The sequence below is a fragment of the Oryctolagus cuniculus genome, chromosome 6, assembly GCF_051225735.1.
Source record: "Oryctolagus cuniculus isolate XC-2025 breed Fujian yellow rabbit chromosome 6, ASM5122573v1, whole genome shotgun sequence".
Classification (NCBI taxonomy): domain Eukaryota; kingdom Metazoa; phylum Chordata; class Mammalia; order Lagomorpha; family Leporidae; genus Oryctolagus; species Oryctolagus cuniculus.
The window spans coordinates 64,957,090-65,025,908 of NC_142872.1; the positions used below are offsets into that span (position 1 = coordinate 64,957,090).

Sequence of the window (68,819 nt, forward strand, 5' to 3'; positions counted from 1 at the left end):
TAAGTGTATTGACTGATTTAATCTTAAATATAATGTTATGAGGTAACACTGACATTTTCGTATTATTCTGATTTTATACCTTGAGAAACAGTACCAAAAAGAAGTTCAGGGGCTGGCACTGTGGTGCAACAGGTTAAGCCATGGCCTGCAGCTCCCTTATGGGCACCAGTTTGAGTCCCAGCTGCTCCACTTCCAATCCAGCTCCCTGCTAATGTGCCTGGGAGGGTAGCAGAGGATGGCCAAAGTCCTTGGGTCCCTGAAGTCATGTGGGAGACCTGGAAGAAGCTCCTGGCTCCTGGCTTAGGCCCGGCCCGGATCATTGCAGCATTTGGGGAGTGAGCCAGCAGATAGAAGATCTCTCCCTCTCTTTCTCTCTGTCTCTCCTGTCTCTCTCTGTAACTCTGCTTTCAAATAAATAAATAAATCTTGAAAAAAAAGGAAGTTCTGTAATAACTTGGTCATCCACCTGATAAGTGGCAAACATCTGCTCACACAAAGTCTAGATTAGGCCTTATGACACATATTGGACACAAAATATAGGGTTTGTCTCCTGCACCCCATGAAACCACTCAAAAGTAAATGCCCCCATGCAACACAATATTTCAGGATGAATAATATGTTCTAGTCATCAAGAATTGTCCTCCTATTCCAGGGGAGAGGGAGCTTTTTTTTATTCCTTTATTGGAAATGATTTTTAAGCAAAAATGACAGATGCAGATGTTAGCAAATGTCAAACTCTTTAGAAAGGTCATTTAGGACAAGGTGTGCAAAGCATCTATTGGACTTGAGAGCTGAGTTCACCAAGGGCCACTTGGCTAGAGGTGGGAGCAGAATTGGGTGATGAGGTGAGGGCTTGGGCAAGAGGGGTGCTGTCCATGGTCCTGAATCTTGGTTGCTACTACCAATAGCAGTAAAGATTGTGTGTGAGATTTTTGTCATTTAATATATAAATCTCTCATGAATCAACCTTTTTGTAAAAACACAATAAATGTATTATTGTGTATTATCAGTGTCAAATTTCTGTAAAAATTTCCATAACAGTTACTCTCGATTTCAATACTTACCTTGTTGCAAGACCTTAACAAACACTTTAGGGACTATCCACAAATGTTCCCTAAAGAGACAAAAGTTGAAAATTGTTAGGACCTGCAGTGACATGCACATGAGAAGATAGCACACCAATGAGCTCACAGCAGTATTTCAAAGCCAATAACCCAGTCAGTAGGAATGGTGGTGGGATTTTCCAAGTGGAAAAAGCCCTGATAATAGAACCACCAGTTTCTTAGCAGTGACAGGGCTAGGAATATAAGAGCTGTGAGTCTACCCTTCTGAGTTCTTCATACCTGGCAGAATTCTCATGCCATGCTGGCTGGTTAGACCATGGATTCTAGTTGCTTGTTGTGATATCCAAATGGGACACTGAAGAACTGCCCCATTTGCAATTCCCCCAGTACCCTGGCAGGCCTCCACTAAAGGCTGTGCCCTTTCCAGGGAGGGGGTTTGTTCTCAACCCTTATTCCTGTCCCTTTATCCACCCACCTAATTCATATCTATCCTGCCAAGACCCAAGTCTAGCAGCCCTGTCGTAGGTATTTCTTCCCCTTGAGTCCTCAAGGCTGTGCAAGCCCCTATATCACAGTGTTGACCATTTTGGATTCTAATTGACCATTCACAAGCAAGTCCCCCAACACTTATAGCTGGGAGAGAGAATGACATAACTACTTGTTCAGCAACTTGTTTAGCTCTATGCTCCTCAGAGCCTAATACAGAACCAGGAACAGCATGAGTGTACAATAAGTCTTGGGTTAGAGAAAGGGAAAAGAGATGATAGAAAGAAAGCAGGAAGAGTGTGGAGGAAATAGAGAAGGGGGGGGAGAGAAAATGGAGGAAGAAAGAGGAGAGAGGAGAGAGAAGAAGAAAAGACAAGGTTAGTCATAGTGGCAGGGAAAACCCAAGTCTCCATACTGTAAGTCTGATACCCTCCTTCCTCCATTATTCCCAATAATCTTCATGGAGGTGGGGATGCATAGGGGCTAGAATATTCTGGGTATAAAATCAGAGCTCCATGTGTAGATTTGCTTTGGTGTTATGTGGATTCTGTCAGTTGCTGGTGACCTCCACACCACACTACTATTCCCTCCTGTGGATCACAGGCCTCTGCACTCACCTTCCTTCCCAGTCTGTGAAAAGTATCTTTTATGAGGGGAATTCAAAAAGTTCATGATGGAGGAGTAGGTGTTTATCCTTGTGAGTAAGATATCTGTATCCCATGTTGGAGTAGCTGGGTTTGTTTTGATCCCAGTCTGGCTCCTGACTCCTGCTTCCTGCTGATGCAAACCCTGGAAGACAATGGAGATGGCTCAATTAATTGGGTTCCTGCTACCATGTGGGAGACCTGGATTGAGTCCTGGGTCTTGCCCCTAACCCTGGCCATTACAGGCATCTGAGGAGAGAACCAATGCATAGGAGCTCGCTCCAACCCCATGTATGTGTTTGCCTCTCAAATAAATAAAATATTTTTCAAGTGTGGAAAATGGAATTAAAAGATAAGTTTATTTTTTAATTTTTTATTATTTAAAAATTTTTTTTGACAGGTAGAGTGGACAGTGAGAGAGAGAGACAGAGAGAAAGGTCTTTGTTTTCTGTTGGTTCACCCTCCAATGACTGCCACGGCCAGTGCACTGTGGCCGGTGCATCGCGCTGATTTGAAGCCAGGAGCCAGGTGCTTCTCCTGGTCTCCCATGCAGGTGCAGGGCCCAAAGACTTGGGCCATCCTCCACTGCACTCCCGGGCCATGGCAGAGAGCTGGCCTGGAAGAGGGGCAACCAGGACAGAATCTGGTGCCCCGACCTTGGACTAGAACCCGGTGTGCCGGTGCTGCAGGTGGAGGATTAGCCTATTGAGCTGCGGCACCGGCCAAAAGATAAGTTTATTTTGGTGCAAAAAGAATTTGAAATCCATGCACAGGAGGAGTAAAAAATTCATGAAAAATGTGTATCATGAAAAAATTGCATGTATTTAAAAATTTATGCACCAAAATACTACTTTTAATTCCATTTCCATCAAGTTTTTGAAGTACCTTGAGCCCTCTCTTCAAAGGGATTTCATATGAGAGCACTCTGCCACAGAACACTCAGAACCCTACTGTCTCTCTCCTTGGTTCCTCCTTAGGGCTCGCACAGGTCTGTGCCTGGCTGAATCCTAATGGAAAACTTACCTGTTCTCCCCCTGGAACTCAGGGTTCCCATAAGTAGGCAAATACAAGGGGAGTGGTTTGGCCACACCTTGGTCCTTAAGAGTCAGGATGCCATTGACTACAACACTTAGACAACTTCTTAGAGGTAACATGGCCAAGTACCACATAGCAGCCCCCCAAGCCTTAGCTCTATGTCAGCCAAGATGCCACTACATTTTCCCACAGTGAAATGTCTGCCATCTCCTCAAAGATCTCTACTGTCTTCCCAAAGTCTCCCATGGGAGGGTAAAGAACTCTGCAGACTTGGCCAAGGTAGCTGGACACCTCTCTGGGCTCAGCTCCCTCCAGGACAAATCATCTTCCCTCTTCTCAGGTTTGAGCAAATTGCTTGGGGATGAGGTGGTTCCCTAAATAATAATCCCTCCTGCCCTCAAAGTGAGATTTCCTCTCCAATCTTTCACTAACCTGGGAGGCTCATTCTTCAAGTTCAAAGTTTATTTGTTGGTTCTTTTATTGTGGCACAGTGGGTTAAGTTTCTTGGGATGACAGTATCCCTCATTAGAGTGTCAGTTTGAGATACAGCTGCTCCACTTCTGATCCAGCTTCCTGCTGATGTTCCTAGGAAAGCAGTGGAGGATGGCCCAAGTTTTGGGCCCCTGCCACCCACTTGGGAGATCTGGATGGAGTTCCTGATTCCTGGCCATTTGGAGAGTAAACCAGCAGACAGAAGATCTCTCTCTCATTCTCGCGCTCACTCTCATTCTGCCTTTCAAATAAATCAATCTTTTTAATTATTTATTTAAAAAATATTTATTTTAGAAGTGGAGTTGCAGAGAGAGAGAGAGAGAGAGAGAGAGAGAGAGAGATCTTCTTCTGATGGTTTACTCCCCAAATGGCTGCAACTGCTGGAGCTGAGCAGGCCTGAAGCAGGAGCCAGGAGCTTCTTCCAGGTCTCCCACATGGATGCAGTGGCCCAAACACTTGGACCATCTGTGCTGCTTTTCTCAGGCCATTAGCAGGGAGCTGGATCAGAAGTGGAGCAGCCGGGACTCGAACCAGCGCCCATTTGGGATGCTGGTGACACAGGCGGTGGCTTTACCTGCTACACCACAGTGCCAGCCCTTAAATCAATTTTTTTAAAAAACCACCAAAGTTCATTCATTATCCATGGTGGGATAAAACTCACGGGAAATGGAGGGGTAGGGACATAGTGGGAGGCTGAAGTAGAGGGAGAGGCAAGGTTGGCAAATGCAGAGTGACACACACACACACCCTACTCACTTCCCTCTCTTCCTTCCCACCTTCTCCCTCCCTGCCCTCTCCTCCCATACCACATCTTGCCTCCCTCCTCTCTCTCACTTTAAAACAGTAGGCTTTATTATTATTATGGCATGGCAAGGCCAACAGGCCTGGAGAAAACTACCATTTAAAAGACAGTCTGTTACTCACAGTTCCAAAAGGAAGGAACCCGCCAAGACCACAGTAGGAAGCCAGGGTCAGTCAGGAAGCAGAAAACACACAAGGGGAAAATGTGGACAGAAGTCTTTATTGTGGTTTTTGCAGGAAGGAATAGACAAAGCAGGTGAAACAGGCTTACGATTGGCCAGTCGGAAAAATTCCAGTGGGTTCTGGAGTGCAGGGGCTGTCCTAAGTGGCCTGGCACCTGGCTCTGGGTTGATTAGCCTTCAATGACAGAGGTGCTGCTGGTATGATTTTTTTTTAAGATTTATTTATTTTACTTGAGGGTCAGAGTTACACAGAGAAAGAAGGAGAGGAAGAGAGAGAGAGAGGTCTTCCATCCGCTAGTTCACTCTGGCTGCAATGGCCAGAGCTGTGCTGATCTGAAGCCAGGAGCCAGGAGCTTCCTCTGGGTCTCCCAAGAGGATGCAGGGGCCCAAGGGCTTGGGCCATCTTCTACTGCTTTCCCAGGCCGTAGCAGAGAGCTGGATCAGAAGTGGAGCAGCCAGGACTAGAACCGGCACCCATATGGGATGCCAGTACTACAGGCTGCGGCTTTACCTGCCGGCCCCTGGTATGAGCTTTTGATGGCATTCCTTGCTGGCTGTCCAGGTGTTAACTCATCCTGGGACGGGGCAACCCCTCACTGTCAGGGATACTGGAGCATCAGGAATACGGGGAGGATGTTGGGGTCTCAAGCCCTAGGCTGGCCCCTGACCAGCAGGGGCCACTACAGACATTTCCCAATAAGGCTAACGGGAGAGGTAAGGTCAACGGGTGATGAACACACCACAAGCACCCGTGGGTTCTGTAGAAGCAGGAACCGCTTTGTTGAGGAAGTGTACAGGCTTATAAAGCTTACAAAGGACATGCGCAGTAGGGGAGCCAATCAGTGAAAAGGTCACGCAGGCACGGGTGGACCACGCACAGGGGCACCTTAAGCGAGGTATAGGGATCATGCACTGTCCACATGTCCGGAACTAAATCGGACCTGTCCCTGCAGGTGATCCGATCTCGCGTGGTCTAACCGCAGTGGCCGCAGACACACACCCCCTAATCATCTGCCAGGTGCCATGTTGTAGGCAATGCCCAACAGGAGGACATTTGGCAGATCATCTGGGATGCCTGGGTTCAAGTCCCAGCTCTGCTTCCACTTTCAGCTCTCTGCTAATGTGCATTCTGGGAGACAGCAGGTGATGACTCAAGTACTTGGGTCCATGACACCTTGTGAAAGACCCACTTTGAGTTCCTGACTCCTGGCTTTGGCCTGTTCCAGCCCTGAGTGTTGCAAGCAGTTGGAGAGTGAACCAGAATATGAGAGATACCTCTGTCTGTCTCTCTGCTTTTTTTTTTTTTTAATTTGACAGGTAGAGTTAGACAGTGAGAGAGAGAGAGACAGAGAGAAAAGTTTTCCTTCTGTTGGTTCACCCCCTAAATGGCCGCTTCAGCCAGAGCTACTCCTATCCGAAGCCAGAAGCCAAGGTCTCCCATGCGGGTGCAGGGGCCCAAGTACTTGGGCCGTCCTCCACTGCCTTCCCAGGCCGCAGCAGAGAGCTGGACTGAAAGAGGAGCAGCTGGGACTAGAACCCGGCCTCCATATGGGATGCTGGCGCTGCAGGCAGAGAATTAGCCAAGTGAGCCATGGCGCTGGCCCCACTCTCTGCTTTTCAATAGATAAAATGTTAAAGAAAAAGAACACAGGAAGCAGGACAGGTGTTGGTATAGAGGTTTAGACACTGTTTGGAACACTTGCATCTCATATAGTAGTGCCTGGGTCAAGGTCTTGATGACACAGTATAGAAGCAAGACTCATAAAATCCAGCCCCTCAGACCCAACATACATCAATCCCTCCACCCAGATCCAAACCAGTCAGGAGCAAAGAGGGACCACACCCTACCCCCACAAGATCCCCACACACACTTGTTGTCTGCATACTCATCCAAGTAGCCCCACGTAATTTATGTGTGACTTTCCTGCAGTAGGGGTAATTAGCAGCCCCACCATTTGAGAGTGTCACGTGCAAGAAAAACAACAGAATCTGCACAGCACAGAGCTGGGTGCAGATGGAGGTGCCATATGCTGAGGGAGACAAACCAAATTACCAAGCTTAGTGCAGATCTAAGTGCTGTGTGCCAGAGGGGCACTGCTATGGCTCCCTACCTGATAACACCCCTGCCCTGCTCACTGAGCCAGTCGGTGGAACTTCTTCCCATGGTGCTGCCTCCCTTGCACTCAAACCTAAACCCCAAATAAGCCTTGCCTGGGTTGCACATTGGCCTCTTGTCAATTTCCATTCCAAGGGAATCAAAGAACCTGGGTTGGTGTCACTGACTTCACTCCTGAATCCAGTTTCCTGCTACTTAACAGCACACTCTGGGAAACAGCAGGTGATGGCTCAAGTACTAGGGTCCGTGCCACCCATGTGGGAGACCTGGGTGGAGTTCCTGGCTGCTGGCTTCAGCCTGGCCCAGACCTGGATGCTGTGGGCAGCATCATGCTGAATGAGCTAGTCTCTGTTTATCTGTCTCTAAGTCTTTCAAACAAATTAAACATTTTTATTTAAAAAAAATTTTAGGGGCTGGAGCCATGGCTCACTTGGTTAATCTTCTGCCTGCAGCGCCAGCATCCCATATGGGCGCCAGGTTCTAGTCCTGGCTGCTCCTCTTCCAGTCCAGCTCTCTGCTGTGGCCTGGGAAGGCAGTGGAGGATGGTCCAAGTGCTTGGGCCCCTGCACCCGCATGGGAGACCAGGAGAAAGCACCTGGATCCTGGCTTCAGATCGGCATGGTGCGCTGGCCATGGCAGCCATTTGGGGAGTGAACAAATGGAAGGAAGACCTTTCTCTCTGTCTCTCTCACTGTCTAATTTTACCTGTCAAATAAAATTTTTTTTTAATTTAAAGGATTCATGAACAAATAAGCATTCATGTATATATTATTTTAATTTTTTAATTTTTTTTTTGCGAGCCAGGTTGGGGTGCAGCAGAGGCAGAGGTGGAGGAGGATCAATGAGGGAGGCAGCCCTGTCTACTCTTGCACTTGGGGAGGATCCAACCCCTAGGGTAGCCCAGGAGAAGAGCGAAGTAAGACCGTTGGGCTTGCCCCACAGTGACTGCCAGAATCTTGCTGCACCCTGGCCCACACAGCCCTGACTCAAGATGGGTGCTGGTCCCCATCCTCCTCCATCCCAGGATTCTGGCCCGCTGTGCTGTTGGTTGATTGGCCTTGTAGGGCTGCTCGGAGGACTCAGCAACCTTGCCTGGGAGTCCACGTTGCTCCGAGCGCTGCCTCTCAAGAGGCTGTGTGGACGCTGGTGGGCTGGGTCACCACAGGAGAGAGAAGGGGGGCCCAAGACAACCCCTTGGCTGCAGGGAGCTAGAGTTCACCTCCTGTGGCTGCTTCCTCCTCTTGGGAGCATCCACCCTACACGCAGACAGGTGGACTCCAAGTAAAACAGTGACCATAGTCTTTGAGTGAGCCAGGGGTCATCAGGATCTTCCAGAAGAGGGTCAGGTGGTAAATATTCTAGACATTTTGGCCAAGAGGTAAGCTTGAGGATAACATCTAAGCACTTATACAATGAGACAGAAAACTAATTCAACAAATTTTAAGTTTCAAATTCAAAAGATAATGATAATTGACAATTTGTTTTAGTAATACAGATCTGCTAATGAGAAGAATGGAATTCCTTTGGTGGAGTGTCTCCTAGCATCAAAACTGACTGCAAATGTTTGTCAGGTACTGCTGACCTGTACAGAGATTTTATGTACACCATCCTTGAAAATGTCTTTTCACACTGTACTGCCAAGTACTGATAGCCGTCTACAATTTTAATTCCATATCTTTGAAGAACCTTAAAAATCAAACCAAGATGGAGTGACTTAAGCTAACACTATTAAAAACAAGAAGTCACCTTTGCCCCAAATAAAATTAAAGTTTAAAAATTATAGCCCTAAACTTTTTCCCCCAAAGCTAAAATTAGGTGCAGCTATAAAAATAAGGGACCCTATGCTTAGCTAGTTGTGACACTTGTGCCTGACTATGCTAAGACCTAACCCAGTTTGTATGCCTCCTAATACTCAAATAACGGTGTGGGAAGCGGGACGCTGCTCTCCCTCCAGGGGAACGAAGGGAGCGAGACGTCATCCCCCTCCGGGTGAACAAGATGACGCTGACAGGGAAAGGAACTGCTAAAGAAGTAAACAACAAAATGGCGACGAAGTGCATGCCTCCCATGTGATCCCGTAGCTGATTGGATAGAAGACGCATGCCTTTCACATGATCAGCTCACGGATTGGACTGCTGTGTGCATGCCTCCCATGTGATCCCGTAGCTGATTGGATAGAAGATGCATGCCTTTCACATGATCAGCTCACGGATTGGACTGCTGTGTGCATGGACACTATAGTGCTTTTGATTGGTCGCTGCGGGTATATAAACCGTGTGGCTTTGTGCTGGGGGCACTCTCTGGACTCTCATGTTCAGGAGGCCCATCTGTGCAGACGCCAAATAAATCCTCTTGCTTTTGCATCAGCTGGTCTAGACTCTGAGTCTTTGGGGTGTGCCTCTAGACGTGTTAGCATCCTCACACAGAGGGTCTAACATCTTCATTACTTGGAAAGCTTTAATGGCGATGTACATTAAAATTCTATTGTTTTTTTTCTCTTTGTATTTGCTTTTTAGCCTTTGATTATAATGCAGATTGATCACTTCCAATTAAAGGTTAAGTGGAAACTTCTTTACTACACAACTAAATGATTTAGAAATGTGGAAATTTCCATTACACTTGCATTGAAGTGCAAAGAATGCCCTAGCAAAGTCATTTTAAGTTGAGAAATATATTCCCTGAAAATTTGTATGGGAACAGGCATCTCCATTAACTTTTTTTTCCCAATGAATTATTTTATTTATTTGAAAGAGTTACAGAGAGAGAGAGCCAGAGAGAGAGAGAGAGAGAGAGAGAGAGAGAGAGAGAGGTCTTCCATTCCGCTGGTTCACTCCCCAAATGATCCCAATGGCTAGAGCTGAGCTGAAGCCAGGAGCTAGGAGCTTCCTTAGGGTCTCCCACGTGGGTTTAGGGGCCCAAGGACTTGGGCCATCTTCCACCATTTTCCCAAGTCATAGCAGAGAGCTGGATTGAAATAAGAGCAGCCAGGATTCGAACCAGCTCCCATATGGGATGCCGGCACTGCAGGCTGGGGCTTTAACCCGCTACACCACAGCACTGGCCCCTCCATTAACTTTTTTTAAAAAAAAAAGATTTATTTATTTGAAAGTCAGAGTTACTGAGAGAGAGAGAGAGAGAGAGAGAGAGAGAGAGAGATTTTTTTGACAGTCAGAGTGGATAGTGAGAGAGAGAGACAGAGAGGAAGGTCTTCCTTTTGCCGTTGGTTCACCCTCCAATGGCTGCCACGGCTGGCGAGAGAGAGAGATCTTCTATCCACTGATTCACTCCCCAAATAGCTTCAGCAGCCCTGAGGAAGCCAAGGAGCCTTCTCCGGGTCTCCCACGTTGGTGGCAGAGGCCCTAGCACCTGGACCATCCTCTGCTGATTTTTTCCAGGTCATTAGCAAGGAGCTGCATTGGAAGTGGAGCAGCCAGGACATAAACCAATGCCCATATGTGATGCCGGCATCAAAGTTGGCAGCTTTACCCACTGCACCACAACTCCGACCCGATTAACTTTTTTCTTTCTTTCTTTCTTTCTTTCTTTCTTTCTTTCTTTCTTTCTTTCTTTCTTTCTTTCTTTCTTTCTTTCTTTCTGACAGGCAGAGTTAGACAGAGAGAGAGACACAGACAGACAGACAGACAGACAGGTCTTCCTTTTCCCTTGGTTCACCCCTCAAATGGCTGTTGCAGCTGGCGCGCTATGCCGATCCGAAGCCAGGAGCCAGGTGCTTCCTCCTAGTCTCCCATGCAGGTGCAGAGCCCAAGCACTTGGGCCATTCTCCACTGCCTTCCTGGGCCACTGCAGAGCTGGACTGGAAGAGGAGCAACTGGGACAGAATCCGGCGCCCTCAATCGGGACTAGAACCTGGGGTGCTGGCGCCGCAGGCGGAGGATTAGCCTAGTGAGCCACAGCACCGGCCCAATTTGTTTGTTTGTTTTAAGATTTATTTGACAGGCAGAGTGATAGAAAGAGGGTGGAAAGGAGAGACAAAGACAGAGAGACAGATCTTCCATCCACTGGTTCACTACCCAAATGACCACGACAGCTAGGGCTGTGCCAAGAACTCCATCTGGGTCTCCTATGTGAGTGGCAGGGGCCCAAACACTTGGGCCACCATCTGCTGCTTCCTAGCACATTAGCAGGGAGCTGGATCAGAAGCAGAGCAGCCAGACTGTAACCAGCACTATGCTGGCACTGTAAGCAGTGACATCCATATGGAATGCTGGTGTCATGGGCTGCGGCTTTACCCGCTACGTCACAGCGCTGCCTCCCCCCCCCCCCCCGCCTTCACTTTTGACACTAGTGGAAACAGATAAGTGAGCTTGCCGCTTCTATTGAATAAAAGAGCATTAGTTGCCCTAGAACTGACTTTTCTGTAGCTTAAGTTTCTGTGAGGTAGGGGTTAACTTACAAGGTATGTGGTGTTCCAACCCCACCTGTTTCACAGGAACTAGCCCTTACCTGGCTCCAGGGAGACCACCTCTAAGCCCCTGGGACATCCTGCCTAGTAAGAGCTTATTTGTATGTCCCGTACCATGCGATAGAGTTTACGCTAGCCTGGGGTTTATGGTAGAGGGCACGCCACGCTGTATCCGTTTTGACCTCTGGAGGGTCAGTCATATGGACACTCCATGCCTGGGCAACCCCCTCCCCTCAGAAAACCCTGGGGCACCAAGCTCCCTGGGCTGGCAGTACTCAACACATGTTGTCACACCTTATTTCCAAGAGAGAAAAAACACTGCTGTACAGCCCAGCCAAAGGCCCAATCCCCGAATTCTGCCCCGTTCATCTTTTTCCTGATTCTAATCTGTGTCCTTGGCTGTAACGAGCCATAACCACGAGGAAATCCTAAATTCCATGACCACTCCTAGTCCGTCATTGCCCCGGAGGGCGGGCTTGGGCGCCCCAGCATGGTGCTCACTAACAGTGGTTGAGGATAGCTCTTCTAGTTTGTCTCATCTCTGAGCTCAAAAAGTCACAGCAGGGCCTGGCGTTGTGGCGCAGCTGGTTAAACCGCCTCTTGAGAGACAGGCATCCTATATTGGAGTAGTGGTTTGAGTCCCAACCGCTCAGGCCCTGTCCAACTCCCTGCTAATGTGCCTGGGAAGAAGATGACCCAAGTACTTGAGCCCCTACCACCCACGCAGGAGACCCAGATGGAGTTCTGGGCTTCTGGTTTCCGCGCGGCACAGTCCCGGGCTTTGCAGTCATTTGGGGAGTGAACCAGGGGATGGAAACGCGCTCTTTCTCTCTTCCCCATCCTCCCTCCCTCTCTCTATTGCTTTCCCTTTCAAATAATAATAAGCAATAGCAAGTAATCTTTTTTTTTTTTTTAAAGTCCCGGTAAAGTAAATCTTAAAAAAAAAAAAAAAAGACACTGTGCTGTTATATAGTAGATGCAGGAAGACACTGAGCCTGGGAGCCCACGCTGCCCATGCTGAGCTTCAGTTCTTCTTGGTTCTTTTCCTGCTTTTCAGATCTGAGGTTGAGGACAGCAAGGACGAGCATCCACTGTCTGGTCTGAGGGGAGGCCGTTCCTGAGGTCAGAAGCTCTCCATGGAAAAATCCCTCTGGCTACGGACAGGGGGCAAGGTTTCTGAGCGGACCAGCTCAGGGTCTGGGTGTCACTGAAGTGGAATTGTTCCCTCCAAGGCTCCTTGGAATTTGGTCTCCAATGTAACAACGTCAAAAAGTGGTAGGACCCTTTTTTGGGAGGAAGAAAATCACCTCATTTTTCTTTTTTTTTTTTAATATAAAGATATATTTATTTATGTGAAAGGCAGAGTTACAGAGAGAGGTAGAGAGAGAGAGAGAGAGAGGTCTTCCATCCGTTGGTTTACTCCCCAAATGGCTGCAATGACAGAGCTGGACCTGTCCGGAGCCAAGAGCCAGGAGCTTCTTCTGGGTCTCCCGCATGGGTGCAGTGGCCCAAGGGCTTGAGCCATCTTCCGTTGCTTTCCCAAGTGCATGAGCCTGGAGCTGGATCAGAAGTGGAGCAACTGGGTCTCGAACCTGTGCCTGTATGTGATGCTGGCATCAAAGGCAGCAGCTTAACCCGCTACCCCACAACACCCGTCCCAGAAAACCACTTCAAACACTAACATCACAACAATGGATTTAGGGAGGCCACACACTCATTTTCCCAGTCCCCAGTCCTGTGCCGTCTCAGTAAGAACACCCTCATCCTCTGTGATTCTGAAGCAAGGAGGTAATTTACAAAGAGAGGTTTAATTGATGCTTTGACATTTTATACTTCCATTATCAATTACATTTTTAGGATAAAGTAACTTGGTCATGAAATTCAATTTTCCATTTCTTCATGTTGAACTTATTTGTGAAACATTTTTTTCCCAGCACTAAAATTTCCCATATGTGAAATCAAGTCCTTTATGTTTGTTTAAAAATCTATTTATTTATTTTTATTTGTTTGAGAGAGAGAGGCAGACCAGAGAGAAAGCACTCTCATCCACTTGTTCACTTCTCGAAAGCCCTCCAGGTCCTCTGGCTGGGGCTGAAACCAGGAGCAAAGAGCTCAATCCAGGTCTCCCCTGGGGGCGACAGGGACCTGCCTGCTTCTGCCATCCCCTGCTGCCTCCTGGGGTGTCATTAGCAGGAGCTGGAGTCAGGATTCAGAGCTGGGCATGAACCCAAGCATTCTGATTGGTCCCAACTGGCGTCTGTCTTCACTACTACATCAGATGCCTGCCCCAGAACTTCTTGCTTACACTGATGTATTTGCAAGTGTGTGCTGTCTCAGCTCCACATTAAAACCCTCACAAAGCTTAAAGTCACCCTGATACTTGGCACACCCCCAAAACTGTTTTCTCTCCCAGGAGTGAGGGCACACTGCACCTGCTGCTACCCCTCACCCCTGCTGTGTGATGTCAGGCCTACAGGGTACAGCACGGAAGCCCCCACTGATGGCCCCACCCAGTGCGTGCCCAGGGGCAGAGCACCCAGGGCTGCACCATTTGGGGCAGTCAGGCCTGGCTACAGGGGTACAGCAACCGGAGAGCCAACAGCTGCCAGCAGCTCAGCTGCAGGCTCTGGCCTGGACACAGCTCTCGCTTGAGGGGCCTGGCTAAACCAGATGAGCCAGGTGGGAGGTGTGGCTCAGGCTGCTTTTGCTTTTATTGCCTGTGCTTTGGGACTCTTACCCCCAAAAAATCATTGCTTATGCCGGTGTTTTGAAATGTTTCCTCTATGTTTTCTTCTAGTAGTTTCATGTCTCGATCCACTTTGAGTTGATTATTTTAAAAGGTTTTATTTATTTATTTGAGAGGTTACAGAAAGAGGCAGAGGCAGAGAGAGAAAGAAGGGGGGGAGAGAGAGAGGGGAGAGGGAGAGGGAGAGAGGGAGAGAGGGAGAGAGGGAGAGAGGGGGAGAGGGGGAGAGAGAGAGAGAGAGAGAGAGAGAGAGAGAGAGAGAGACAGGCAGAGAGAGAAAGAGGTCTTCCATCCATTGGTTCACTCCACAGATGGCCACAATGGCCAGAACTGAGCCAATCCAATGTCAGGAGCTAGGAGCTTCTTCTGGATATTCCACATGGGTGCAGGGACCCAAGGACTTGGGCCATCCTCCACCGCCCTCCCAGGCCATAGCAGAAGGCTGAATCACAAGAGTAGCAGCCGGGATTCGAACCGGCAGCCATATGGGATTCTGGCACTGCAGGCAGAGGCCTAGCCCACTACGCCACAGTGTTGGCCCCTTGAGTAGATTTTTTAAAGATTTATTTATTTATTTGAAAGAGTTACACAGGGAGAGGAGAGGCAGAGAGAGAGAAAGATAGAGAGAGAGAGAGAGAGAGAGAGAGAGAGAGAGAGAGATCTTCAATCTGATCGTTTACTCCCCAATTGGCCACAATGTCTGGAACTGCGCCAATCTGAAGCCAGGAGCTAGAAGCTTCTTCCAGGTCTCCCACGTGGATGGAGGGACCCAAGGACTTGGGCCATTTTCTACTGCTTTCCCAGGCCATAGCAGAGAGATGGATCAGAAGAGGAGCAGCCAAGACTAGAACCAGCGCCCATATGAGGTGCGGGCGCTTCAGGCCAGGGCGTTAACCCGCTGCGCCACAGCGCCGGTCCCTTGAGTAATTGTTTGATTAGTGAAAGGTAAGGGTCAAGTTCAGTTTTCTGCATGTGGATATCAAGTTTTCCCAGCACCATTTACTGAAGAGACTGCGCTTTCTCCAGTTTGCATTTTTGGTACCTTTGTCAGAGATCAGTTGGCTGTAGATATGTTGATTCATGTCTGGGGTCACTATCCTGTTCCATTGGTTGGTCTGTCTGCTTTTATGCTAGCATCATGCAATAGCTATGTAGTATGTTTGAAATCTGGTCCTGTGATGCTTCCAGCTTTGTTTTTTGGTTCAGGACTGCTTTGGCTAGTCAGGGCCTTTAGTGCTTCCATATTAATTCTAGGATTGTTTTTCTCTTGTTCTGTAGCGAATGCTGTTGGTATTTGGATGGAGACTGCACAGAATCTGCAAACTGCTTTGAGCATATGGACATTTAATAATATGAAGTCTTCCAGTTTGTGAACATGGGGGTCTTTCCATTTTTCTGTGCATTCTTCAGTTTCTTTAATCATCAGTGTTCTGTAATTTTCATTGCAGAGGTTTTTACATCCTTAGTTAAACTTATTCCAAGGTGAATTGTTCTTTTGCAGCTAAAGTGAATTGGATTATTCTTATAATTTCCCAGTGAAATCACTATTGATGTATAAAAACGCTACTGATCATTGTGTGCTGATTTTGTGTCCTGCAATTCTGAATTCATCTGTCAGCTCCAATAATATCCTCGTGGAGTCTTTTTCTCGGGGTACAGAATCAGGTCATCTGCAAACAGGTCATTTGGCTTCCTTCTTTCTTCCTCATCTGTCTGTTATTCCTTTGCCTTGCCTGATCTCTCACAAGCTGTGAGAGCAGGCATCCTGGTCTGGTTCCAGATCCTAGAGGAAACACTTTCAGTTTAATGTTGGCCATGGGCTTGTTGTACGTAACCTTAATTCTGTTGAGTTGTGCTCCTTCTGTACCTAATGTTTTCTGTAATTTTATCTTGAATGGCTGTGGGATTCATTGACTGCTTTTTCTACATTTATTGAGATGATTGTATGAGTTTTAGCTTTCATTCTGTGATGTATTGTATCTATTGATTTGTGTACTTGAACCGTTCCTGCATCTCTGGGATAAATCCCACTTGGTCATGGTGAATCAGTGATCTTTATGTGCTGCTGGATTCAATTTGCTAGTATTTTGTTGTGAATCTTGCGTCTCTGTCCATCAGAGATGTTGGTTTACTGTTTTCTTTTGCTGTGTTTTTGTTGGTTTTGGAATCAAACTCGTAGGATGAGTTTGGAAGAGTTCCTTTCCTTTCAGTTTTTTGCAATAGTTTGAGAACAATTAATATTTGTTCTTCCTTCAAACTTTGGTAGAGTGGGGCTGGCATTGTGGTGCAGCAGGTTAAGCTGCTGCCTTCCAGCATCCCATAAAAGCATCAGTTTCAGTCCTGGTTGCTCTACTTCCAATCCAGCTCCCTGCTAAAGCTCCTGGAAAAGCAGTCAGTGGAAGATGGCCCAAGTGCCTGGGCCCCTGGCACCCCTGGGGGATACCCAGATGGAGTTCCTGGTTCCTGGCTTTGGCCAGTACCAACCCTGGTTGTTGTTGTGGCCATTTGGAGAGTAAATCCACAGACAGAAGCTCTCTCTCTCTCTCCCTCTCTCTCTCTCCTCCCAACACTCTGCCAAACAAATAATTTTTTAAAAGGTTTTGTAGAGTTCAGCAGTGAAACCATTTTGTCCTAGGCTTTTCTTTCTTGGGAGACATTTTGTTATTGATTCAATCTCATTACTCATCATCGGTCTGCTGTGGTTTTCATGGTAAGTTATATATGCCCAGAAATTTCTTCTAGGGTTTTCAGTTTATGGGTGTATAGCTGTTCACAATGATCCCTAATGACACTTTGCATTTCTGCAATGTCGGTTGTACTATCTCCTTTTTCATGTATGATATTATTACTTGAGTCTTCTCTTTTTTTCTTGGTGAATCTAGCTAACGATTTATGAATTTTGTTCATCTTTTTAAAAAGATTTTTAGGCCAGCGCCATGGCTCACTTGGCTGATCCTCTGCCTGTGGCGCCGGTACCCTGTGTTCTAGTCCCAGTTGGGGCACCGGATTCTGTCCCCGGTTGCTCCTCTTTCAGTCCAGCTCTCTGCTGTGGCCCAGGAAGGCAGTGGAGGATGCCAAGTGCTTGGGCCCTGCACCCACATGGGAGACTAGGAGGAAACACCTGGCTCCTGGCTTTGGATCCGCGCAGCGAGCCGGCCATAGCGGCCATTTGGGGGGTGAAACAACGGAAGGAAGACCTCTTTCTCTGTGTGTGTCTCTCTCTCTCTCTAAATCTGCCTATCAAAAAAAAAAAAGAAGATTTTTATTTATTTGAAAGAGTTACACAGAGGGAAGGAGAGGCAGAAAGAGAGAGGTCCTCCATCAGTTGATTCACTCCCCAGTTGGCCACGATGGCTGGAGCTCTGCCGATCTGAGGCCAGGAGCCAGGAGCTTCTTCCAGGTCTCCCACATGGGTGCAGGGGCCCAAGAATTTGGGCCATCCTCTACTGCTTTCCCAAGCGAATTGGCAGGGAGCTGGATCAGAAAAGGAGCAGCCGGGACTTGAACAGGAGGCCACATGGGATGCCGGCACTGCAGGCGGTGGCTTTGCTACTGAACTGCTTATTAATAATTTTCAATATTATAAGCCTGTGGGCTCTTGCCACGTAGTGAGAGAAGAATTCTGAATACTGGCTCAAATAGACGAGACAACATGGTAAGTTTTAAAGGATTTTATTCAGTGAGAGAAATGCAAGGAGAGTGAGGGCTTTATTTAGGGGAGAAAGAGAGGCCTAGAAGCTAAGTCGGGTCCATACCAAGCAGAGAGCAGGTGGGGTGCTCCCAGGCAGGAAAGCAGGGAGCCACCGGCCAAAGGCATGGGGAACAAGGGAGGGACCCACCATGCTCCAAGCCTTTATCCACTGCCCAAGGGGCGTGGTTACATAGCCTGATTGGCAGGTGGGTAAGGTAGGGGCCTGAGATCACACAGGGCCGTGCTGAAGGCGTGGTCTTCCAGCTCCCAGATCTAATCCATTTTATCCTATCTGCCTGCCTACATCAGCTTTACCTGCTAGCCACAGCGCCGGCCCTGGCCACGCCTTGGACCCTTGCTGTACAATCCCTGGCAAGCCGTTTCTCGCGGAGGCAGGTTCTTTCAGGACCTGTGTGTTCCTACTGTCCCAGGGTCCCCACCAATACCCTCCCTGATCTGACCCGCGACCACCCGCCTGGTCCAGAAATGGAGGCGGCGGGCCCGCGCCCACGCCTGTGACGGCGATCGGGGTGGGGGTGGGCTGCTCGGGACGATGGAGGAGAGATCTAGGACTTGATGGAGTTTGGGGACAAAAACAATGATGGAGGCAGACCTTGGCTTTCTAAAAAATTATTTTTGAATGTCGGGGATAATAAATCCGTCCAAAATCGACAGCGGCAGCTGCTGTTCTAAAGAAAGTCAGAGATCCTGGATTTGAATCCTGCTCAGTGATCTCAAAACCTCCGGTTCATCACCTATAAAAGGCCAGTAACCGTCACTAGTCGCCAGTCCGCCTTGCTGACAAGAGGATAAAGGAAAAGAATGACTCTGGGGCCCCAATTGCGTCCCGAGTAGAAGCCTTGCCCCAATCAGGTATCGCCGCGCCAGGCCGCGGGGCATCTCGGGACTTGTAGTCTGCCTGGAGGAACTCGCGGTCCCGGCAGACACTGCGGCGGCGCCGGCCGGGCTACGTGGCTGGACCTGCTGCGCCTGCGCGGGAAGGTGGGGCAAGATGGCTGCGGAACAGAGCGTGCGGGTCGTCGGACCCCGACCCGGAACCAGGCTAAGCTGGGTGATACGAACCCTTCTGCTGCTGTTGTGGTTTGCGGCCCCCGGTAGCACGCTCTACTTCCACATCGGAGAGACGGAGAAGAAGTGTTTTATTGAGGAGATTCCGGACGAGACCATGGTCATAGGTGCGGGATGTGTAGGGGAGAGTTTGGGAAGAGACCGGGGCGGGGAGCGGGGTGCGGGACTGTGAGTTCCGCTAGCCTCGCGGCGCCGCTCTGAGCTGTGCGCGCCCCGCTTCCCCGCAGGAAACTACCGGACGCAGCTGTATGACAAGCAGCGGGAGGAGTACCAGCCGGCCACCCCCGGGCTGGGCATGTTCGTGGAGGTGAAGGACCCGGAGGACAAGGTGAGCTTCGCGCCACGCAGGCGCTAGGACTTCCTCTCTGTGTCTGTGCTCGTGTGGCAGAGACAGCTGGTGTCGTGGGGAAGATCGGAGTTTCCGGGCTGCTGCCCTGAGCTTCGCCCTGCGCGCCGCGCCGCCAAGCCACATCCCTCGGCAGGTGCGGCGGGCGGATTCATGGCCGTGGTGGAAACCAGACACCCCCCCCCCCCCCCCAGCTGCCACTTCCCACCACTTTTCATTTAATAAAATGCCGCACGGAAAGAGTTGAAAGGATCAGAATACAAGAAGGCGCTTCCCGAGAGCAGCCCCTGGCCAGCCCGATGTCAGTCCCAGAGGTTCTCAGATGAGCTCTGCTCTGAGCAGCTGCCAGTCATTCGGTGCTGGAGGGGCGTGCCCCGTGTCAGCTTTCGTGGTCCCTAGGGCCTTCGTGCGCGCTCAAGCGTCTTGCTTCTTGCAGGTCATCCTGGCCCGGCAGTATGGCTCTGAAGGCAGGTTCACCTTCACCTCCCACACCCCTGGCGAGCACCAGATCTGCCTGCACTCCAACTCCACCAAGTTCTCCCTCTTTGCCGGAGGCATGCTGGTAAGCGGGCCCCTCTGGCACTCCCGGTTCAGCCCCTGTGCCCTGTCCGGGGGCGGGGAGGGGGGACTGGTGGCACTGTAGGGGTCTCCCGGTTAGTCTGTCTCCCAGTTAGTGGGTGTGAGGTGGTCTCTCACCGGAGTTCTGATTTGCATTTTCCTACTGATCAGTGGTGGTGTGCAGCTTCGCAGGGGCTTACTAGCCATTTGGCGGTCTTCCTTGGTGATGAAATGTCCATTCAGGTCCTTTGCCTATTTTGGAATTGCATTTCTGGTTTCTTTCTGTCGCTGAGACTTAGGAGTGTCTCTGTGCATTCCAAGTGGATGCCTGGCACTGAGGACGGCGCAGAACAGTCCTCCTGTGCATCTGTTACATTCTTCCCTGCATACACACACCGACAATACCGTCTGATGTGTAATTAGGTACAGTAAGAGGTTAGCAACAACTAATAATAAAAAGGCAAATGTGGTCTCACTCTGAAAATATCTGGTATCATACCCAGACGCTTCTTGCGGTGATATGTGATGACACAGCGCATATGTGGTGAGTGAAGTGCCGTGAATGGGTGTTGTGACGGCCTCAGGCTGTGGCTTGATGTGTCACAAGAAGCATCGTCACCCAATGAAGATAACAATTGACCTCAGTACCTGAAAGTGTAGACAGCAAGCCCATGGAGAAGAGGTGCCTGCTGTCTGTCACGTTCTGTGTCTCCTAAATGCACTGGTTTTCAGCAGACATCTAGGGCACAGTGGCTGAGTGGCAGCCACGCAGCAGCCCAGGCTTGCCGTTCCTGTGTGCCCTGAGCCCTGGACGGCTGGGTCTGATGGAGGCCTCAGTCTGTTGGCTTAATGGACAAAGGCAGGAAGTCTCAATTGTCAGTCGCTGGCAGGAAAATGGCACAGGGCTGCCTGATCCCCCTCATCTCCCTTGTCTGTCCCCAGAGGGTCCACCTGGACATCCAGGTGGGTGAACATGCCAACGACTACGCAGAAATCGCTGCCAAGGACAAGCTGAGTGAGCTGCAGCTGCGCGTGCGGCAGCTGGTGGAGCAGGTGGAGCAGATCCAGAAGGAGCAGAACTACCAGCGGGTGAGTGCGAGGGCGCGGGCCTGCAGCTAAGGTGGGTGGGGGTGTCACCGTCTCCTCTGTGAAGGGGCACAGGCTTCATAGGCTTTCATTGCCCCGGATTGCAGCTGGACACAGAGTGGCAGGACAGGGGTGGTTGTGTCCATGGCTCCAGGTGCTGCTAGACCGGGGGTCTCATTCACGGGTGACCAAGCACCAGACAGAGGCCGTGAATGCGGCCGTGAATGCATCGCTCACCGCAGGGCAGGCAGGGCAGCGGCCTCTGAACAGGAACAGCCATTGCCCCGGGTTTTCAGATCTTCCGTGGTTTCAAGAAGAACCAGCGACTTGGGTTATTTTATGTGACGTTTTCCTGGGTTTGAAACGTTGGCGAAACATGCAGGAGCTAGACCACACAGGAAGTCCAGACACAGCCTCCAGGCCACCAGTTTGCAAGCTGCATCCACAGTCCTCAAGCAGCAGTTTGGGAGGCCGGTGAGAGGGCTTAGTGCAAGGCCACATCCTTCCTCCAGGTGCCAGGCCGGGTGAGGACCGTGCCTGACACGAGGACGCAGACTTAGAGGACGTGAGTGGCTGTGTGAGGCCATCTGGCTGCTGCGGGTGAAGACAGTTCCCAGCAGTGATCCTGGCAGGCACTTGGCTGTAACCTAGGCAGAGCTGGCTGCTCCTGGGGCAGCCTCAGAGGCGGCCAGCTCAGACTTACCTCCCATTCTCCCTCCACAGTGGCGAGAGGAGCGCTTCCGGCAGACCAGCGAGAGCACCAACCAGCGGGTGCTGTGGTGGTCCATTCTGCAGACCCTCATCCTCGTGGCCGTCGGTGTCTGGCAGATGCGGCACCTCAAGAGCTTCTTTGAAGCCAAGAAGCTGGTGTAGGCGTCTCAGGCCTCACAGGCCATCCTTCTCCCAGGCTGGGAGAAAGGACCTCCTGGAACTGGTTTCTGTCTGGCAGGAGGACTGGTTCCCAGCCGTAGGACCTGGAGGGGAGAGGGGCTGCAGGCACCCCAGGTGCAAGCTGAGGGCAGCAGCTTGACTGGCTAATACTGAGCAGGTGGTGGGGCAAGGGCCTGCCCCTCCCCCAGGCCTCAGGGCCTTTTGCAGTAATCACCAGGGGCTGGTGAAGCCCCTCGGAGCCCCACTGGCACCTCAGAATCACAGTGTTACTGATCAGGGAGTGAGGCTGCTGTTATGGGGAAGGGGAGGGGTGGGCAAGTCTGTCTTCCTTTGCTAACTTGGGGTTTTGAGCGGGGTGGGGTGTGGCTGTGGTTTCCCTACTTCCCAGGAGCCTTGCTTCTCTTCTCTCAGACCCAGCCTGCTGAGCTATTGAGGGGGCAGAGGGAAGGTGGCCCTGACATCGACCCTGGCCTCTGCAGATGCTAGTCCTTCCTGGGGCTTGAGGAACTGGGGTCAGGCCAGGCAGGGGCCACGGTGCTTGCTGGGGACGGGGCCTGCAGAGTCTTAGTTACTGGTTTCATTTGCCATAAGTCTAGGTTTGTTACATTGGTTTCCCAATTAAAAACATTGACTTCTTGTCCTGTGTGAAGTTAGTGTCCACAGGCGGATGGTGCAGGGCATTTCAGAGAACATCTGTTCTTTAGGGCAAAAAGCACTTGGCACTCACGCTCCAGGGTGAACCCCCCCCTGTGAGCCTCCTTCTTCTGTCCCCTCCATGTCTTCCTGCAGCAGGGGCCTTGAGTTGGCCCAGACCATCAGACAAGTACATTACGGGCTTGGGCTCAACTCCACACCACTTCCCTATGCCAGTTCCGTGGGCAATGCCCTCCCTCTCCCAACGGGTGGGCAGGATTGTAAGCAGGGGCCTGGGCAGCAGGGTGCATGGGTTGAGGCCCTGCGCTGGTGGGGATGAGGCACTCCACGGCTTGGTTTCAGCAAGGACTGAAGCAGAGGAAGGATTTAGATAGAAGGAACTGGTGGGGCAGAGGCGCCCAGCTGGTGTGGGGGTGTGGGTTGGGGGGCTGTTCCAGCTGGGGGGTGCGAGGAGCATGGCTCACTACCCTGCTGGGTAACAAGGTTTGAGGGCTACTGACTTGCCAGGAGGGTATCATCTGAGCTCATGTTGCCACCCAGGCCTCCACATTTTTAAAATTTACTATTTTTTAAAAGATTCATTTATTTGAAAGGCAGAGGAATAGAGAAGGAGAAGCAGAGGCAGAGAGAAGTCTTCCACCTACTGGTTCACTCCCCAAATGGCCACAACAGTCAGGGCTAGGCCACACCGAAGCCAGGAGCCAGGAGTTTTTCATGGTCTGCTACGTGAGTGCAGGAGCCCAAGCACTTGGGCCACCCTCTGCTGCTTTTCCAGGCACGATAGCAGGGAACTGGGTCAGAAGTGGAGCAGCTGGGACTCTAGCCAGCGGCCATATGTGATGCAGGTGCTGCAGACAGCTTAACTTGCTACGCCATGGTGCTGGCCCCAGGCCTCCAATTTCTTTTTAGGTAATACCCTTGCCATGCTGTGGCATAGCCAGTTAAGCCCCTTCCTGCAATGCTGGTATCCCACATGGGTGCCAGTTTGGGTCCTAGCTGCTCCACTTCTGATCCAGCTCCCTGATAATGCCTCTGGGAAAGCAGCAGAGGGTGGCCTAAGTGCTTGGGCCTCTGCACCCACGCAGCATACCAGGAGAAAGCTCCTGGCTCCTGGCCTGGGGCTGGCCCAGCCCTGGCCATTGCAGCCATTTTAGGGGAGTGAACCAGTGGATGGAAGATTTGTGTCTATCTCTCTCTAACTCTGCCTCTCAGACAAATAAATCTTTTTTTAAAAAATAGGTTCAGCATTACAGAAAAATTGTGAAGATACTTCTCTATTGACATGCATTAATATGATGCATTTATTTGTTAAAACTAATGAAACAATGCATTGTTTAAAGTTCATACTTGATATAGACTTCCTTAATTATACCTAAGTTCCTTTGTGTGTGTGTGTGTGTGTGTGTGTTAAAGATTATTTTGAAAGAGCTACAGAGAGAGGGAGAGACAGAAAGGGATCTTCCATTTGCTGGTTCATTCCCCAGATGGCTACAACAGCCAGGAGTGGGCCAGGCCAAAGCCAGGAGCTTCTTCCAGGCCTGCTACATGGATGCAAGGGCTCAAGCACTTGGGCCATCTTCCATCTGCTGCTCTTCCCAGGCCACTAGCAAGGAGCTGGATCTGTAGTGGAGCAGCCAGGACTCAAATTGGTGCGCACATGGGATGCGGTGTCAGGCGGCTTAACTTGCTCTGCCACACCACCGACTCCTGGTTCCTTGTTCTGTTCTGGATTCTGTATCAGCATCTAGTCTCACATCTTTGTGGGCTTCTCTGGACTGACTCCCAGACTTGTGTTGTGATGGTTCCCTGACGGTTTGAGGAACACGGTCAGGGATTCTGTAGAACTGTAGAACCGTATGGTGTCTGTTTGAGTCCTAGCTGCTGTGCTTCTGATGCAGCTCCCTGGGAAAGCAGCAGAAGATGGCCCAAGTTCTTGGGTCCCTGCACCTTTGTGAGAGACAGATGCAGTTCCAGGTTCCTGGCTTTGGTCTGGCTCTGGCCTGGCCATTGTGGCCATTCAAGGAGTGAACAGCAGATGGAAGACATCTGTAACTCTGCTTTTCAAATAAACTTTTTCTTTTTGCTAAAAACTATGGGTTGGTGGGTTTTTTTGTTTGTTGAGAGTCAGAGAAACAGAGTCCCTTAATGCCTGTAGTGGTTCAATGGCCAGGCTGGCCTGGGGCCAGGAGGTAGGAACTCAATCCAGGCCTCCCACGTAGGTGGCAGGGATTCAAGTAATTGGGCTATCATGTACTGCCTCTGAGGAACTGAACCAGCCAGGCACTCCGCTGGTAGACCAAATGGCCATCCCAGGTTATGGATTTTTTTTTTTTTTTTTTTTTAAAGAAAGACCACAGGTTGCCCAACAGGAAGGGGAATGAAGAGAGGGGGTATACCTCAGGGCTTAAAGGCGAAAGGAGTTGCTGGCAATGGTTAATTTCCCACCCACAGTGAAGTTCTCCATGAAGCAGAGTGGTTAAGATCGAAGGTAGATGGGGGGAAGATTGCACAACCAAACTACCAAGTTGACCTTTCTGTGCATCGGTTCCCTGACCTTGGGAGATAAATGCTCATGAGTGAGGTAGGGGTTGGCTGTTGTGGGGCAGCAGGTTAAGCCACTGCCTGCAATGCTGGTATCCCACACTAAAAACACCGGTTAGACTCCTGACTGCTCTGCTTCAGGTCCTGCTAATGTGCCTGGGAAAGCTGCAGACTATGGCTTAAATAACTGGCTCACGTCACACAGTGGGGAGAGCTGGATGAAGTTTCTGGGTCCTGGTTTCGGCTGTTGTGGCCATTTGGGAAGTGTGAAAGGCCACCACAAACACACCAAACACCAGAGTAAGGGAAAAGGTTTATTGTCGGGTGAGGGGAACCCGACAGGCTGCTGCCCCATGCACAGAACAGCAGCCTGTGCTGGAGAACAGGGCTTATATAGCTTTGCAGAGGTAAGGAAGTGGGAGCGGCAAATCCCATTAGGGTGGGTGTGGAGCTGACACTTGTGATTGGGCCACTTGGTCACCTGACTTCAAGCCAGGCTGGGCTTAGGAAGATGGCACTATTTTACTAACAAAGTGAACCAGCAGATGGAAGATCTCTCTCTCTCTCTCCACCTCTCCATCGTTCTGCCTTTCAAATAAATATAACTTTTTAAAAAAGAGCTAATGGAGCTACGAATTAGAACAATGGCTGTCACCTATTAAGAACTCAGTGGACACTAGCTATTTACTAGGAAACTGAAAGTTTGCCTGGAAGAAGAGATTTGAGTCTGATGATGCTTTCCCTTCCCTGGGAAAGGCAGGTACTTCCATTGTCACCTCAACTCTGCCAAAGTACAGTAGCCCCAACTTGCCTGCAGCTTCCACAGTTTCACTCTGTAGCCAATCCAAAATATCAAAAATAAGAAAACCCCAAATAAACAAGTCACAGATTTTCATTGCTCGTTTTGAGTAGTGCGATGCAATCTCGCTGTCCCCTGTGCCCTGCGCTTCGTTCAGCACATCCACACCATATATGCAACCTCCCGAACAGTGCAGTGCTGTCGCTTATAAAGTCCCAAGGCACAGGAACAATGATGCAGAAGATGCACCAGGCCATACAACGTGGGAGCAGGGGGTTAACACCATGGCATCACTGCAGGGCATACAGGAAAACATAGAATATGCTCGCCTCCGGTTCGGTACTGTCTACAGTCCCCGGCGCCCATTGCGGGGTTTGGAATTGATCCCCGCAGAGACGGGGATGGCTTTTTGTTCTGAGTGGACGCGCGCTTTCCCCTTTCATCCTCATACAGACTAGGAACCACATATACACCTAGGTGAGGACATGCTCGAATTGGCAGAGCCTGGTTCCCAGCGCCTGCTCTGGGGAGTCCCTGGCCTTGGCCCGGCCGCCCGAGCTTGTGCAGGGTAAGACTGAGTGGAAGTCTGCGATCTCAGTCCAGTCCCAGCCCAGTGACTTGCTGGGCGTCCTGGAGGCGGCGAGGACTTGGCCCGCGCGGAACCTTGGAGGCGCGGCTCGCGGCGCGGCCGGAGCGGCGGACCCGGCGGACCCGGCGGACAAGGGGGGCGGGGCGGCCGGGCCTGGGCGGGGCGGGAGGCGGAGGCGCCGCGTAGGCCCGGGAGGCCGGGCGGCCGGGCAGGGAGCGCGAGCCCCATGCGGCGCCGTTTGCCCCCACGATGTTCCCCTCCCGGAGGAAAGCGGCGCAGCTGCCCTGGGAGGACGGCAGGTGAGCGGCGGCGGCGGCCGGAGCGGGCCGCTCCTTTCGGGACCGCCCAGCGGAATCTGGGAGCCGGACGGAGCTCGTCGCGTCTCCCGTCTCCGCGGGTCTCTTGAGGGTCTGTGGTCCTCCCAGTGGGTCGCTGTGTGTAGGGTCTCTCGCTCCCCGTTTCTCTGGTCCTTCCTTTCCCATCATGCGTCTCCTTGCGTGTCCGTGTTTCTCCGCCGGCCTCTCCCGCCATCTGGCCGTGGGTCCGACTCGGTTGAGCCCGCGCAGTGGACCCCCGCCGTCGGCTCTTTCTCTCCTCTTCGAGGGTCTGTGTTGCCTTTCTCCGTGGCCTCGAGCTCGGCCTGTCTTCGCTCCTGCTTCCCCGGCCGTTGCAGAGGAACGCGCCGACAGCTCGGTCGGTTGCCGTGTGTGCGGCGTGGGCTGGCGCAGACCTTAGCTCCTGGCGGCTCGCGTTAACGCAGAATGGGGACAGCGGCACTTCCGGCTTCAGCCGTGTCCCCCAGGTTCTCACGAACACGGGGTAGTGATCTCCGCGCCTCATTCCCTTACTCGCCCTCGTTCGCCCGGCGCCGAAGACTGGGACTTAGTGGGCACAGCCATGTAGAGAGAGAGATCTGCTATCTGCTTCACTTCCCATGTGTCCCCAGTAGCCAGGCTGCACAGGCCCCACCAGGTCGAAACCTGGCCTGGAACTCTCACGTAGGTGGCAGGGCCCCGGGCGCTGGAGCCACCACTGCTGCCTCCCATGGTGTGCATTTGCAGGAAGCAGAGCCGGGACTGGAACGTAGGCACCCCAGAACCGGGACTGGAACGTAGGCACCCCAACATGGTATGCAGTTGTCCCAAGCTGTCTTTTTTGTTTTTTTAAGATTTTTAAAATTTATTTGAAAGTCAGAGTTACACAGAGAGAGGAGAAGCGGAGAGGGGTCTTCCATCTGCTGGTTCACTCCCCAATTGGCTGCAGCGATCTGAACCCAGGAGCCAGGAGCTTCCTCCGGGTCTCCCATGTGGGTGCAGGGGCCCAAGGACTTGGGCCATCTTCCACTGCTTTCCCAGGCCATAGCAGAGAGCTGGATCGGAAGAGCAGCCGGGACTAGAACCGATGCCCATATGGGATGCCAGCACTTCAGGCCAGGGCTTTGACCCGCTGCGCCACAGTACTGGCCCCCCAGACAGTGTCTTGACCACTGCACCAACCCTGTGTCCCAAGAATCCTATTTAATTATGTGACAGAACAGAGCACTTAATCTTTCTGCCCTCAGCCTGTCCATCTCTCTCCCAGGGATTATCATATCTGTACGCTGCAGAGGCCTTGTGGGGATTAGCGGAGATCATATATGCAAAACCCTTGGCATAGGGCTTACGCCTCCACAGGGGAGGTGACAGTTACCTTGGCACTTTTGAGGTGCCGTAACCAAAGCAGCTGGGTCGTCCAGATCTTGTGTCACAAGGGTTTGAATGAGAGAAGAAAGGAAAAGGTATTGGAGGTGTTTCTGTTTTCAATCCCTTTCCATGACTGTTCCCAGAAAATTTACCAGGGCCAGTTCTGTGCCCCTGACACGGGTGCAAGCACCCGTGCCACAGCTGCAGGCTGGGGTGACAGTTGAATGCTGGCTCTGGAGCCAGGCTGCCTGGGTCGGAATCCACCTCTTAGTAGCCCTGGTCAGTGACTGATAAAGGAGACAAAGCCTCATCTGGACAGCCCCTCAGAACCAGGTGGCCTGGGCCTGGCAGAGCTGGGTCCGCAGATGCGCGGCTCGCCACCAGGTGGCGCCAGGAGCAGCTGTTCGCAGTGTCCACTGGCTCCTTTCGGGCGCTCAGCAGTCTGGGTCCTTAGAGCACAGGGTGAGTGTCTGTGAGGAGGTGATCCTGGTAGGGAGTGGAACCCGGAGGGAGGGAACGGAGCGTGAAAGTGCATGCAGGCCCAGAGCACGCCAGGCTCCTGGGTAATGCCCACTACTTCTCCCAAAGGAGGGATACGATCCCATATCTGTCTCCCCCGCCTTCGCCCCGCCCCGAGAAGGAGCCCAGAGGGCGAGGGAGGCTCTGTAGAGCTTCCAGCCTTCCCAGACCACTTGCGGGCCTGGCCTCTGCGCCTGTGCGGCGGAAGCCACCTCCACAGGACGACGGGGGGTAAGTGAGAGGCCCTGAGATGGCGTCCTAGCGGGCCTCGCTGTGTGGAAGGCCAGGCCGGGCTGCACGGCTGCTGGCTTCTAGGTTGGCAGTTGTGTCTCTAGAAGTTGTTGGTCTGGCTTTCGTGTGTGGCTGAAAGGGTGCCCTGACAGCTTTACCCTGCCTGTAACTTGCTTAGCGAGCCCTCTGCTGTGTGGCCTGTGCACTGGGACCGCAGACAGGAATCTACATGGCCCGACAAGCCGGTTACACGTGACACCAAAGGGAAGGCCCGAGGAGAGGACATGGTGGAGGGGGCAGTGCTGGCCGTGGGCCGGGACTTCCAGGCGGGTAAAGAAGGCCACTCGCGGTGAAGGAGCAGGCCGGGTGGGGGAAGGCAGCTGGGTGGCCTGTGTCTTATAAACTGGGGAAGATCACAGCATTGGTGGGCATTGGTGGGCTTGGTGGGCGGCGTTAGGTCCAAGGGGCACTTAGGCCGGGGAGCACACACGCCTGGTAGCTAACTGCTGAGCTGTAGGAGTTGCAAGGGGGTTGCTTTGCAGTGTTTTGGGACTGGGAGGAAGCATAGAAGAGGTTGCCCTCCTCTGGGTTCTTACCCTGTAGGCAGGCCCAGGAACCAGGCGCATTTCAGCCGTTTCTCTGTTAGCCAGAAGAACAGACCCCACATCAGCCCCGTGTCTGAGATACTCAGTCTCTGAGATGAGCCTGGGTGCTCTAGCCAGCCCTTGTCTTCCTTCCCTCTTGGGTCCCTCATTCCTTTGTCACATGGGCTGTCACTGAGACTTGTCCGGTGAACCGCTCCTGTCCATTCGGGCCTTTCGCTGCTGGTCACCTCGCCTGGGCCTGATGCCAGCTCGTGTCCCTGTCTTGCGGGGGGGGGGTTTCTGGGATGAAGCCAGGCCTTCTGCTGGGGTGAAGGTGCTGGAAGCAGGTTTGGGAGCAGTGGGCCGCACCTCTCTGAGGTGGGGCTGCTGCCTTTGACTCTGGACGTCGAGCCACTGTGGTGGGGAGGGCAGGTGCACTGAGGAAGCAGGGCAGCTCTGCCGCCTGGAAACGGAGGGCTTCCCTGGAGGGGGTGGGGCACGGCGGGGCCTCCAGTGGGGGGCAGGTGTCTGAGCCCAGTAGAAGTCTCAGCAAGAGCGTCCCAGTTGCTTCTGCACTAATTCCAAGGCGCTTGGAGGGATCAGTCACATGTGCCCCACCTGTCGGGAGGCCAGAGGCCCTGCCTGGCCCTGTCCGCCCGACTTCGTCCCTGCTCTTGTCCCAGGTCCAGGTTGCTCCCCAGCGGCCTCTCCCGGAAGTGCTCCGTCTTCCACCTCTTCGTTGCCTGTCTCTTATTGGGCTTCTTCCCCCTACTCTGGCTGCAGCTCAGCTGCTCCGGGGACGTGGCCCGGACAGCCGGGGGACAGGGACAGGAGACCCCGGGCCCACCCCGGGCCTGCCCTCCAGAGCCACCTCCTGAGCTCTGGGAAGAAGATGCGTCCTGGGGCCCTCACCGCCTGGCCGTGCTGGTGCCCTTCCGTGAACGCTTCGAGGAGCTCCTGGTCTTTGTGCCCCACATGCACCGCTTCCTGAGCCGGAAGAAGATCCAGCACCACATCTATGTGCTCAACCAGGTGGATCACTTCAGGTAGGGACTGCCTCCTGACCCCACGCCCCATCCCCTGGGCCCCCCGCCCTTGCCTGGCAGCAGCCCGGGGCCCCGGGAACCTCAGACCTGTGGCAGGCCACCTGGTGCAGTGGCGGGAGGCGGGAGGCGCAGCCCCTCTCACTGAGGAACTTTGGGGAGGGCCCTGATCTAGTCTCCGTGTTAAATGGCTGTTTCTGAGCATCTGGGGAAAAACACACTCAGGGTGGTACACATCCTGCCACTGGGTGTGCAGGGATTGCACACGCATGGGCAAGTAAGCAGGAGGTTCTGCAGGGGTGCCAGCTGGGGGTCCTTGAACTCAGGGCACTTCCCAGGGAGGGTCAGAGCCCACCAGATTGCCCCCTCCTCCAGACACCAGTAGCGAGGTCCAGCCTGGGCAGCTCTGACCTGCCAGCTGCCCGTCAGGGTTCCCACAGTTCCCTCCTCGAGATGGTGAATTACTAGAGCGTCTCGCGGGGCTTGGGGAGGCACTGTGCTTACCCTCACCAGTTTATCGTAAAGGAAATACTAAAAGCTACAAATGAGCAGCCAGAGGAGGTAGGACACAAGGTGGCGAGTGCAGAAGCTTCCGTCCCTGTTGAGTGGGTGCACACCCTCGGCTCGTGAAGGACTTCTTGTTCACCTTCCTGTGGGCTATCGTGTGTTCAGACGCTCCATGAACCGTGTCCTTTGGGGTCTGATGGTTTGTTTTAAAGATTTATTTATTTATTTAAAGGCAGAGTTAGAGAGAGAGAGATCGATCTTCCATCTGCTGGTTCACTCCCCAGAAGGCCACAATGCCTAGGGCTGGGTCAAGCCAAAGTCAGGAGCCAGGAGCTTCATCTGGATCTCCCACGTGGGTGGCAGGGGCCAAACACTTGGGCCGTCTGCTGCTTTTCCTAGGCCATTAGCAGGGTGTTGGCTCGGAAGTGGGGCAGCCGGGACTTGAAGTGACATCCAGGTGGAACGCAAGTGTCTTGGCTTAGCCTGCTGCACCACGATGCCGCTCCCCCCACCCCACCCTTTTGGTCTTTATGGAGACTTCATTGCATAGGCATCATTGAAGCATGGACAGCCGTGTGGAAACGTGATTGGATTGGACAAAAGGGGTCTGAGCTAATGCCAATAATCTGAGGGGACAACCCAGCAAGGCCTCTCTGGGCAGTGTTCCTTCCTTCTCGATTCTGAAGTGAGGGGGCTTATGACCCACTGCCATCAGAAAGGGAGTTTCTTTTTGTCTGTTCATATTTATTTGAGAGAAAGAGAAACTATCTTCCATCTCCTGGCTTATTCCCTGGCTTTGACCAGGCCAGATGAAAGCCGGGAGCCAGGAACTCCATCCAGGTCCCCGACGTGGGTGGCAGGGACTCAAGCCCATGAGCCATGACCTGCTGCCTCCCAGGTGCACATTAGCAGGAAGCTGGATCAGAAGCATTGTAGCCAGGCCTCGAACCAGCCACTCCACTATGGGCTGCAGGTGTACTAAGCGGTGCCTTAACCCCTGTGCCACAGTGCCCTCCCCAGACCAGATAATTTCTTCATAGCCAGCTCCAAGACAGAAGGGTGGGAGAAGATTAAAGTGGGACATGCCTTGGGGCAGAGAAATTCTAGTTTGTGTGGCCTGTCTTAGAGCTAAGAGCCAGGAACCATGGACAAAAGCCAAAATATATAAGCTGTAGTGTCACACTGCTGTGTGCGGGGTAGATTATTCCAGGACAAGAGACAACGCCAGAGGCCCAGCCGATGGTCACTGCAGCGTCTGGGATGACCAGGTGTGGTAGCAGGAGGAGGCGGAGAGAAGGGAGGAGGGGAAAGCACAGATGGTGCAAGGGAGGGTCAAGGCCGTGGCTTTAAAGCTGTCCACAGCCTGGCGCTGCCTGAAGTCCTCACTCTCACCAAAACTGCGCCCCTCTGTGGTCATCGCACACTCCCACCCTGCCTCCTTGGGAGAGACTCAGACACTTGAGTCCTTGGATCCTCCCCCTCTCCAGCCCCAGGCCCAGTCTCCTCACCCTGCCCGGAGTCTACAGCCCTCCCAGAAATCTCTCCCTCCCGTCCCCCTCAGCCCCCAGCCCCCAGCCCCGTCCTGCCTGGCCTAACCCCGGCTTGACCGAATCTGACTCTGCCTGCTCTGCACTGCCCCTGGGCAGCTGGGGGTGGCCCCCGACACTGCCCATCGCTGTTTGGCTCCCTGACCCTGAGCGCTGACCCAAGAAGGCACTCAGTCCTGCCGGAAGCCTCGTGTCCCGCCAGCCTGTCTGCAGCTGGTGCTCAGCCCCTGTGCTCCTGCCCTCTAGGGCGGCTGTCCTAGCTCCTGCCGCCCTTGGACACTGCACCCCTCTCCCTCCCTGACGGCACCCCAGCACGTGGCCCTGTCCTGGAGTGTTCACACCAGCACATGGCTGTACTGAAACTGCTCCATTCTGAAGTGAGAAAGACAGCCCCGACCCCCCAGCGCCCACAGCGCCCAGTCACCGCGCTTCTTTCCCCTTTGCTCCCTCCTTCTCTCGTGGACCTGTTGCACCCAGATGCTCACCCCCAGCGCGCAGCTGAGCCGGCTGTCTTGAGATCACCTCCACCCTGTAAACCCCAAGGCCATCCCGAGCCAAGTGGACGGCGCGGACGGCTCCTTCCCTCCCAACACACCTCCACCTGGCGAGTGGGACAGCCCTCGCCGACCAGCCCTGCTCACCCCCTGGGCTGGTTCTGCCCCATCTCCCTCAGCTCAGCACTGGTGCCCCCTGGGCTCAGTGCTTGATGTCAGCCCCGCTTCTAGTTGTGGTCACTCACTGTCTAGGCGCGTGGCTTTATCTCCCGTCTCCCTGCTGCTTCCTGGGTCTGCTCTCCCTTCCTGGGCTACAGACCTCTCTCCCGAAGCCCAGACTTGCACATCCAGCTGCCCGGGCAGCCTTGCACTCGGTGCCCTCTGAGGCCTCGGCTTGACATGCTCACAGCTGAGTTTCTGATGGCCCACTCCACCCTGGTCCTGCTTCCCACCTTGCCCTTCCCGTTCCAGGAAATGGAACTCCATGCCCCCAGTGGGCCAGGCTGAAGCCAGGAGCCAGGAACTCCATGTGGGTCCCCTGCACACATGGTGGGGACTCAAGTACTTGGGCCATCATTTGCCACCTCCTGGAGTGCACGTCAGAAGGAAGCTGCATCCGAAGCAGAGCTAGGACTTGAACCAGGCCCTCTGATGTGGGATGCAGGCATCCCAGGAAGGGACTTCATTGCCTTGCCAAACTCCCCACTGTCCTCTCCCCGTCTGCCTGCTTACGTATTTATGAGAATTTCCGCTCCCTGAGGGCAGGGCTTTGCATTCTCAGTGCTGTGTCTCCGGTGCTGACCAGGGTCTGGCACATAGCAGGTACTCAGTAAGCACTGGAGAGATGAGTGGAGCGGAGTCAGCACTGTGCCAGGGCGGGAGCCAGTTCGCCACCCCCACCCTGCCTTGGCCGCCCTACACAGGTTCAACCGGGCAGCGCTCATCAACGTGGGCTTCCTGGAGAGCAGCAACAGCACAGACTACATCGCCATGCACGACGTGGACCTGCTGCCTCTCAACGAGGAGCTGGACTATGGCTTCCCCGAGGCTGGGCCCTTCCACGTGGCCTCCCCGGAGCTCCACCCACTCTACCACTACAAGACCTACGTGGGCGGCATCCTGCTGCTCTCCAAGCAGCACTACCAGCTGGTGAGGCCCCGGGGAGGCGGTCAGGAGCCAGAGCAGTGCCTCCAGGCCGGCAGCAGCCAGAGATGTGAGAGGAACAGGAGTGAACAGGCGGCTGCTGCAGAAACAGAAGCCCCGGTGTCACAGAGAGCAGGGGCGGGAGGCCTGGCTTCGGGCATGGGTGACCCCGCCTGGCAGTGTGCGCAGGACTCGGTCTCTGCCCTCCGCCAGCTCTGCCGTCTGGCACTGGGTTTATTTTCAGGCGTGCAGGACAGGAGCTTGTGACTGCAGTTGTAGGCATCGAGGCCTCATCAGGTGGAAGAGGGAGTCCCCTTCCCAGCAGCCCAGCCAGGAGTCCCAGCCCTGAGCCACACTGGCTCCTGATTGGGCCAGCCTGAGGCCTGGCCCCATCCTGGAGTCAGTGTAGCTGGGGGCTCGGGGGTGGTGCGCTGGGAGGAGCTTAGGCCGGGGGCTTCTGTATCTACACACCATGGCTGAAGCCCCTGGATGGGTGCAAAAGCAGGTGTCATCACAGGCCTGGCACGCAGGAAGAGCTGTGGGAGTGTGGGGAGGAGGCAGAAGTCGGTAGGCCTTGGCCCTGCAGCTGGTCCGTGGCTGCCCTGAGAGGTCCCCTGCCAGTCGGGTGGTCTGAGATGCTGATCGTCCCCACAAGGCCAAGACCAGGGAGAGGGACTGGGATATGCTGAGTGTCCATCTGCCCCGAACCCGCAGGGGGCAGCCGGCATTCACCAGGCTCAGGCTGGGCGGGAGGAGAGCAGCTGGGGTGAGTGACACTGCCCGTCTCTGGCAGTGTAACGGGATGTCCAACCGCTTCTGGGGCTGGGGCCGCGAGGACGACGAGTTCTACCGGCGCATCAAAGGAGCTGGGCTCCAGGTGAGCAGCCCTGGGTTCCCTCCTCACCCTGGGTGACACCTGCCCCCACCCCACCCCGACCCTGACCTGCGGGGTCATCTCACCAGTCCTTGCCCTCTGTACTCCATCTGCTTATCTGAGGATGGGAATCCTGTGGCCTCCCAGCGGGCACTGGGGCCCTGAGGAGCTCATGGTGGGGGCCAGGACTCCAGTAGGGGTGGCCTGACCCCGCTGTCTTTGGCCTCCTTAGCTTTTCCGCCCTTCGGGGATCACAACTGGGTACAAGACTTTTCGCCACCTGCATGACCCTGCCTGGAGGAAGAGGGACCAGAAGCGCATCGCAGCCCAAAAACAGGTGCCGGCTGGTTTCCCCGGGTGGTAGGTGGGGCTGTGGGGGCCCAGCAGGCCCGAGCTGCTCACCAGGCCCTCCGCGGGCCCTCTTGGCCCAATGCTCCCTTGCAGGGCCCAGGTCAGTAGGTAGGCATTCATCTCAAACTGTGTTTGGCTCTGCCCTCTGGTGGGCGTCCTGGGCACTGTGGGTCAGCCTAGACCTCAGGGTCCACACAGACCGGGAGGTGGGGTAGGCTCAACCGAGGGTGCCAGAATCCCAGGGGGACCCCTGAAATGGGTCTTCTCCAGCAGGCCTGTTCTCCCAACAGGCAGGTCCTCGCTTCCCTGTCCACCCGTGCCCACAGCCTCAGGCAGGGGTCCTGTCTGTGGGGAGCACAGGCCCCCCGACCACAGGCTGTGCAGGATTGCTGGGCGGCACCCCCGAAGCCCCGAGTACATGCTCTCTCCTCCATCCCTTCCCAGGAGCAGTTCAAGGTGGACCGGGAGGGAGGCCTGAGCACTGTGCGCTACCGCGTGGATTCTCGAACAGCCCTGTCGGTGGCCGGGGCCCCCTGCACCGTCCTCAACATCATGTTGGACTGTGACAAGGCCGCCACCCCCTGGTGCACGTTCAGCTGAGGTGCTTGACAGGAAAGAAGGCCACGCTGACAGTCATGGAATGAAGCCTCAAGCCTTGGGCCCAGCTCTGATAGGCAGTGGAGTGGCCCCTCGCCCCTGCCAGCCAGCTCCATGTGGGTGGCAGCCCAGCCCCCAGAGGCAGGCTTGAGCTGGGACGCGACACAGGGACGCTGCTGGCAGTAGACAGTGATTCACTGGAGAGGGGCCGGGCAGTGGCTCCTCACTGGGGCTCTCCCCGCCCTGCCCTGCCCTCCTGTGTGCTGTGACCGTGGGCAGTGGGCAAGGCTGAGTACAGCGACCTCCAGTCAACCTCACCTCGTTCCTTCCCATTCAGAAGCCTGGGAGGCGTGGGACTGCAGAGAGCGAGCACTGGACCCACAGAAGGGCACAGCCCACGCCGGCTCTGGCTGCTGGTGGCCACGCAGGAATGTGGCCTGGAGTCACCTGACTTCCACAAGAAACTGGAATGCTGGATTACTCAGTGAAATCTGGTTTTTAAGTGATAGCAACTAACTGAAACTTGAAAAAAGTATGGCAGGCTGGACGAGTGCTGGCTCGTTGGTTTGTCACCTTTGACTGAGGGAGGGGAGGCGGAGAACCAACTCAGTTATGAGCCGGCCAGGGCTTGGGGTGGGGCAGGGGCCAGGGCCAGCGGGGCCAGGTAGGAGGAGAAGCCAGGGGCTCGGGGTCTGGGACCACCTCCTCCCCACCCTCTGGGCTCCGTGGCTGCCCCCCTGGGGTCTGAGCCCCTGCAGGCTCCACCTGGCTGTGCTGTGATGGGGGAGGGTGCTTCACCCTGCCTCTGAAGGAAGGCTGTGCTGCAGACCAACAGGCCAAGGCTTACAGGAGGGGGAGTAGGACGGGGAGAGTCCCGCCGTGCCCCCAAGGCATAAGGGGAGAGGACCTGTGACCTCCGTGGAGCATGAAGAAGGCCAAGGGAGACCATGGAGTTAGGGTGTGGGCTTGGGGGAAACCTACAAGGCAGTAGACTTTGGAAGATTTGAGGCAGAAGCCAGAGGAGGCTGTCGGGGCCCCTGCCCCGGAGAAGGGGGGTGAGGCCGCAGAGTCCAGTGGGGTGGAATCGACAGCCCAGGCCCAAGGGGCTCCCCTGAAGGTGACCATGTACAGTAGCATGGGTTGTGTACTACACAACTGGTTATCAGCTGACAGATGGAAGCAGAAACGGCTGGGGGTAAAGCTTCCAGATCAGAGGTTCAGTCCAGGCTCCCTGACTACCCAGCAGTTCAGCCGCATGGCTGCAGTGAGGAGCCAGCATGCTGGGAAGAGGCCGGGGCGCCCTCTGCCCGTCTCCTGGCAGCCCCACCTGCCGCTGCGTGGGCTCCATGTCACGTGGGGACAGCTGTGATACAAAAGCCCCGGCCCCACCCCTGGCACCTAGACTTCAAAAGCCAGGCGGTCCCTTCCTTGCCACCTGCACTGGGGCAGTACATCCCCAACCCTGTGCTCCACACTGCCCCATGACCGCTGTCACCAACCCCATCATTGAGGCACCATGGGCACCCCGGGCTGGTCCTGGTGCAGCCCCCTCCTGGGCCTCCACCACTCGCTGTGACTGGCACGGGAAAGAAGCTGGTGGCTCAGGCTGGGTTTGTCTTCTTCATGGAGTGGCCCTGACCCCTGCCTCACTGGCCAGGGCGTGGGGAAACTTGCAGGAGCACCTGGCCCGGCGCCTGGCCAGCATGGCCACACTCGCTGAACCTTCCCCACCCACACGTCTTCCCGTGGTGGTATTTCCCTGAGCCCTCGCCCTTAGAACTTGGCCCTGTGGTTAAGATTTTTTAATTTTTTTATTTTGACAGGCAGAGTGGACAGTGAGAGAGAGAGAGACAGAGAGAAAGGTCTTCCTTTTTCCGTTGGTTCACCCCCCAATGGCCACTGTGGCCGGCGCACCGCACTGATCCGAAGCCAGGAGCCAGGTGCTTCTCCTGGTCTCCCATGCGGGTGCAGGGCCCAAGCACTTGGGCCATCCTCCACTGCACTCCCTGGCCACAGCAGAGAGCTGGCCTGGAAGAGGGGCAACCGGGACAGAATCCAGCGCCCCAACCGGGACTAGAACCCGGTGTGCTGGCACCGCAGGCGGAGGATTAGCCTAGTGAGCTGCAGTGCCAGCCTAAGATTTATTTATTTACCTGGAAGGCCTAGTGACAGGGAGGGAGAGAGAGAGAGCTTTATTCCACTGGTTCACTCCCCAAATGGCCTTAACAGCCCTGAAGCCAGGAGCCTGGAACTCCCTCCAGGTCTCCCACGTATATGCAGGGTTCCAAACACTTGGGCCACCTTCAGCTGCTGTCCCAGGTGCATCGGCAGGGAGCTAGATTGGAAGTTGAAAAGTTGGGACTCGAACCAGCACTGTGATATGGGATGGCGGCATGGCTAAACTCACCGTGCCATGGTGCCAGTCCCTTGGTCCTGTTTATTCACCTGTTGCAGAGAGGAGCAAGGCAGAGCTCAGAGAGGTGAGGGGTTTGCCTGGGTCACAGAGCTGACAAGTGGCAGGGCCTGGGCTGTACACCTGGACTCAGCCTTCAGAGCAGCAGGTGCCTGTGTACAGAGAGGGGCTCCTTCCTCTCTGGGCCCGTTCTTCTCCCCAGCCACAGAGGGCAGGTGGGAAGGGCTGGCCAAAGGGCTTTGGTGTCCTGCCTCTGGGAAGAAAGCGGGACCACAAAGGAGATGCAAAGTATCCCTCTGGGACTTCTCTGCCCCAAGGAAAATGGGGGTCCCCTGGGGCTGGGGGCAGGGGGTGGGCGACATGCTGCTGGTGGAGTCAGAGATGGCCACTCAGACTGGGAACTGTGGGTGACAGGCAGAGAGGGGTGGAGTGAGCACGCTGGAATCGGGCCTGGCAAGTCATTGGGGGTGTTCCTGCCGCCCCAGCAGTGTACAGGAGCAGCAGCTTAACCTACTGCACCACGCTGGCCTCTGCCAGCGTGCTTTTCTAGTGAAAAACAAAAGGAAAAGCAATGTCTGCTTCCAGCACCAACACATCAAGAACTTGGAGGTCATTGCTCGCATCCTTACAACAACAAAATGGACCAACAGACTGCAAAGCGAGTTGTCTTGGACTCACGGGAGAACTGGGGCTGCGGGGCCTGGGCAAGTCCAGTCAGAGCTGCAGCCAGCTTCCCTGCTGTAGATGCTGGTGCAGCCACACACCGCCGAGAACATTGATGCTGACTGTGACGCCGGTCGGGGATGGCTGCGGGCCAAGTGAAGTCCCCTCCAGCCTCGGGCAGACCCGGCACTGTCTCCATGGCCTACTGTCCCAGAGAAGGATGCTAGAGCCCATCTCACCGAGGGGGCGGGGCGCTTACCCAGCTCCACTGCCCGCTTCCCAAGCAGGGGAGGGACAGGGCTAGGAGACACATGTGAGGTCACAGCCAGGGGCATGGGTCCCCTGCAAGACTGAGATGCAACCACGGTAAATGCGTCCCCTGCCCCAAACCTGCCCACTGCACCAGCAAAGCTGCAGCGCAGCAGTCCTGACTAATGGCTGAGAAGACATTACTGGTTTTTTTGTTTGTTTGTTTGTTTTTTTTAATTAGTCCTTAGGAAACCAAAAGGCCACAGAGGGGACAAAAAAATCAAGAACATCTGAAAGAAGTAAAAATTTAGTTAAAATTAAACCCGAGTCCAAGTCCTAATCAGATGAACACCAGACCGCACCCAACAGTCACTTTCATCATCAGTCACTTTCCCCAGTGACTCACGGCTTACAAGTAAGGCATGCTAACCAGCAAGGAACACACAGATTAGAGACAAAGCAAGCGGCAGTACCCAGCTCAGCTCTGCCACAGAGTTTGCAATTGGTAACCAGGTCCTTGAGAAAGAAGCCAAGAGTGAGCCAGAGAAGAGCAAATAGCAAGCGGCAAGTTCCTACGGGGAAAGTGAACGTGCCTACTCCACGGTCAGGGCGAGGGCTCACTGAGGGGCAGGGGGCTCGTCTCAACTTGCTCATTTTAACATCTATGGGTTAATGCAGGTCTCCTTACCAGGAGGAAGAATTACAGTTTTTCTGAGAAGTAGGTGGCGATTTCCCAGAATCTAGCTGTCGCCTCCTTTCACTCCTTTTTCTGCTATGCCAATTAGCATGCTAGTATTTTTTTGTTTTTTTTGTTTTTTTCAAAAAAAGGTATTTATTTGACAGAGTAGAGGGAGAGGAAGAGGAGAGAGATCTGTCTGCTAGTTCACTCTCCAAATGACTGCAACAGCTGATCTGGTCCAGGTCAAAACTCCAACTGGGTTTCCCGCGCAGGAAATGGGCACCTTTCCAGACAGAACCTGAGAGAGAGTGCCCAGTCGCTTGGACTTGGGGGGGGGGGGTGTTACATGGTTGAGTTTAGAGAATACACCTGGGCAGGCCAGGCGGGCGGCTCAGCAGAGGTAGAGGGCTAAAGGGCTGAGCGCGCAGTCCAGTTGAGGTGGGGGGGGGGGGATGTTAAGGAGATGGGTCTTGCTTCCCCACCTGTGCTCCTCTTGGAACAAAGGGCTTTTTGGATGTAAATAGAAAAAACTTCTGAGTTTTCCCCTGAAGGTATCAGACAGGAGGAAGCCTAGCTGGCACTGTCCTGAGTTTAGAGGAAGGGTGAGCAGGACCCCCTGGAGAATCGGGATCCAGAGCAGGATATTTGAAATGCAGATACTGGGCTGCATTTGGGAGACTGTGGAAGATTTGTCAGGCAGAAGGGGCGGGGACCCCCACCTGGCAGGTTGTCGGGTAGAAGGGGGCAGGGCAGGATACGAATAACAGGCAGCCCCTGAAACGTTATCGGGATGACTTTGAGATGCAGATGCATGTGCTGGACATAGACGTCTTCTCTTTATGTCTGTCACACACACATAAGCTCATATCTGACTTCCTACCTAACACTACGGGTGCTGTGCCACAATGCCAGCCCCAGCATGCTAACGTATTACGATAAGCACGTAATGACCTCACTCAAGGTCAAGCCTGGTCCCATAAACCAGTGTGGACCTGGTCCAGGAGGGCTATCTGTTTATCTCTGGAGCCTAAGAGGGAGCAAACTCACGTCCTGGAGACCTCAAGATAAGCGGAACTGCCCCCAGGTGGCTCAACAGCTCCTTCAGCCTCCCTGTCTCCAGATTAGCAGACATTTAAAATAACTATGACTAATGTGCTAAGGGCTCTGATGGAGAAAGTAGACACCATGAGAGAACAGGTGGGTGATGTGAACAGAAGGGTGGAAACTAATAGTCAAAGCACTGTGACAGAGACAATGCCTTCAAAAACATTTTGTTGAGAGACAGAGACACAGAGAGATCTTCCATCTGTGGACTCACTCCTCAAATGCCTGCAAAGCCAGGGCTGGCCAGGTCAAAGCCAGGAGCCAGGAGTTTAATCTGAGTCTGGAATGTGGGTGGCAGGGACCAAGTACCTGAGCCATCGTGGCATACTCAGGGTGCACATGAGCAGGAAGCTGGAATCAGAAGTAAAGCTGGCACTCTGCGATGGGGCGCAGGCCTCCCAAGTGGTGTCATAACCATTGCACAGGACAGCCACTCCTGAGGATGGCTAGATGCCCAGTAGACAGGACGCAGATGAGAAGAGTCAGCGGACGTGAAATATAATCATTATACCAATACAGGAAACAACAGGATCACGAGGTATTTTCAGTTAAACCAGAGAAGACAGAAGGGAAATAAGAAAAACTAGGATGAATGTAACTAGTGGAATAGACACACGTAGGAGACAGGAATCCAACTACATCAGTGATCATTTTAAATGATTAAAAGGCAAAGACGGGGACAGGCATTTGGCCGGGTAGTTAGGGTGCCTGCTGGGACACCCACACCCCAGACCAGAGTGCCAACTCTGTTCCTGATTCCAGCTCCATGCCCATGCTGAACCTACAAGGCAGCCGTCATGGCTCCAGTGATTGGGTTCCTGCCTCCCATGTGGGAGAACCAGATTGAGTTATGGGCTCCAGGCTTTGGCCTGGCCCAGCCCTGGCTATTGTGGGCATTTGGGGAGTGAGCCAGTGCATGGAATACACTCCCCCACCCCTGCCTTTCAAATAAATAAATTGAATGTAAAGAAACAAGTAGATTGAAAACAAAAAGACAGACAAAGGTACATTATGCTAATACCAGTCAAAAGAAATATGGAGTAGCTATATTGAATCAGACAAATAAGGCATCGGAGGCAGAACAATTATTAGGGATCATAAAAGGTCAATTCTTCACAAAGATATCAAAATTTTTTTTTTTTTGACAGGCAGAGTGGACATTGAGAGAGAGAGACAGAGAGAAAGGTCTTCCTTTACCGTTGGTTCACCCTCCAATGGCCGCCACGGCCGGCACACTGCGGCCGGTGCACCGCGCTGATCCAATGGCAGGAGCCAGGTACTTATCCTGGACTCCCACGGGGTGCAGGGCCCAAGCACTTGGGCCATCCTCCACTGCACTCCCGGGCCACAGCAGAGAGCTGGCCTGGAAGAGGGGCAACTGGGACAGAATCCGGTGCCCCAACCAGGACTAGAACCCGGTGTGCCGGCGCCGCAAGGCGGAGGATTAGCCTAGTGAGCTGCGGCGCTGGCCCTAAGATATCAAATTCTTAACGTGTATGCGTCTAACAAAAAAAATCAAAATATATGAGGCAAAAACTGATAGAACTGTAAGAAAAAGAGACAAGCTCGCCATTGTAGTGAGTGAATTCAACACCGCTCTGTGGGCTCGTCCTGCGAGGCCCACACTGTCCGGATGGTGGGGCGACAGCATTCTTCGACAAGTACTGGAGACAGTTTCAGCGAACATGTCTGTTTATTAACAGTCAGGCACAAGTTTTTATGGGGCAGGCAAAGGGGAGTAGCTAGTTCAGGGTAGCAACACTAATTCTAGAGGATAAAGCTGATATTGGTGCCACTATGCTTCTCCAATCAGCTTGAAGGTTACTTAGCCTAGGTAGCCTTCCAGGTGGTCTTATGGGTTTGGACCACCCCCAGGAGGTGTTTACCTAGTTGACAATTACAAGGCCCTCAACAGGAAGCAGGGGTGGGGGAAATGTGCCTGGGGCCACTGTGGCCTGCCAGCAGTCAGGTCATGTGTGGATCTCAGTGTGCCTGAGCCGATTACCAGGGCAGGCATGGTGTGCCACGCCCTCTTAACTGCAGGGGCTAGGCAGGCAGTCTCCCAGCCAGGCACAGGATCACCCATCAGTAATTGACACAGTTATCAGTTTCCAAAATCCAACAGTTACCAGTTTCCAAAAATTATCAGTAATTATCAGAACAGATCTGTCTGTAAGTGACATCCAACAGACAAAATAGCGAGGATATAGCCAAGCTGAAACAGCATTAGCACACTGAATCTAACTGACATTTACAGAGTACTTCATCCGACATCAGAGTACATCTTCTTCTCGTGCTCCCAGGGAACAGCTCCCAAGATAGATCACGTAGTTGACCATAAAACCCACTTGAAGCAATTTGAAAGAAGAAGAGCCATGCAAAGTGTGCTTGCAGATGAAATGACACTAGAAACCAGAGCAGGAAGATGGCTGCAAAATCCAATGAGATTGGGCCGGCGCCGCGGCTCACTAGGCTAATCCTCCGCCTAGCGGCGCCGGCACACCGGGTTCTAGTCCCGGTCAGGGCGCCGGATTCTGTCCCGGTTGCCCCTCTTCCAGGCCAGCCCTCTGCTGTGGCCAGGGAGTGCAGTGGAGGATGGCCCAGGTGCTTGGGCCCTGCACCCCATGGGAGACCAGGAAAAGCACCTGGCTCCTGGCTCCTGCCATTGGATCAGCGCGGTGCGCCATTGGAGGGTGAACCAACGGCAAAGGAAGACCTTTCTCTCTGTCTCTCTCTCTCACTGTCCACTCTGCCTGTCAAAAAAAAAAAAAAAATCCAATGAGATTGGATTGCAAATAATGAGATGCGTGAAAACACTTCCAAATAAACCATGGATCAAATAAGTCTGAGAGTGCAACCTGTCCAAACTTGTGGGATGCAGGGATGGTGGCGCCTGGAGAGAGATCTGCGGCCCAGCCACAGCCACTAAAAAAGGGAAAAGATCTGGAATCGATCATCTGTGCTCCCACCTTAGGCAACTAGAGAAGAAGGGCAATGTCACCCGGAACCAAGCAAAAGAACAGAAACAAAAGTTAAGGCAGAAATAAATAAAATTGAAAACAGGAAACCAGTAGGAAAAAAATAAATGAAGCCAAAATCTTAGATGAATCTCAAGCCATGCTAACAAAAAAATGGGAAAAAGGGGGAGAGAGAAAACAAATTTTTAATTTCAGAAGTGAGGGGCAGGTCACTAATACAAATCCCACGGACATTAAAAAGATAACTGAAGGGGCAGGCATTTGGCTCAGCATTGAAGATGCCTGTGTTCATAAGGGCTTGCTGGCATCCCTTATTGGCACTGGTTCAAATCCCGGCTGCTCCATTTCTGATCCAGTTCCCTGCTAGTGCACCTGGGGAAGCAGTGGAAAATGGCCCAAGTGCTTGGGGCCCTGCACTCATGTGGGAGACCCAGAAGGAGCTCCTGGCTCCTGGCTTTGGCTTGGCTGAGCCCTGGCCATTGCAGCCATTTGGGGGACTGAACCAGCACATGGAAGATTTCTCTCTGTCTCTCCTCTCTAATTCTGCCTTTCAAATAAATAAATGAGTCTTTTAAAAAAGATGCCTGTGTTTCCTATCAAAGTGCCTGGCCTCAATGCCTGGTTCAGCCCCTTGCTGATACAGCCCTGGGAGTCAGCAGTGACTGTTACTGGAGAATTGGAGGGTTCTTGTCTTCATTCAAGAAAGAATTCAGGCATGAGACAGAGAGTAGTGGGAGGTAAAATAGCAAGGTTTATTAGAGAAGGGACATCCGTAAGGATGTACGGATGGGCACCTTTCCAGACAGAACCTAAGAGAGAGTGCCCAGTCGCTCAGACTGGGGGAGGGGGGCGAGGTTACATGGTTGAGTAGAGAGATTACTGGGCAGGCCAGGCGGGCAGCTCAGCAGAGAGGCAGAGGGCTGAGCGTGCAGTCCAGTTGAGGGTGGAGGGGGGTTGGGGAGTACGTGGGGGGTGGGGGGTGGCGGTGGGGGGGTGTCTAAGGAGATGGGTCTTGCTTCCCCACCTCTGCTCCTCTTGGAACAAAGGGCTTTTTGGATGTAAACAGAAAAACTTCTATCTGAGTTTTCTCCCTGAGACAGGGGGAAGTCTGGCTGGCGCTGGCCCTGTTAGAGGAAAAGCAGGGAGGGCATTTGAAGTGCAGATGCTGGGCTGCCCCTGAAACGTTAGCAGGATGACTTTGAGATGCAGATGCAGATGCTGGACATAGACTAGGCCTTTGTCACACACACATAAGCTCATATCTGACTTCCTACCTAACAGTGATGACTCAAGTAGTTGAGTTCCTGCCATCCACGTGGGAGACCTGGACTGAGGCTTCTGCCTCTCGGCTCTTGGCTTTGGCCTCTGCCCAGTCCCAGTTATCGCAGGCATTTGGAGAGTGACCCAGTGGACTCTCTGATTTTCAAATCAACAAAGTTTTTAAGATAACAAATAAATATTAGCCCCATCTCTGTGCCCACAAACATATAATTTAGATGAAATGACTTAATGTCTTCAAAGATGTACACCACCAAAGAAAGCTCCTGGAGGGGAAACAGATTATTGGAGTATATCTATTTATAGTAGACATGTAATCAACATACAGCGACTTCCCGCTGAACCAGCCACGTCCCGCTCCAGAAACGCTATGTGCTGGAGAGAGTTGAGCAACTGGAGCCTGCAGTCAGGAGGGAGGCCAGGGACGGCGAGGAAGAGGAAGACGAGGAAGAAGAAGACGGGGAAGTCAGCAGATCACTGCCGGCAAAGCCCCGGGCGCTCCTACACGGCGCCACAGCAGGAGGAGGAGGAGTTGGTCTCCTGAGAAAGGCACCCGTCAGAGCGAGAGCCCCAGACGCCATGGCAGCAGGTCCCCAGAACACGACACAGATCTGCTCCAAGTCCCCAGGTCGGCACTGCAGTCAGACACAGGAGCAACTTGGAGTCCTTCCCCGGAGATCTAAGGCCACAGAAGAGCTGGAGCTGGAACAAGCAATGTGTTCAAGCCGGTTTTAGTCAAAATGGCCACCTGTGCATCCGACTGTGTGCAAGGATCAGACCTGCTCCCCAGGCAGCTGTCAGAACAATCTAGTGTCCATCAGGTTTCTCCTTTTTTTTTTTTTTTTTTTTTTTTTTAATGAAAGAGGTGCTGAGTTTTGTATCGCTTTTGTGAATCACAACCAACATCTTTGAAGGATGATAATGGTTCTTTTTTTTTTTTTAAGATTTATTTATTTATTTGAAAGTCAGAGTTACATAGAGAGAGGAGAGGCAGAGAGAGAGAGAGAGAGAGAGAGAGAGAGAGGTCTTCCATCCACTGGTTCACTCCCCAAATGGCTGCAATGTGCAATGGCTGGAGCTGTGCTGATCTGAAGCCAGGAGCCAGGAGCTTCTTCTGGGTCTCCCACATGGGTGCAGGGACCCAAGGACCTGGGCCATCTTCTACTGCTTTCCCAGGCCATAGCAGAGAGCTGGATGGGAAGTGCAGCAGCTGGGTCCCAAGCCGGTGCCCATATGGGATGCCAGAGCACTTCAGGAGGTAGCTTTATCCACTGTGCCACAGCACCGGCCCCAATAATGGTTCTTAAGGTCAGCTTTTGACCTGACCAACCATGATAGTATTCATATTTGGGAGAGTGGGGGGGCATGAATGACAAAGAAAAGATAGGGCCACTTGGTGACCCCGTGCCTTTCTGTTATAAGCCTGGGGTGCCCGTTTTTCTGTGGTTTATTTTTTGGTTTGCTCTGTCATTGGAACCGCTTGGAGAGTTCCGGTGTCGGCACTGCTACAATTATTTGGAGATCAAACAGCGCCGCCTTCAAGCAGTGGCAAGGAGCAATGAGCATGAAGACGGGGTAGCAGCACTTGGCAAGCACGGAGTGCCTTCCAACACGAGGCTTCTTCTGGATCCTTTTGGCTGGGATCACAGTTCAACAGGGTGCTGGCACGTACCTGCTACAGCACACGCCTGTAGCGTCATCCGTTCCTCCCCACAAGCCGGGCTGAGGGTCTCACACATGGACACTGTCGAGACCTCGTCAGTAGCAGGAGGGCACCAAGACTGTAAACGGTTGGCTGGAAGCTGTCTAGTGTAGTGCAGGGTTTCTACCTGAAATGTTGGGCGCAGCTGCTGTTCACAAATGTAGCAAATGTAACAAACAGGAAGAGACAATGGTTGGACAGGCAAGAAACCAGAGCTCTGGTGTCAGAGGAAATGACCCACCCAAGTTAGTTGTAATGTCAGCTGTGGGATGCTGTGGGGAAAATGATTGAGACACCGTGCGACCGTGGTCAGCCACAGCAAGAGCTGTGACAACCAGCTGCCTTCGGGATCGTTTCTTGAAAAATCCTATCTGGACAGAGGATAAACATTGTTGTTTATGTTGAACTGAAGCGACTTTTGTAGCAATATTTAAAACAGTTTTTGGGGCTGGTGCTGTGGTGTAGCAGGCAAAGCTACCAGCTGCAGTGCCAGCATCCTATATGGGCACCGGGTCAGGTCCCACTGCTCCACCACCGATCCAGCTCCCTGCTGTGCCCTGGGAAAGCAGTAGAAGATGGCTCAAGTGCTCGGGACGCTGCACGCATGAGGGAGACCTGGAAGAAGCTCCAGGCTCCAGGCTCCAGGCTCCTGGCTTTGAATTGGCACAGCTCCAGCCATGGTGGACATTTGGGGAGTGAACCAGCGATGGAAAACCGATCTCTCTCTCTCTCTGCCTCTCTGTAACTCTGCCTTTCAAATAAATAAATCTTTTTTAAAAGCAATTTTTAAGCTATCTGAGCTTTCTTTCTCTCTCTCTCTCTCTCTCTCTTTTTTTTTTTTTTTTTTTTTTTTTTTTTTGGACAGGCAGAGTTAGTGAGAAAGAGAGACAGAGAGCAGAGAGAAAGAGAGAAAGGTCTTCCTTCCATTGGTTCACCCCCCAAAATGGCCGCTACGGCCGGCGCACTGCACCGATCTGAAGCCAGGAGCCAGGTGCTTCCTCCTGGTCTCCCATGCGGGTGCAGGGCCCAAGCACTTAGGCCATCCTCCACTGCACTCCCGGGCCACAGCAGAGAGCTGGACTGGAAGAGGAGCAACTGGGACTAGAACCCGGCGCCCCAACCGGGACTAGAACCCAGGGTGCTGGTGCCACAGGTGAAGGATTAGCCTATTGAGCCATGGCGCTGGCCCTGAGCTTTCTTATTCTTAATGGTTCCCTCATGCTAATGCCTGAGCTAATAAACATCACCCCTAAGAATTACTGTGGTTTAAGATATAACTGTCTATAGGACCACCATTTAACTATAAATGTTTCTTTTATAAAGAGAGGAGAAAAACTACATGATCATACCCATAGATGCAGAAAAGCATTTGACAAAATCAAATACCCATTTGTTTAAAAAAAAAAAAACTCTCAGGAAACTGACAGAAGGGAAATTTCTTCAACTTGATAAGGAGCATCTACAAAAAAACTGAAAGCCAGCACCGAACTTCCCAGTGAGAGCGTGAATGCTTTCCTCCTAATACCGGGAACAAGGCGGGACGTTCCCTCTCCCCACTCTCGTCCAGCAGCACACTCGCTGTCCTACTCGGTGCAGTGAGTCAAAAAAGGAACAGACAGGTCTGTGTTGTGAGCAACAGGTTAAGTCACGCCCTGAGCCACCAGATTCCAGGTGAGCGTGGGTTCAAGTCACGGTCGCTCTGCTTCCTACCCAGCTCCCTGCTAATGCACCTGGGAAAGCAGCAGAAGATGGCCCAAGAGCTCTGGCCCCTGCTACCCACACGGGAGACCCTGATGGAGTTCCAGGCTCCTGGCCTCGGTCTGGCACAGTCCTGGCTGTTGTAGCCATTTGAAGAATGAGCCAGCGGATGGAAGATCCCTTTGTCTCTCCCTCTCTCTCTCTGTGTCACTCTGCCTTTCAAATAAATGAGATAAATCTTAAGAAAAAAAAAGAAATAAAAATATATATACAGTTGGAAGGAAAACAATAAAACTGTCTTTGTTCCCAGGTGACATATTTGTCTATGCAGAAAATCTCAAAGAACAGAACAAAAAACTTCTGGAACTGGTTAGTAAGTGACCATAGCAATGGCAAGGTAATACAAAAAATTCAATCACTCTCCTACAAATCGGTAACAAATAATCCAAATTTGAAACTAAAAACTTAGTATCATTTATAACAGCATCAAAAAAAAAACTACTTAGGCTCAAATTTTTAAAAACATGTATAGGATCTATATCCAGAAAAATATTAAATTCTGATAAAAAAATCAGTGAAGAGCTAAAGAAACATAGGGCTGTTCCTTGTTCATGCACTGGAAGACTCAGGATTGTTAGTATTTGCCAAGGCGATCTGCAGAGCCAGTGCACCCTCAGTCAAAGTCTCAGCAAGCGGCTAAGACACTGCCTGGGGTGCCTGCACCCTGTGTTGGAGTGGTGTCCATTCTGGCTGTTCCTGATCCAGCTTCCTGCTAATGGGCACCTTGGGAGGACGTGGTGATGGCTCAAGCACCTGGGCCCCTGCCACTCATGTTGAGAGCCCTGGCTTGAGTTCTGGGCCCCTGGCTTTTGTCTGACTCATAGCCAGCTGTTGTGGGTGATTGGAGAGCAAAGCAGCTGCTGAAAGATCTCTCTGTCTCTGTGAACCAGCAGATGGAAGACCTCTCTCTCTCTCTCTCTCTCTCTCTCTCTCTCTCTCTAAACGCTGTCTTTCAAATAAATAAATAAATCTTTTTTTTTTTTTTTAAAGATGTCAGTTAGGACAGCTGTGTCAGAGTACTGGGTACTCACATTGGAGTACCTGGGTTCTGTTCCCTCCTCCAGGTTCCAATTGCAGCTTCCTGTTAATGTGTACCCTTGGAGGTCATGGTGATGGCTCAAGTTCCTGCCACCTACGTGGGAGACCTGGATTGAGTTCCCAGCTCCCAGCTCCCAGCTTCAGCCTGGACCAGCCCCAGCTGTTGCAGGTATTTGGGGAGTGAAACAACAGATGGAAGTCCCCACCCCACTCCTGTGTGTGTTTGTGTGTGTGTGTGTGCACGTGCATGTGCACAAGCCTCACAAAAACAGAGAAGCCGAGTGATGTGAAATCCAGTGAAAGTTCGTACCATTCTACCACTGTCAACTTCTTAGTTTTTTTTTTTTATTATTATTTGAAAGACAGAGTCACAGAGAGAAGTAGAGACACAGAGAGAGAAAGAGGTCTTCCATCCACTGGTTCACTCCCCAAATGGCCGCAACGGCCGGAGCTGTGCCTATCGGAAGCCAGGGTCACCCACGTGGGTGCAGGGGCCCAAGGGCTTGGGCCATCTTCTGCTGCTTTCCCAGGCCATAGCAGAGAGCTGGATGGGAAGAGGAGCAGCCGGGACTAGAACCGGCACCCATATGGGATGCCAGTGCTTCAGGCCAGGGCTTTAACCCACTGTGCCACAGCGCCGGCCCCTCAACTTCTTAGTTTTAACAAATTCACCTCGGTTATGTAAGATGTCAACCTACAGGAGCTTTCCATAACACCTTTTCTTGTGATTCTACAGTAATTCTGAAGAAAAAAATTGTAAAATAACAGAGCCCTTCCCCCTCCCCGGGGCTGGCAGATGGAAGGCAGAGGTTACATCTGCGTGGGCCATGCCCACCACCTTAGTCGGATTTGTGTGGTTAATGACATACTGTCACAGAGGGCGTTAATTATTAAGCAAAGAGTTTTGGAGGTGCAAGGTGAAGGGGCCACACTTGCTGGCGGAGTGCCGAGGCAGCGTCCGGGCTAGAGAAGGACTGTGCATGTGTGTTTCGTCCGGTCTCTCTCTCCCCACTAGGATCCAATTGAGGGGGTCCCACCCTAGTCCTAGCCCACGAATGGATTCACCTGTCACTATTCTCTTACAGGCCCTGCCTCTCGATCCCTCACAATGGAAATCAGATCTCAACATGTGCTTTAGTGGGGACATGCAAACAATGGCATCTGTCCTTTAGGACTGACCCCCAGTGTCCCCTTCCTCCCAGAGGGCTCCTGGCCACCCGTCCTACAGAGTCCCTGGCCACATGCACACTGCACTCTGTTATTGCCCTCAAAGCTGTTAGCACAAGCTGGAAACTTCTGCTTCCTCTCCCCTTTCCCCACTGCCCCGAGCTCAGGGCCTGGCTGCCCATCCCACCCCCACCCCACCCCGTGATACCTGATACCCCAGGGCTGGGGCCTGGTAGGTGCTCTCCAGGATGAACTGAATTGTGATGACCCTGGCCCAGGCTCTGTCACCAACCCCAGAGGCTGGGTCTGCTTCCTGGTGAGTGCATTGAAGAAACGCACCAGCAGCAGTTGTCACGCAAAGCCATTGGCTTGCAGCAAGTAAGGAGACCACAGAAAATTGTTTCCAAAGCCGTGGGCTCCGTGAGCCAGGGGAACTGGGAATCGTAATTGAGAGAAAGGGGACACTCAGTAGGGGAAGTGCTTGTCGTGTGGAGGGGCGGGTACCAGCATGCAATCATGGGGACACACTGTGTGCTGTGGAATGCTTGGCATGTCAGGGTGACACATCCTCCCCACCCCCAGAACCCCACTGGGAACCTGAAGAACAGCTTTGGGGAAGACCAGGAGCTTTGGGAGTCTGAGGGTCTTAAGGCAGAAGTGAGTCCCAGTGGAGACTTTTGGGCAGTTCAGGGCATCAATAGTGACAGTTCCAGCCCCGGCTTTCCTGAGAGCAGGTGCGCTGGCCCCGCCCCAAGCCTGGGCTCCACCTTCCTGGCTCCCACAGCTGCCCTCTGCTGTGCTAGCTGCAGCAAGATTCTGCTGCCCTTAAACTGCTCTGCACCTGTTGCCTTTTCAAGAAACACCACGGCTGTCCCCGGAAGAGCAGCCCCTGCTTGGGCGGCCCTGGCCCCTCTTTGCTAATGAACACAGAGAAGGTGATCCCGGAAAGGCCAACAGCAGGGAGTTCCAGGAAGCCCCTTCCCAGCCTGGAGCCCCCCCCCCCCCCCAGATGCTCCCTCGCTCCCAGGGCAGGTCGGCACAGCAGGCTGCGGAATGTCTGGATCTGAAGGGGCAGGGAAGCCCCACTCAGGAGGGGCTCTGTTCAGCCTCCTGGAAGCTGGAATCAGGAAGAGGCTGGGGAGCAGTGTTCCTGCCGCCAAGGAATGTTTCCTTCTCATCCTTACGTTGGCAAAGCTAGAAGGCGGTCATGACGTCAGTATTCGCCCCACCAGATCGGCTCTTTCCGTGCCAAGACACCGGCTCTCCCAGCACATTGCCACTTCCGCCTCCCTGCTGCTGCAGACTCCGAGACACAAACAAGTCCCGAGGCTGAGGCAGAGGCGGGGGAGCCAGGAACTGAGGGGCTGAGCCGGACAGGCTCCTGGCAACTGGAACTAAAGATTCAGCTGGCCCAGGTGAGAAAGAATTCGCTGTGCAGCCTGGGGCAGATCACTCCACCTCTCTGAGCCTTGGCTTCTATATCGAGGTCCTTAGGTCACTGGGGGCATGCGATAGTTTCGTGTTGTTACCAGAAGTTCAGGCCTTGCCAATGGTGCAGAATCGGAGGCCAAGGTCTGAGGATAAGGGAAACAGAAAGTTTAATCCACCAGGGCTGAGGAGGGTAGCAGACTGGGGGTCTCAGGACTAGCACCCTCCTTAGTGAGTGTGGTCCGGGGCTTTTAAGGAGCGCAGAAGGTAGTTTGGGCTGCTGAGGACGAAGATGTGGTGATGCGAGCCAGCAGGAGACAGCCGAGCAGGCTGGTCGCAGGCCCAACAGCAGGGCGCTGTGTCAGCCTTGGACATCAGCGCAGCTCCAGCGGAATTTCCCTGACAGCCTGACTTTACGTGGAGGCGGAGTAGCAGGATGTCCTGTACGATTAAGCAGCTACGAAATGTTGTCCGGCTGGGAGGGGAAGGACGCAAAGCGTTGTGTTAAGAGATTCTAGTGTTCATGGACCAGGATGAGGCCCTGAGCCTCCAATCTGAGCTGACTGCGTCCTGGCCAAGTGCTCGTCCTGACGCTCTGTTACCATAGATTCAGCCTTCCGGCCTCGTGCCTGGGGAAGGCCAGATGACTGGGCAACTCCAGCTGACTTTCCCAAGGCCTGTTTCTGGAATTCACAGGCAAGCACTGTTGATCTGCTAACAGACGCTCAGTTAGTTTCAAGCTCTGCCGTTCACTTTTGTTCATCAGAACGTGAAAGGGAAAAGGAAAGCTGTATTTCGAAAGGTTACAAAGTCCCCCTGTTAATCCTTGTTGCATGGAACAGGGGTGTCAGCTCCACTTGGCCAAATACTTCCATCTGACCAGGGTGGGTAGAAGAGTAAGGGGAGGTGTTTTGAAAAAGAAGGCTTTGAGGCCGGCGCTGTGGTGTAGGGGATAAAGCCAGCACCTGCAGTGCCGGCATATGGGATGGGCGCTGGTTCAAGTCCCGGCTGCTCCACTTCTGATCTAGCTCTCTGCTATGGCCTGGGAAAGCAGTAGAAGATGACCCAAGTCCTTGGGCCCCTGAACCCAGGTAGGAGACCCAGAAGAAGCTTCTGGCTCCTGGCTACAGATTGGCACAGCTCCGGACATTGTAGCCAATTGGGGAGTGAACCATCGGATGGAAGACGTCTCTCTCTCTTTCTCTCTCTCTTTCTGCCTCTCCTTCTCTCTCTGTGTAACACTAACTTTCAAATAAATAAATAAATAAATCTTTAAAAAAAAAAGGAAAAGTAAAAGAAGGCTTTGGGGCCAGCGCTGTGGCGTAGCAGGTAAAGCCACCACCTGCAGTGCTGGCATCTCATATGGGTACCAGTTCAAGTCCCGGCCGCTCCATTTCCAATCCAGCTCTCTGCTATGGCCTGGGAAAGCAGTGGAAAATGACCCAAGTCCTTGGGCCTCTGCACCTGCATGGGAGACCTGGGAGAAGCTCCTGGCTCCTGGCTTCGGTCGGCACAGTTCCAGCCATTGCGGCCATTTGGGGAGTGAACCAGCGGAGGGAAGATCTCCCTCTCTCTCTCTGCCTCTCTTCCTCTCTCTGTGTAACTCTGACTTTCAAATAACAAATCTTTACAAAAAAATTAACCTGATCAGTTCTGTGGGTGACATTCAGCATTTCAAACTGACAGGCCAGCATCATTTTGTGGGAAATTGTACTTCTGTGGAATGCTGACAGGCAACAGGCGTAAAGTTCAAAAGAGAATTCAGAACAAACCACACAGTGTGATCAGATTGAGGTGGTGGGCAGGCCTACCGCTTCAGACAAAGACCATTCCTTCCTGTTGGGAGCTCGGGCAGCTTTTGTCCTTTGCTTTACTGATACGGTGCAATAGCTTGTTTGTGTCAAACCAGTCTTGCATCCCTAAGATAAATCCCACTTGGTCATAGTGTACAATCCGTTTTGAGTGTGTACACTGATCTGTAGTCTTTTTTTTTAAAAAAAAGATTTAGTTTTTGTTTATTTGAAAGAATTACAGAGAGAGAGAGAGAGAGAGAGAGAGAGAGAGAGATCGTCCATTTGCTGGTCCACCCCCATATGGCTGTAATGACTGGGGCTGGGCCAGGCTGAAGGCAGGAGCTTGGAACCCCTTCTGGGTCTCCCATGTGAATGGCAGGGACCTAAGCTCTTCGGCCACCTTCTACTGCCTTCTCAGGTCCATTAGCAAGAAGATGGATTGGAAGTTGAGCAGCTGGGACTCGAACCAGCACTCATATGGAATGCCGGTATTGCAGGTTAACCTGCTGTCCCACATTGACCCCTGATCTGTAGTTTTTTTTTGTAATGCCTTTGGTTTTGATGTCAGCAATACTGGCTTCACAGAATGAGGCAGAAGTACTCTCTTTTCTACTGCTTTTTAGAAGAGTTTGTGAAGAATTGCTATCAAATTTTCTTTCAATAAATTGGTAGAATTCCCCATAAAACCATTTGGTCTTGAGCTTTTCTTTGTAGCAAATTTTATATTACTAATCCAATATTTTTACTTATTATACTTCTATGTGGATTTTCTGCTTTTTCTTTTTAAAGTTATGTATTTTATTTATTATTTGAAAGAGGAGAAGGAGAGAGAGAGAGCAGTCTCCCGTGCATTGGTTTCCTCCCCTGACTCCAGCTTTGGCTGGGTCAGGCCGAATCCAAGAGCCAGGAACTCAATCCAGTGTTTCCACATCTGTGACAGGGACCCAACTGCATGAGCCAGCACCTGCTACCTCCCAGCATGTGCGTTGGCAGGAAGCTGCAGTTGGAAGTGGAGCTGGGACTTAAACCCAGGCTCTCCAGAGTGAGATGTGGATGTCCACGTGGTGTCCTGACCACTGTGCCCAGTGCCCTCCCCTCTGTTTCTTCCTGAGTCAGTATCGGTAGTTGGTGTCTTTCTAGGAATTTAATCGACATGATCTAACTTGTTGGTGTACAGTCCGTGGTGTTCCTTTATAATGTCTCTAAGATTGGTAGTGATGTCCCGCTCTCTCCCCTGATTTCAATGATTTGAAACTTTCTTTCCTTTTATCCCCTTGCTGTTTTTGATCATCTGGCTAAAGGTTTGATAAACTTTTTATTGGTTTATTTATTTATTTAAAATTCCCAGTTACACAGAGAGAGGGAAAGACAGAGAGAAAGAGAGAGAGAGATCCTCGATCCACTGGTTCACTACCCAGACGTTCACAACAGCCAGGGCTGGGCCAGCCCAAAGCCAGAAGCCAGGAGCTTCTACCAGGGTGGCGGGGATCCAAGCACTTGGCCATCTCCTGCTGCTTTTCCCAGGGTATTAACAGGCAGCTGCATCAGAAGTGGAGCAGCTGGGACACAAAGCACTACCCATATGGGATGCTGGTGTTGCAGGTGTCTACACCACAACACCAGCCCCAACGTTTAATAACTATATTGGTTCTTTCTTTCTTTCTTTCTTTCTTTCTTTCTTTCTTTCTTTCTTTCTTTCTTTCTTTTTTTTGGACAGGCAGAGTGGACAGTGAGAGAGACAGAGAGAAAGGTCTTCCTTTTGCCGTTGGTTCACCCTCCAATGGCCGCCGTGGCCGGCGCACTGCGGCCGGCGCACCGCGCTGATCCGATGGCAGGAGCCAGGTGCTTCTCCTGGTCTCCCATGGGGTGCAGGGCCCAAGCACTTGGGCCATCCTCCACTGCACTCCCGGGCCACAGCAGAGGGCTGGCCTGGAAGAGAGGCAACCGGGACAGAATCCGGCGCCCCAACCGGGACTAGAACCTGGTGTGCCGGCGCCGCAAGGCGGAGGATTAGCCTAGTGAGCTGCAGCGCCGGCCTATTGGTCCTTTCTAAGAGCCAGATTTTCTTCATTAATTTTCTGCACTTTTCTATTCTTCATTAATTTCTGCTTTAATATTTAATATTTCCTTCCCTTTGCTCGCTTTAGGTATAATTTGCTCTTCTTTTTCCTAGTTTTAGTTTTATATTCTTCTTGTTCTTCCTTATACATAAAATTGGATGATTGATGTGAGATCTTTCTTTCTCTCTCTCTCTCTTTTTTAACTGTAGCCATTTACAGCTCTAATGTTCTCTCTAAACTGCTTTAGCTACATCCCATAAATTCTGGTGTGTTGTGTTTTTTCTTTTATTCATATCCATATATTTTCTAATTTTTAAAAGATGCATTTGTTTATTTGAAAGTCAGAGTTACACAGAGAGAGATGGAAAGGTAGAGGGAGGTCTTCCATCCACTGGTTCACTCCCCAGTTGGCCACCATGGCCGGAGCTGCACTGATCCAAAGCCAGGAGCCAGGAGCTTCTTCCGGTCTCCCATGTGGGTGCAGGGGCCCAAGCACTTGGTCCATCTTCTACTGTTCTCCCAGGCCATAAGCAGAGAGCAGCCGGGACTCGACCAGCACCCTTATGGGATGCCAGCACTGCAGGTGGTGGCTTAACCCACTACACCATAGCACCGACCCCCTATATTTTCTAATTTCTCTAGTGATTTCTCCTCTGATCAATTTATTATTTAGTCGTGTTCCACATATTTGCAAAATCTCAAAGTTTCTGTTACGAATTTACTTTAAAAATTTATCTAAAAAGTAAAGTTACAGAGAGAGAGTGAGAGAGAGAGAGAGAGAGAGAGATCTTCCATTTGCTGGTTCACTTCCCAAATGGCCAGAGCTTGGCCCATCTGAAGCCAGGAGCCAGGAGCTTCTTCTGAGTCTCACACACCAGTGCAAAGGCCCAAGGACTTGGATCATCTTCTACTGTTTTCCCAGGCCATAGCAGAGAGCTGGATCAGAAGTGGAGCAGTTGGGTTTTGAACTGGTGCCCATATGGGATGCCAACACTGCAGGCGGCAGCTTTACCTGTTCTGCCACAGCGCCAGCCCCAATAAATACGTCTTAAACGAACAAATGCCTGAGAGGAGTTTCTTAGCAAGGAGATTCATGGTCCACAGTCAGGCGTTTTTCCACTAATCTGGTATCTGGTGGAGGAAGCAGAACACACATGATGAACCAGGAAGCAGACACAGGAAGCACCCTCTTCTCTAGCCTCTCCTCCTTAGAAAGCCGTTGTGGGGGCTGGTGCTTGTGACACCAGCATCCCATATTAGAGGTCAATTTGAGTCCCAGCTGCTCCCTGATAATGTGCCATCATCGGGTCAAGCCTCCTTCCTAACCCATCAACCATTAACACTAATCCATTGGCTATTAATAGAAGACTTCAAGCTTTTAATGTCTGTGTCTGGGCTGGCACTGTGGCATAGTAGGTTAAGCCTCTGCTTGCAGCGCCAGCATCCCATATGGGCGCTGGTTCATGTCCTGGCTGCTCCTCTTTTGATCCAGCTCTCTGCTGTGGCCTGGGAAGGCAGTGGAAGATGGCCCAAGTGCTTGGGCGCCTGCATTTGGAGGAAACTCCTGGATCCTGGCTTCGGATTGGCTCAGTTTCAGCCATTGCGACCATTTGGGGAGTGAACCAGTTGATGGAAGACTTTCCTCTCTGTTTCTCTTTCTCTCTCTGTAAGTCTACCTCTCAAATAAATAAAAATAAATCTTTAAAAAAAAAAGTCTGCATGAATTTAGGAAGATAAACCCTCTCCAACCCATAAAAGCTATTTACATGCATACTGTCTAGGTTAATAGGTATAAACCATAAACTAGATATGAAAAGGATACTTAAAAAACTTCATGGAAAATGGAATTAAAAGATAAGCTTATTTTGGTGCAAAAATTTTCAGCACACCCATTTTCCATGACCTTTGGAAAGACCCTCATATTAAATAATTATTATTTCACCTGCATTCCCTTCCTTCAGAGGTTGGGTACTATTGGAAAACCTGATGCTGGGCCGGCGCCGTGGCTCCCTTGGCTAATCCTCTGCCTGAGGTGCCAGCATCCCATATGGGCGCCTGGGTTCTAGTCCCGGCTGCTCCTCTTCCAGTCCAGCTCTCTGCTATGGCCCAGGAGGGCAGTGGAGGATGGTCCAAGTGCTTGGGGCCCTGCACCTGCATGGGAGACCAGGAGGAAGCACCTGGCTCCTGGCTTCGGATCGGCGCAGCGCGCCAGCCTTAGCAGCCATTTGGGGGGTGAACCAATGGAAGGAAGACCTTTCTCCCTGTCTCTCTCTCTCTCACTAACTCTATCTGGAAAAAAAAAAAAAAAACAGCAACAACAACAAAAAACAACCCTGATGCTTTAGTGAGGTGACTTGTGGCAGTGACCTACCCAGAGAGTGAATGGCAGAGCCTGAACTCCTGCTGATCTAATTGGAGAACTATATTTCTTTTTCTTTCTTATAAGACTTATTTATTGGGTCTGGCACTGTGGCACAGCAGGTTAACGCCTTGGCTTGAAGTGCCAGCGTCCCACATGGGAGCCGGTTCGAGTCCCGGCTGCTCCTCTTCCAATCCAGCTCTCTGCTATGGCCTGGGAAAGCAGTAGAAGATGGCCCAAGTGCTTGGGCCCCTGTACCCGCATAGGAGACCCAGAGGAAGCTCCTGGCTCCTGGCTTCGGATAGGTGCAGCTCCGGCCGTTGTGGCCATCTGGGGAGTGAACCAGCTGATGGAAGACCTCTCTCTCTGTCTCTACCTCTCTCTGTAACTCTGCCTGTCAGATAAATAAAATCTTTTTTAAAAACATAAAAAACATGCTCTGAAAAAAAAGATTTATTTATTTATTTGAAAGATTTATTTATTTATTTGAAAGGCTGAGTTACAGAGGCCGGGGCAGAGAGAGAGAGAAATCTTCCATCCAATGGTTCACTCCCCAATTGGCCATAATGGCTTGAGCTGTGCAGATTCAAAGCCAGAAGCCAGGAGCTTTTTCTGCGTCTACCACATGGAAGCAGGGGCCCAAGGACTTCAACCATCTTCTATTGCTTTTCCAGGCCACAGCAGAGAGCTGGATCAGAAATAGAGTAGCTGGGACTCAAACCCATGCCCATATGGGATGCCAGCACTGCAGACAGCAGCTTTACCCGCTACGCCACAACCCTGGCCCCTGGAGTTTCCTTCATATTATAGTTCAAGTGGATAGACAAGAAACCTGAATCAGGTCAAGCTGACTTGTCAGTGAAGAAAGACCAAGGAAACACAGCCCACAGGTTTTTTTCAATGCGGCAGAGCCCTCTTTCCCTCCTTATAACTCCAACTAGCCAACTTTTTTTTTCTTTTATTTGTTTGTTTTTATTTGAGAGACAGAGACAGAGATGTTCTATCTACTAGTTCACTCCTCAAATTCCTGCAACAGCTGGGGCTAGGGCATGCTGAAGCCAGGAGCCCAGAACCCAAACTGCAACTCCTACATGGATGGCAGGGCTCAAGTACTCAAGCCATCATCGTGCTGCCTTCCATGATGCACATCAGCAGGAAGCTGGAATCTGAATCAGAGCTGGGATTCCAAACCAGGCACCCCAACCAGGGCCTTAACAGCTGCCTTACACGTCCACTCCTCCAGTAGTCTCCTGTTGCATATTTAAAACAACATAGTCTCCTGTTGCATATTTAAAACAACATGTGGTAATTGCTTATCCTAAGTAATTAGCAAAGTAATCAGGATCTCAGCATGTAGAAAAGATGGATTTCTGAAGGAACATTCTGTTGACTTCTAGTAACGCTTCTCCTGTTAGAGATCCGCCGGCCAGCTCCCTGCTGATGCACCTGGGAAAGCCCAATTGCCTGGGTTCCTGCCACCTACATGGGAGATCAGCATGGAGCTCCAGGCTCCCAGCCTTGGCTTGGTCCAACCCTGGTTATTGCGACCATTTAGAGAGTGAAGCAACGGATGCAAGATAGTGCTTACTTGCTCTCGCTCTCTCTCAGGTCTGTCACTCTGCCTTTCAAATAAATAAACAAGCCCCAGCTGCTCCTCTTCCGATCCAGCTCTCTGCTGTGTCCTGGGAAAGCAGTGGAAGATGGCCCAAGTCATTGGGCTCCTGCACCTATGTGGGAGACCCGGAAGAAGCTCCTGGCTCCTGGCTTCAGATCGGCACAGCTCCGGCCATTGTGGCCAGTTGGGGAGTGAGCCATTGGATGGAAGACCTCTCTCTCTCTCTAACTCTTTCAAATAAATAAATAAATAATTTTTTAAAAAAAAGAATGGCTTTCTGATCTGCCATCTGTGGCGGGATTGTCATCAACATGCAAATTTTTGAAGTCTTAAAGGGAAGACTCAAAGTTGCATCCTCAGATTCAATAGAAAATGTCAAGGCCGAGATCTGGGATGAGGAAGGACTTCCTTCTGATCAGCAAAGACTGATCTGTGCTGGCAAGCAGCTGGAAGATGGACCAACATTATCTGACCAGCACTCAAGAGGAGTCCACTCTTCATCTAGCTTTGACTCCGTGGTGGTGCTAAGAAAAGGAACAAGTCAGGGCTGGTGCCGTGGCATGGTAGGCTAAGCCCCCGCCTGTGGCACCCAGCCTCCCAAATGGGTGCCAGTTCATGTCCTGGCTGCTCTTCTTCTGATCCAGCTCTCGGCTAATGGCCTGGGAAAGCGACAAGATGGGCCCTGCACCCATGTGGGTGACCCTGAAGACGCTCCTGGCTTTGGATTGGCCCAGCTCCAGCCGTTGCGGCCATCTAGGGAGTGAACCAGTGGGTAGAAGACCTCTCTCTCCTTACCTCTGCCTCTCTGTAACTGCCTTCCAAATAAACCTTTTTAAAAAACTTATAAAAAGGATTTATTTATAAAAAATTATATATGAGGAGTTAATAAAAGACATGAACTAACCACAAAAAGGAAAGACAGCAGGGGTGGTGAGGAGGTGGTTGAGCTGCCTGCTCGCTGCTAGCTCCTGCACCTGCGATGCGCCCCACACGCACCTGCCCCGCTCTCAGTTGATCCCAGCCATGCTCTCCACTCTCGCCCGTTCCACCAGTGCTGCTCTGCACCTGAGCCTCTGCACCTCGGCCCAGGACAACGCTACAGCAGCCAGACTCGGGCTTCCAGCAGACTCGAGGGCAGGGGTGTCGGCCAGCCCCTCTCGCTCCTCCTAACCCTCTAGGAGCTCATGCACACACCTGGGGGGCCACCCACCTAAGCCACATTGAGACCAGACCAGGCCCCCTCAGACCGAGCAGCTGCCTGCCTGAAGGGTTGCAATGTGGTGGTGAATGCTGGGGCCCCCAGGAACCCAGGTATGACCAGGTTAGTTACTGGTGAAATGGTGGTGGAGAAAACATTACCTCGGTTCTTTGCACATGGAAGAATTTCCAAGTGGACAAGGCAGAGAGAAATGTAAGATGTGTTTAAAAGCAAGATTTATTTAAGTCAGAGAGTTCCTGGTGGAGTGGCCAGGAGGAGTCTCCAAGGGAGCCAACCCCCCCTTTCAAACCAAACTAAGGGGGAGAAAGTTTCACTAATGACTTCAAAAGTTATAGATAAGGTGGTCATCATGTTGGATCTTAAAGTGAGGACATAGCTTTCCTCATGGGCACTGTCTATCTCACAGAAAAACCCCCTCAGAACACGCCTGCGACTATAGGTCTCTAGGACTGAGCACCCTGGCTAGCATCAGAGGCTGCCTCCCTGGTCTCCTCTACCCGAAACCAGGGGGAAGAGGAGCAGCAAGCTAGGCAGCAGGAGCAATGTAAGACAGATGGCAGTCATCTGCCATCAAGGAGACCCAACAGGCCAGTCCACTGCAAACGGCATTGGTTTTGGATGTGGAAAACCAAGGCTTTGGACACAGCCCTGGCAGCGCTGCCAGCCAAGAGCTGGGTCATTGGAAATGGAACTGCCCTGGAGTCGAAGGACGCCCAGGTCAGAGCCGTAGACCTTGTTGGCTCTAAGCTGAAAAGCCCTTGAGTCTGCCCAGCTTCCAATGTAGCCACCACTGTTGAGGGGACAGCCTAGGGTCAGCAACATTGCAGGCAGAACTGTAAATTTCCTTTTAGAGATGCCACCTGCCTGTACAGGCCAGCTCTCCTCCCAGGCCTGCTGGATAATGGAAGCCAACAGGGTGCCTTCCCCAAGGAGCTTCACACCTCCTTTAGGATGTCTCTTCTGGTACCTCATGTTAAGAGATAGATGCGTTGAGGGCTGGCGCCATGGTGCAGTAGGTTAATCCTCTGCCTGTGGCACCAGCAACCCATATGGGTGCCGATTCTAGACCCGGCTGCTCCTCTTCCAATCCAGCTCTCTGCTGTGGCCTGGGAAAGCAGTGGAGGATGGCCAAAGCGCTTGGGCTCTTGCACCAGCATGGGAGACCAGGAAGGCGCTCCTGGCTCCTGGCTCTGGATTGGCACAGTTCTGGCTGTTGAGACCATTTGGGGAGTGAACCAGCAACAGAAGACCTTTCTCTCTGTCTCTCCCTCTCACTGTCTGTAACTCTACTTCTCAAATAAATAAATAAAAATCTTAAAAAAAAATAGATAGGTATGTCTGGGCCTCATAAACTGTTAAGGCCTTAACACCACCTGATTATTATCAAGCCCCTCCTGTCAGCTTTTTTTGAAAGACTTATTTATTTTATTTGAAAGTCAGAGTTACAGAGAGAGAGAGAGAGAGAGAGAGAGAGAGAGAGAGAGAAAGTCTTCCATCCACTGGTTCATTCCCTAGATGGCTGCAACAGCCAGAGCTGTGCCGATCTGAAGCCAGGAACCAGGAGCTTCTTCCAGGTCTCCCATGTGGGTGCAGGGGCCCAAGGACTTGGCCATCTTCTACTGCTTTCCCAGGCCACAGCAGAGAGTTGGATGGGAAATGGAGCAGCCGGGACTCAAACTGACACCCATATGGGATGCAGGCACTGCAGGCAGAGCCTGTACCTGCTACACCAAAAGCACCGGCTCCCTGTCAATTTTTATTTGCCTCTGAATAGGAAAACTTCCTCATGGTTCAGACAGCTCCTTTCTTAAGTCCTCTAATAATGACTCTGTCCTTTGTTTTAGACCCTGTGAATTTAACGTGTTTGTTAGATTAGTTTTCTCCAGACTTAGTGAAACTCTAGGTGGCCATGCACAAGAGACCTTGGAGGGAAGCAGTCTCTGCAAGCTGCCCCTGCGTCCCCCTGAGAGGCCACCTCCTGCTGGGACCCTGTCTTGATTGCCGTCCCCTGTTCCACTTCTACTCAGCTTGAGGACGCCGGAGCAGTCTCATCCCATATCCCCTAACAGAAGTTAGGGTCCATTCTCCTGCGGAGAGAATGTGGGGAGTCAGATGGGTTAACCTGACTAGGTTGGTCCTGCTGAAAACTGAGGGTGCAACCTGCTCGCTTCCCCCAGAAGTCACCGTTAACAAGGTCAAAAGTGCCTGCCCCACTCCTGGGGAGCTTCTAGCTTTACAGTGAGAATAGCAAGGGAGTAGTGATCCACTCTATGCTCTGAGCTCACAGTTTGCTATAAAAGCAAGTTCCCTATCCCGCCCCCCTGCAAATAAGATTCAGATCAGGTCTTTTGATGGGTTTTGTTCTCGCCTTGTCACTGAATGTCAAGTTGATTGTCAAGTTTTTTTCTTCCCAAAAATTGTGCTTAAAAACCCCACTCCCACCGGCCTCTCTGGGTTTTGCTTCCCTCGGAGCCCCCTTTCCTGGCCACTCCCCTGGGAGGTCTCTGACTTAAATAATTCTTGCTTTTCTCTCTGCCTTGTCTGCTTGGAAATTCTTGTTCCATGTGAGACAAAGAACCAAGGTAATCTTTTCTCAGCCACCGTTTCACCCACAACAGGATGACCTGTTCAACACCAGCACCACCATCTCGGCCACCCTGGCAGCCGCCTGTACCCAGCTTTGCCCTGAAGCCGTGATCTGTATCACCTCCAGACCCATGAACGCCACCATCCCCACCACAGCAGAAGTCTTCAAGAAACACTGCACACACAACCCAAACGCAGCGTGTGGTGTGATGACCCTGGCCGCATCAGAGCCCACGCTTTGGTTGTAGAACTGAAGGAGCTAGATCCGGCTGCAGTCCGGTGGCCATGCTGATCTCACAGTGCACGCCCAAGGTGGGCTTTCCCCAGGGCCAGCTGGTGGCACAGACTGGGCTGATCCACCAGGCCAGCATGGAGTGGTCAATGCAAAAGCTGGAGCCGGCTTGCCAGCCTGCCTGGGGCTTATGCCATAGCCTGCTTTGTCTTCCTTGTGGACGCGAGGAGGGCATTGCTGAGTGTTCCTTCATGGGGCCACGGGAAGCGGACTGTCCCTATTTCTCCCTTTCGAAGAGCAGATGGCAGCTAAGGCCATTCCCACGCCCAAGGCCTCCATCAAGAAAGGGAGGAGCTTGTGAGAAGGCACTGTGAGAGCACCTGGGCCCCTTGACTTCAGAAATCATCACGTCCCAGCAGGACCAGTCCCGACACACGAGCTCCCATGGTGGTTGCTGTGTGCACGCCCCCCACCCCGGGTGACAGGCTGGTCGCCGTCCCATCAGTAAAAGCAGTCTGATTTTCTCTTTCAAGGGTCCCTCTTAAATGAAAAGGAAGAAAAGGAGAAAAGAGCAGGGATAGAGGATAGGGGGTGGGGTGGGGGGAAGATCCACCAGCATTGACCGTGGCCCAGGGGACACCTCCACACCAACCTCTGTGAAGGCACTTCGGTGATGGCGGCATGCCATGTAGGTGTGGACCAGCGGTGACCAGGGGTGACTTTGTTCCCCAGGGGACGTTTGGTGCTGTCTGCATTTTTGCTGTCGCTGAAGGACGATACTGCCACCTGCTGGATGTATGCCAGCAGTGCTGCTAAATGCCCTGCCCTGCTGAGCACAGCGCGACAGCACTCACCCAGCCCCAAGCGCCGCTGGTGCTCAAGTCGGGGAAAACTCACGGTTCCCAAGCGATGTGACGCTGAGCAAGCAACCTTCCTCCTCTGAGCCTAAGTTCTCCCTGTAAAGTTAAACAAGAGGACGTAGCCACGGAGCACCTAGCACAGACACTGGTGCTGATGCCCTGTGACTCTGTGCCCTGGGAGGGAGGGGACTTGCCGCTGGAAAGGGCCAGAGTGTTTCTCTGAGATGCTCTTTCCTGCTTCCGGCCGTACCTTGCACTTGCCAAGGCGCTGTCGGAGCTGCTAAGAACCGAAGTGTGGGACACCTCTCTCTCCTCCCACCCAGAATAGCTGGGGCCGCCATGCTCCCATGTTGCTTCTCAACAACGCACACAATTTGATGAGCCAAGCACAAAGAGGAGACACGGCTAAATGTGGTTCCGATGACGCCAGTATTCTGGGATTAGAACACCAGCTATTTCTGGCCCTTACCTGAACTTGGGCCTCCACTTTAAGAGGGTTTTTCTCACAGGGTACGTCCTCGTGAGTCGTAATGATACGGGGACCCCAGGCAGGGAGTCAGATGAGAATACACGAGCTGCAATTTCTGCCTTGCATTTTTTTTTTTTTGACAGGCAGAGTGGACAGTGAGAGAGAGAGAGAGAGACAGAGAGAAAGGTCTTCCTTTGCCGTTGGTTCACCCTCCAATGGCCGCCGCGGCCGGCGCGCTGCGGCCGGCGCACCGCACCGATCCGATGGCAGGAGCCAGGAGCCAGGTGCTTTTCCTGGTCTCCCATGGGGTGCAGGGCCCAAGCACCCGGGCCATCCTCCACTGCACTCCCTGGCCACAGCAGAGGGCTGGCCTGGAAGAGGGGCAACCGGGACAGAATCCGGCGCCCCAACCGGGACTAGAACCCGGTGTGCCGGCGCCGCTAGGCGGAGGATTAGCCTAGTGAGCCGCGGCGCCGGCCCTGCCTTGCATTTTTTTTAAGATTTCTTTTTTTTTTTTTTATTATTTATTTGACAGGTGAGAGTTAGAGAGAGAGAGAGAGAGAGAGAGAAAGGTCTTCCTTCCGTTGGTTCACTCACTCCCCAAACGGCTGCTATGGCCAACGCTGCATGGATCCAAAGCCAGGAGCCAGGTGCTTCTCCTGGTCTCCCATACAGGTGCAGGGCCCAACCACCCGGGCCATCCTCCACTGCCCTCCCGGGCCACAGCAGAGAGCTGGACTGGAAGAGGGGCAACCAGGACTAGAACCCGGTGCCCATATGGGATGTTGGCGCCACAGGCAGAGGATTAGCCAAGTGAGCCACAGCGCTGGCCCTATTTCTTTCATTTGAAAGGCAGAGTTAGAGAGTGAGGTCTTCCATCCACTGGTTCACTCCCTGATCAGCAGCAATGGCCGGAGCTGGGCTGATCCGAAGCCAGGAGCCAGGAGCTTTCTCCAGGACTCCCACATGGGTGCAGGGGCCCAAGGACTTGGGCCATCTTCCACTGCTTTCCCAGGCCATAGCAGAGAGCTGGATTGGAAGAGGAGCAGCCAGGACTCGAACTGGCTCCCATATGGGATGCCAGCACTGCAGGCGGCAGCTTTACCTGCTACGCCACAGTGCCAGCCCTTCTTTGAATTCTTATCTCTGTGGGACAAGAACCTGGAATAAGAATTAAGCCACGTGGGCCCCTAACGGTAGCAACACCTACCACGTTTCCCTTGCTGGGCCGCCGATGGGGAAGCCGGTTCAGAGAGGATAAGGTCCCCGCCGAGGCGCACAGCACCGGCCAACAGTGGAAGGCTGGGCTCCCAGTCCAGTGTGCCCAGACTCTCGCTGCGGTTCTGCGTTCTGTGCCTCTGCCAGAGACACGGGCCCCGGCTCCCGTCAGCAGAGACTCCCGGAACGGGCCCTGCGCTGCTGTGCCGGTGTTGTTCTCTCTCACGGGCCTCCTCCCTTTGGCCTTGCTCCCCCTCGCTCTCCTCTTGCCCAGCCTGCCTTCCCAGAGCCGGTGCCTGGCGAGATGACACTGAGCATGTTCCCAACGGAAAGAAACGCTACGGAGAGTGCATCATTCTGGAGCAAGTGAAAAAAAAAAAAGTTCTACACACATGGCTCAAAAGTAATTCAGTGTACAAAGCCTAGTAGGCAAGCTCCCTCCCACCCCAAGCTTAGCTAAAGTGCGGGGCTTGCAGGGTGATTGACAGCCTACCTCAGAGGGTAGCAGTCTCCCCATACATTGTATCAGGACACATGGGAGTTTTGGTTTTATTTATTTTTTTAATTAATTAATTTATTTGAAAGGCAGAGTTACAGAGAGGCAGAGAGAGAGGTCTTCCATCTACTGATTCACTCCCCAAGTGGCCACAACAGCCGGAGGTGAGCCAATCCAAAGTCAGGAGCTTCCTCTGGATCTCCCATGTGGGTGCAGGGGCCCAAGGACTTGGGCCATCTTCTGCTTTCTCAGGCAGAGAGCTGGATCGGAAGTGGAGCTGCTGGGACTGGAACTGGCGCCCATATGGGATGCCGGCACTGCAGGTAGTGGCTACCCACTGCGCCACAGTGCCGACCCCTTGGTTTGATCTCACATGCGTGAGGCTCTGGGCAGCACTGACCCTCCTGGCTGGGTGTGGTGCCTGGGGTGGCAGAGCAGCTCGTTTTCCTGGGAATATCTCCTCCTTCCCAAGGAGGACATTTTCAGCACCCTGAACCTCCTCCGGGAAGAATGAAAGGTGGCCACCTCCTTCTGGGACCGTCCTGAGGCCAATCTGGGCCAGGTGGGTGACATGCCTCCACGGGGACATTCTCACAGCCACCTTGGAACACACGATGCGTGTGAAGGCGTGTGTGCACAGCACACGCCACGATGAGTGTGAAGGCGTGTGTGCCACGCCACACACTCGGAGGACTCTCCACTCCTCACCTCTGCACCTGTCACTTGCCGTCACTCATGTCACCCTGTTCCACCCCAACGACTCAAACTCTAAATCTCCAGCCCCTTTCCATAGGGGAGAGGATTTGGGTTTGACACGCCCTGCCCCATTCTCCTGCGCTTAATGATAAATGATCCCTTTCTCAGAGGTGACCTCAGTGTTTTAGTAACAGGGATAGTGGGTGCTCAAACAGGAGGGCCTGGCCGATCTCACGCCTGCAGCACCACGTCAAAAGACAACACTGTTGCCCTCTCTAGATAAAAGGAGCAGGTCTGCAGGTGTCCTCACGACTCAGCACTTCTCAGCCAACCCACAGAATTCCTGTGAAGTGCGCCCACCACCTGGGGTGGCAATTTACAGATTCTCCACGGTGCTGGCAACAGGTGTCCCCTACCTGCTGGTGTGCCACCTGTTCCAGGCCTGCTCCTCACTGGCCTCTAACTCGTGACAATTTTCTTCAAATGACGTCATGTTTGTCCCTGCAGAGTTACTGTAAGTACAGGCGTGTGTCAAAGAACAGTGTTTTGGTCAGTGGTGGAACACATGTGTGACACTGGCTCCATAAGATAATAGAGGGGCTGGTGCCGTGGCTCACTAGGCTAATCCTCTGCCTACGGCGCCGGCACCCCAGGTTCTAATCCCGGTCGGGGCGCCAGGTTCTAGTCCCGGTTACTCCTCTTCTAGTCCAGCTCTCTGCTGTGGCCTGGGAGGGCAGTGGAGGATGGCCCGGGTGGTTGGGCCCTGCACCCGCATGGGAGACCAGGAGGAAGCACCTGGCTCCTGGCTTCAGACTGGCACAGTGCACTGGCCGTAGCGGCCATTTGGGGAGTGAACCCACGGAAGGAAGATCTTTCTTTCTGTCTCTCTCTCTCACACTGTCTATAACTCTACCTGCCAAATTAAAAAAATAATAGAGGGGCTGGTGCTGTGGC

At 52.7% G+C, this 68,819-nt stretch overlaps 2 protein-coding genes, 2 long non-coding RNA genes and 1 pseudogene across 8 annotated transcripts in view; 4 read left to right on the top strand and 1 right to left on the bottom strand.

Moving 5' to 3' along the window:
• The first annotated feature begins 18,676 nt into the window (after positions 1-18,676).
• On the top strand, positions 18,677-22,286 carry LOC100351987 (transmembrane emp24 domain-containing protein 9). Its single transcript, XM_051843683.3, has 5 exons — positions 18,677-18,876; positions 18,997-19,097; positions 19,552-19,677; positions 20,616-20,762; positions 21,483-22,286. The coding sequence occupies exons 1-5, from the start codon at positions 18,693-18,695 to the stop codon at positions 21,630-21,632; spliced, it is 708 nt and encodes a 235-aa protein (XP_051699643.1). The 5' UTR covers positions 18,677-18,692; the 3' UTR covers positions 21,633-22,286.
• A 4,089-nt stretch (positions 22,287-26,375) lies between these two features.
• Positions 26,376-36,352, top strand: B4GALT7 (beta-1,4-galactosyltransferase 7). 4 transcript variants are annotated; one of them, XM_089335162.1, is made up of 7 exons: positions 26,376-26,532; positions 28,504-28,665; positions 29,933-30,295; positions 33,764-33,989; positions 34,777-34,860; positions 35,090-35,194; positions 35,653-36,352. In XM_089335162.1, the coding sequence occupies exons 1-7, from the start codon at positions 26,483-26,485 to the stop codon at positions 35,806-35,808; spliced, it is 1,146 nt and encodes a 381-aa protein (XP_089191288.1). In that variant the 5' UTR covers positions 26,376-26,482; the 3' UTR covers positions 35,809-36,352. The 4 variants fall into 4 exon arrangements, with proteins under 4 accessions (XP_089191288.1, XP_002710478.1, XP_089191289.1 ...); XM_089335163.1 differs by having other exon boundaries at positions 26,383-28,377; XM_089335164.1 differs by lacking the exon at positions 26,376-26,532 and adding an exon at positions 27,300-27,361.
• Positions 36,353-45,451: 9,099 nt separating this feature from the next.
• LOC138850221 (uncharacterized) overlaps positions 45,452-68,819 on the bottom strand; it is a 105,992-nt gene continuing 82,624 nt past the window's right edge. The window contains exon 3 of one of the 2 annotated variants that reach the window (XR_016235588.1): positions 45,452-45,871. This is a non-coding gene — a long non-coding RNA (uncharacterized LOC138850221). The remainder of the gene's footprint in view (positions 45,872-68,819) is intronic. The other variant, XR_011389917.2, reaches the window with a different exon arrangement.
• LOC138850222 (uncharacterized) lies at positions 52,102-60,356 on the top strand. The gene is made up of 2 exons (XR_011389918.1): positions 52,102-52,249; positions 60,083-60,356. It is a non-coding gene; the product is annotated as an uncharacterized LOC138850222 (long non-coding RNA).
• LOC127490779 (malate dehydrogenase, mitochondrial pseudogene) lies at positions 63,858-64,621 on the top strand (annotated as a pseudogene).

What these genes read in the sequence shown, in the direction of transcription:
- LOC100351987 (XM_051843683.3), top strand. Translation starts at nt 18,693, where the DNA reads ATGGCTGCGGAACAGAGCGTGCGGGTCGTCGGACCCCGACCCGGAACC. An exon ending in GGACGAGACCATGGTCATAG is followed by an intron (nt 18,877 to 18,996) that starts GTGCGGGATGTG and finishes GCTTCCCCGCAG; the next exon opens with GAAACTACCGGACGCAGCTG. An exon ending in AGGAGCAGAACTACCAGCGG is followed by an intron (nt 20,763 to 21,482) that starts GTGAGTGCGAGG and finishes CTCCCTCCACAG; the next exon opens with TGGCGAGAGGAGCGCTTCCG.
- B4GALT7 (XM_089335162.1), top strand. Translation starts at nt 26,483, where the DNA reads ATGTTCCCCTCCCGGAGGAAAGCGGCGCAGCTGCCCTGGGAGGACGGC. An exon ending in AACCAGGTGGATCACTTCAG is followed by an intron (nt 30,296 to 33,763) that starts GTAGGGACTGCC and finishes CGCCCTACACAG; the next exon opens with GTTCAACCGGGCAGCGCTCA. An exon ending in GCATCGCAGCCCAAAAACAG is followed by an intron (nt 35,195 to 35,652) that starts GTGCCGGCTGGT and finishes ATCCCTTCCCAG; the next exon opens with GAGCAGTTCAAGGTGGACCG.